The sequence below is a fragment of the Oncorhynchus nerka genome, linkage group LG1 (genome assembly GCF_034236695.1).
Source record: "Oncorhynchus nerka isolate Pitt River linkage group LG1, Oner_Uvic_2.0, whole genome shotgun sequence".
Classification (NCBI taxonomy): Eukaryota; Metazoa; Chordata; class Actinopteri; order Salmoniformes; family Salmonidae; genus Oncorhynchus; species Oncorhynchus nerka.
The window spans coordinates 41,671,888-41,743,976 of NC_088396.1; the positions used below are offsets into that span (position 1 = coordinate 41,671,888).

The 72,089-nt window shown below is 45.0% G+C and overlaps 3 protein-coding genes across 9 annotated transcripts; 1 reads left to right on the forward strand and 2 right to left on the reverse strand.

Annotated features, from left to right (window-relative positions):
- Positions 1 to 298: 298 nt before the first annotated feature.
- Positions 299 to 5,527, forward strand: LOC115120501 (frizzled-5-like). Its single transcript, XM_029649443.2, has one exon. The coding sequence runs from the start codon at positions 1,378 to 1,380 to the stop codon at positions 3,139 to 3,141; it is 1,764 nt and encodes a 587-aa protein (XP_029505303.1). The 5' UTR covers positions 299 to 1,377; the 3' UTR covers positions 3,142 to 5,527.
- A 90-nt stretch (positions 5,528 to 5,617) lies between these two features.
- On the reverse strand, positions 5,618 to 19,225 carry LOC115120503 (cyclin-Y-like protein 1). Of its 2 annotated transcripts, none has more exons than XM_029649450.2 (11): positions 18,249 to 19,225; positions 17,894 to 18,074; positions 14,606 to 14,686; positions 14,264 to 14,307; positions 12,353 to 12,453; positions 12,225 to 12,260; positions 12,016 to 12,067; positions 10,366 to 10,485; positions 8,432 to 8,598; positions 6,508 to 6,670; positions 5,618 to 6,345 (listed from the first exon to the last, which is right to left on the reverse strand). In XM_029649450.2, exons 2-11 carry the CDS (start codon positions 18,048 to 18,050, stop codon positions 6,229 to 6,231), a joined length of 1,038 nt encoding a protein of 345 aa, XP_029505310.1. In that variant the 5' UTR covers positions 18,051 to 18,074; positions 18,249 to 19,225; the 3' UTR covers positions 5,618 to 6,228. The 2 variants fall into 2 exon arrangements, with proteins under 2 accessions (XP_029505310.1, XP_029505309.1); XM_029649449.2 differs by having other exon boundaries at positions 17,894 to 18,096; positions 18,249 to 19,224.
- A 6,830-nt stretch (positions 19,226 to 26,055) lies between these two features.
- LOC115120502 (cyclic AMP-responsive element-binding protein 1-like) lies at positions 26,056 to 49,232 on the reverse strand. 6 transcript variants are annotated; one of them, XM_029649448.2, is made up of 8 exons: positions 49,122 to 49,232; positions 34,885 to 34,979; positions 31,399 to 31,545; positions 31,094 to 31,194; positions 30,856 to 31,004; positions 30,460 to 30,642; positions 30,082 to 30,238; positions 26,056 to 29,851 (listed from the first exon to the last, which is right to left on the reverse strand). In XM_029649448.2, the coding sequence occupies exons 2-8, from the start codon at positions 34,969 to 34,971 to the stop codon at positions 29,707 to 29,709; spliced, it is 969 nt and encodes a 322-aa protein (XP_029505308.1). In that variant the 5' UTR covers positions 34,972 to 34,979; positions 49,122 to 49,232; the 3' UTR covers positions 26,056 to 29,706. The 6 variants fall into 6 exon arrangements, with proteins under 6 accessions (XP_029505308.1, XP_029505307.1, XP_029505305.1 ...); XM_029649447.2 differs by having other exon boundaries at positions 31,399 to 31,566; XM_029649445.2 differs by having other exon boundaries at positions 31,399 to 31,569.
- Positions 49,233 to 72,089: the final 22,857 nt, after the last annotated feature.

A 72,089-nucleotide genomic window follows, 5' to 3' on the forward strand; every position in this document is an offset into this window, starting at 1 on the left:
TAACGGATTGCATTTAGAAAGTAACCCACCCAACCCTGGTAAACACCTGCAGTACAGGAACCCGTCAAAACACTTTTCAATATGATCCCCACCTTTCATTTGTCCCTACATTGACTCTCTTTATTTATTTATTTTATCCACGGTGCATATACAGTATACAGCTTGAGGTGCAGGTGCGTTAATGTCTCCAAATGCCACCTGTCCCTCCACATCCGGTACATTTTGGTCATCCATATATTAACTGATTTGGTCAACGCTGTAGCTCAAACTCTGGTCCTCATTAGTCCAAAAGGTACAAGGAGCGCGGCGGAGTGCGAGTAGGCGTGGTGAAGCTATCCAAACAGTCCTTGGTCAATAGAACTGAGTGCTCGAGGGCTGGCGCTGTGGACGAGGTGGGCGTTCTGCAGCAGGAGGGGTCTCTTCCTCTTGGGCAGCGGAGCGAGTTATTTTGGCAAGCACTTTGAGATGTGTAGCGAGACACAGCGATACATGCTTACAATCATTGGAGATAAGTTTGGAAAACAAGTGCTGAAGTTTTGAATGAGACGACTCTGGGGTTGTCCAAGTGATACATTTGGTTGGACAAAGGAAAGCGTAACGAGTTTCCCAAACTTTGGAGCGAGAGGAGCGTAAGTGGACGTTTATCCGAAACCTGTTTTCTACCCCGAGGTTCAGACCCCGAGAGCGGCTGCATGAAGAGGGGAGTCTGTTTTAATTGGATTTGAATGTGGACTTTAAATGAGGCACCATAGCGGAGAGAAACATTGAGATTATTTTTCTAACAGTTTTGCTTCCAAGTGCTTTTATTGTTCAGAGAGACGCGGCGAGAGGGGTTCCTCTTTTCAAGGCACAGGCGACTTCACCTGTCATGCGGAATACAAAACTGGAGGAATATAAAATTGTTTCTTGTTTAAGCCTGTGGTTACAGTTACTACATTTATTGACGCGTGTCCGGAATGCAAGGAAAGGGTAAATTAATTGTCAACTCAAGTAATTGCAAAGTTTGGTGAATGATTTACAATTGAATGCAACCTATTTAGAGCCTCGGTCGGCTTGGTGTTCATAGTCCATCTTCCAGAAATCCTCACAAGCTTTATTGGATAAAACATTGGCACTTTATTTCGGGGTTTTTCGGATCTTGGCTGCTGTATTTACAATCACCATGGTTCATTCGAAAGGTGCTCATGCTGTTGGAAGAGAATGAGCGTCCTGCAGTCTGGGATGAAACTTGTCTGTGATTTATAGAACAGAGGACTGTGGACATGCTGCTGGAGTAATTACGCTCTCCTGGGATTTCATATGAAAGAAAAGCCTGAGTTTAGCAAATACTGAAGTCCACAACGCAATTTCTGTCATTTTTCTACCTATATTCTTTTTATGGAAATATCCCACTTCCCCATGGCGACCACAGTCAAACCCCCTCTGTGTGGTGTCGTCAGCTGGCTGCTCCTCTCCCAGCTGCCCCTGCTCGCGCAGGCTGCATCCAAGGACATAGTGTGCGAGCCCATCACGGTTCCCATGTGTAAGGGCATTGGGTACAACCTCACCTACATGCCCAACCAGTTCAACCATGACACCCAGGAGGAGGTGGGGCTGGAGGTCCATCAGTTCTGGCCCTTAGTCCGCATCCGCTGCTCCCCAGACCTGCTCTTCTTCCTGTGTTCCATGTACACCCCTATCTGTCTGCAGGACTACAAGAAGCCCCTGCCCCCCTGCCGCTCTGTGTGTGAGCGGGCGAAGCGAGGCTGCTCCCCCCTCATGATCCAGTATGGTTTTGAGTGGCCAGAGAGGATGAGCTGTGAGCAGCTGCCTCAGCTGGGAGACGAGACTCTGTGTATGGACCAGAACAGTAGCGAGACCACCACCCTCGCCCCTTCCTTCCCCAAACCCACCCCCAAGGGCACCCGCCGCAGGCAGCCAGCCCCCAAGCCCCCCGCCCCCCAGGAGTGTGACCGGGACTGCCGCTGTCGGGACCCTCTGGTGCCCATCAAGAAAGACTCCCATCCCTTATACAACCGGGTCCACACTGGCCCTGTGGATAACTGTGCCCAGCCCTGCCACCACCCTTACTTCTCCCAGGATGAACGCACCTTCACCACCTTCTGGATCGGCCTGTGGTCCATCCTGTGCTTCGTCTCCACCCTGACCACTGTGGCCACCTTCCTCATCGACATGGAGCGCTTCCAGTACCCTGAGAGACCCATCATCTTCTTGGCTGCCTGCTACCTCTTTGTCTCCCTGGGCTACATTATACGACTAGTGGCGGGTCACGAGAGGGTGGCGTGCGCTGGGAGCGGAGACCAGCAGCACATCCTGTATGACACCACCGGCCCACCCCTGTGTACCCTGGTCTTCCTGCTCATCTACTTCTTCAGCATGGCCAGCTCCATCTGGTGGGTGGTGCTCTCCCTCACCTGGTTCCTGGCCGCGGGCATGAAGTGGGGCAATGAGGCGATTGCTGGTTACTCCCAGTACTTCCACCTGGCTGCCTGGCTGATCCCTAGTGTCAAGTCCATTGCGGTCCTCGCTTTGAGCTCTGTGGACGGAGACCCGGTGGTGGGGATCTGCTATGTGGGGAACCAGAGTCTGGAGAGCCTGCGGGGGTTTGTGTTAGCTCCCCTGGTGGTCTACCTCTTCACCGGCTCCCTGTTCCTCCTAGCGGGCTTTGTGTCTCTGTTCCGCATCCGCAGCATCATCAAACAGGGAGGGACCAAGACAGACAAACTGGAGAAGCTGATGATCAGGATTGGGTTGTTTACGGTGCTTTACACAGTTCCTGCTACTATAGTAGTAGCCTGCCTGGTGTACGAACAGCACTACAGGCCGGGCTGGGACCGGGCTCTATCCTGCTCCTGTCAGGCTGAGAGACAGAGGCTGGGCCTGGGGCCCGACTACGCCGTCTTCATGTTGAAGTACTTCATGTGTCTGGTGGTGGGCATCACGTCAGGGGTGTGGATCTGGTCTGGGAAGACCCTGGAGTCCTGGAGGAGGTTCACTGCTCGCTGCTGCCCCTGTTGGGTCTCCAAGCCCACCGTGCCCCCCTCCATGTACATTGAGGCCAGCACGGTCCTCACGGGACACACCGGGGCAGCTCTGCCACCAGGGTCCTACCACAAACCTGCCCCGCCCTCACACGTGTGAATGGGACCCTAGAGGGTAGAGGAGCCCCTAATGGTGTCCAGTGATAGCTCTGTCATATGTGAGAACGGGCCTCACCTTGACGTTGGACAAGATGGTGAATGTGATAAAGCAGTTCTCTGGAAGCAAAAGGGTCAGAGGACAACCAGGAGATGAACCAAGTCATTCCACAGGTTGTAAATACAACATTTATCAACAAACCTGCCTCACTGACTCTTTTCATGGAACATAGAACAAATGTGTTTTTAACAGAAAATAGGGATATTGTAGAAATCACAAAGTGAATTTCTTTAAATGAAATGGGACGTTTGTATCATATGAGCTCTTTGGTACAACTGGTACTCATCGCTGCCTTGGCAAAGTACCACTACTTCAACAGACCCACAGAGGTATTCAACTTTTACCCTACAAGGCTTGAAGCCTGTTGGTTTTCTGTTCTACCTGATAATTAATTGCACCCACCTGGTGTCCCAGGTCTCAATCAGTTCCTGATTAGAGGTGAACAACGAACAAATGCAGTGACACTGGCTTCGCGGGCCCGAGTTGAGTTTGATGGCACTAGAACATTCTCTGAGGGGGAAAAGGGAGTTGTGTTTTCGTCAGACTGTGGATGGACGTATAACCTGGACCATTAGATGACTCACTATTTATTCCTGTATATATGATGCTCTATAAAAGACTATGGATTTTGCTTACCCAGAATGCCCCCCGTTATTCAGTGTGGACACTGGGTCCTTAATGGATGAAAACAAATCTAGGAACAGAATGAAGAAAATATTTCATGTGTTTCGTTGCAATCCCAGTGATTTGAATCACTATTCATTATGAATCTAGTAAATGTGTGGTGTATCTGTGGTATGGATGTGTTTGTATGCTGCTCGAGTTCAATTAATCCAGTATGTACCAATACACACAATCTTTGCCCTATTCTGCCCGGTAAAATCCAGTTTGGTTGACCGTCTGAACACCCTAGCCGGTCTTTATAGTAGTAGGATGAAGATCTCTAGCCCAACTGTTGACCAGATTCTGGACTGGACCTATGGTTAAATCGGCTTTCAGAGGTCATCTGAAAATGGATGTGTAGCCTACTAGTATATCAATAAACAAGGGCCTCTTTTTCTCAACCAGTATTTTCTGTTTGAACTCGTGGTCAAAAGTAGCCCCTAGAAAACACTAATAGCAGTTGTAGGGAGTTTAATGCTTTGGAATAGTTCTGATATGGACCATGTTGTAAAGCGGTTTAGAGGGACTGTTTGTGTAGATCAGACTCACAGGCCAGAAGAGAAGGCATGGCCAAAGTGCACCTGGCCTCGGAGTTGTGTATTACACCCCCTACTGGTACACACTGGAACTGTTCACACCAACCCAATGGTAAATGTACAGGTTTCGGTAGAGATACTCTTAATGATCGGCTACGAAAAGCCAACTGACATTTAACTCCTGAGGTGCTGACTTGTTGCACCCTTGACAACTACTGTGATTATTATTTGACCATGCTGGTCATTTATGAACATCTTGGCCATGTTCTGTTATAATCTCCAGCCAGAAGAGGACTGGCCACCCCTCAGAGCCTGGTTCCTCTAGGTTTCTTCCTAGGTTTTGGCCTTTCTAGGCCAAAAAAAACCTGTTTGGGGTTTTAGGCTTGGTTTCTGTACAGCACTTTGAGATATCAGCTGATGTAAGAAGGGCTTAATAAATGTTTTCGATCATCTGTAAACTGCACTGAACCCTCGGACACGTCACCTATGGCTCTGTATACATTTTCACTGACCACGTCAGTACTCACATTGAGTCAGACATTTACAAAATGGTCAATCTGTTCAAAAGGTATCCAGCAGGCATAGGCCTACACAAACTGTCTTCTCACAAGATGAACTGGTGGACAGCTAGACTAGAACATGGTGAACTCTGGGTGAACTAAAGCCTTGTCCAGTTGCTGGTTTCTGCCTTTCTACTTTGCTGTGCTTGAGTTTTTCTAACCAATAACTAGTGTGTAAATGTTCCAGTGTCTAATTTATTAGCCTGTTTCCTGGTGTTCAGTGTGAGAGTTCTACCCAATGGTCTGTACGTCTGCGTCCTTCAGTAGCCTGTTTCCTGGTGTTCAGTGTGAGAGTTCTACCCAATGGTCTGTACGTCTGCGTTGGCGTCCTTCAGTAGCCTGTTTCCTGGTGTTCAGTGTGAGAGTTCTACCCCATGGGCTGTACGTCTGCGTTGGCGTCCTTCAGTAGTCTGGACTGCAGCTTTGTGTGTACTACATTCAATGTGGCAAATTCATTGCTGAGATTTTGCAAGAAAGATTTTTTTCTAGATATTTCTGAAGATGCAGCTCTCCCCTACTCTCATTTCATTTAGCTCTCACTGCTAGAGAATTAAACTGTGGACCAATCTGTTTCTGAGTATGCGTCATTTGATGTCTAAAGGAAAATGTTTACAATGCGCTCCCACATGTTCTCATCTCCACTCCAATGAAAGACAATGATTTGTTACATGTTTAGTGTTTATTTAAAATACTCCATCTCCAAATGATTTTCAATTTAAAAACAGGTACATTTCACAGCTAGTAGCCTACATAGTAAGCACCAAAAAAAAGTATTTTTCCCCTTCTTTCTATGTAGTGAAGAAGTTATTTTGCGCTTAGGGTCTGGGACGGGACAGGCGGGGCCTATGGTGCTGCCTCGACCAGTCTCTTAGGGTCTGAGGCGGGGCCTATGGTGCTGCCTCGACCAGTCTCTTAGGGTCTGGGACGGGACAGGCGGGGCCTATGGTGCTACCTCGACCAGTCTCTGAGGGGCTGGGTGTGTGGCGGGTATCCTGGGGTGTTGGTTGGGCTGTAGAGGTCAGATATTGGTGGAGTTAATTTTGCATGGCTCAGTGCTCCAGGCGGGTGGACTTTTCACTTAAGGACCAATGGAAGTCTAAAATGAGCAAACTTCCCCCACCCGGGGCACAGGGCCATGCGAAATTAACTCCACCATTGTGTCTGTCCAGTGAGAGCACAATGTTGGAGTGTGGCTGTCCTATGAGAGAGCAGTGTTGGAGTGACAGATTTGTCGCTGACTAATGAGAGCACAACGCTGAAGTGTGGCTGGCCTATGAGAGCACAGCGTTGGAGCGGCGGATGCCCACCAGGTTGTCAGCGCTGAAGGACCTCCTCATGGCCGCTCGGCTCAGGTCCTTGTACTTGTCTTCACACAGTCTGGAGATGGCCTGGACAACACAATACACAGGCTCATTGGCTTCATACCTGATGCACTGGTTAATAACAACACTTCCTTTTTGACCATTCATGTCTCAGCAGCCATCTTTTCTGCTATCTGTAAGCTCCATCATATCCTTCACCACCATACCCACCACCCTTCACCACCATACCTCCAGTTTCTGTGCCCTCTCGTTGCTGAGTGGCTCGAGGGGAAAGAGGAGGTTGTTGTCCTCGGCCAGAGATCGCAGGTCAAAGTAGTACTTAGCATAAACACTAGCCGGGACGTTGATGTTGAACTGCAGAAGTTCCAGGAAGTGACGCTCCATCTCGTTCCTGACGGAAGGAGAGCGGATTAAACAGGGTTAATAGAGACTTCTAATACAACAAAAAGTTGCTCTCAGGCACAGATCTAGGATCAACCCTGACAATGAATGGGGGAGAAATGACAAATAGAGCAACGATAGGGGTCAACCACTGACTAGGGCGAGAGTCTAACCAATAGCAAAACCTTGTCTTTCCCTTACAGCAACAAGGAGAAGGGTACAGGTCTACAGGACTGCTATTCAACCCATCTTATTCAAATGTTTATTATTTAAAAAATATATATATATATTTTTACCAAGTAATTACCCAAAAGGACAAACAGGAATTACATTTAAAAACACAACTCAACCAACTGAGGCCTGGCCTATTCATTCTAACTACAATGAAAACCCATACGGCTCGCTTCATGTCTCTCCTGAACAGATTCGCCTCATCATCCTTATCACCATGACAATAAAAGATCTGCATGCCAGTCACCACGGAGACAACATCCAGGATGCTTTGTGGGAGAGGAGACATGAGGGCCAGGGTGGCTGGAGGGTGTGTGTTGGAAGGCTGGTCTCCCAGGGCAACTAATGGAGTGTGTGAGGGCTACTGCCATTATGTAGGAGAGATGAGAGCCACTCCAGACTCCCCAGCTCACAAAGACATGACAGTAGACTGCAAATCCAAAGAAGAGCGGGAGGGACATGGGCTCACACACACACGGTGGCAGGTAGCCCAGAGCATTGGGCCAGTAACCGTAGCTAGAATTCCAGAGCTGACTAGATATAGATATTTTTTTAAATGTCGATCTGCCCTTGAGCAAGGCACTTAACCCCAATTTCTCCCAGGTTGCCGTTGATAATGGCTGACCCTGGACGTGACCCCACTCTGAGGGTGTCTGAGGAGGAGTTGGGAGATGAAAAAAAAAGAAAAGAAAATCATAATACACTGTCATGTGTGAAACAGGACAAATATAAGCACCCCTTATTTGACACATGTACACACTCCAACAACAACCAAACTTAAGAGACAACAGCCAACTCCAGCCCACTCTAAAAGCTATTAGAATTTCAGCCAGTAGTTTAGTAAGGAGCAGCCTACTGATAGCTTGGAGATCCTGTATACAACCAGTATTCCGCCTCCCTCAATGTCCCTCTCTGGGCCAAGTCTACACTCCCTTGGTGCCCAAAGCAGGGTCTTCATCTCACACAGCCCTGATGAGAGCTAGAGACTGTACCAGTCTATAGACTACAGCCCAATGAATGATTATCAGACCAGGGGGGAAGAAGGCTCCAGTCTACATCTGTTCTCCACCTGAAACATGGTCATGATGAATCACTACCAAACCAGCCCCAGCCCCCTCCAAATCACTACCAAACCAGCCCCCAAATCACTACCAAACCAGCCCCCAAATCACTACCAAACCAGCCCCCAAATCACTACCAAACCAGCCCCCAAATCACTACCAAACCAGCCCCCAAATCACTACCAAACCAGCCCCCGCCTCCAAATCACTACCAAACAAGCCCCCGCCTCCAAATCACTACCAAACAAGCCCCCGCCTCCAAATCACTACCAAACAAGCCCCCGCCTCCAAATCACTACCAAACAAGCCCCCGCCTCCAAATCACTACCAAACAAGCCCCGCCTCCAAATCACTACCAAACAAGCCCCCGCCCTCAAAGTGAAAATAACATATCTGAAGCTGAACATTAAAGTACGGTTTAGGTTGGCACAATAGTGAGAAAGGTGTATCTTGAGTGTGTGTGTGTCCTGTCCCCTCACATGTCCTCCACAGTGATGTCTTTGAGGATCTGGCAGTAGTCGACGTTCCACACGGCCTGGTCGTCCCACACCTTGGACGCCAGCAGGATGGCTCCCAGTACGATACGCTTCCAGTTGCAGGGACAGATGTCTATCTCAGCGTAGGTCAGCAAACGCTCAAGGTACACCTGGTGAGGTTAGAGGTCTTTGATAAACCTGAGCTGGTTATTTCCATTCAGAAATGCCATGTGCCCAACATAGAAAACCAGTAGGGAAAAGGGCATGTTATTGATTATGTATCCTATATACACACACACACGTGAGAAATAGTACTTTGTTATGGTTGGAGTCCAGGAAATAAGGAATGCTTGATATATATTAGGACCAATCGTATTAATCAAATGCAGGTCTACTGTCTGTTTAAATTGAAACTAGGCTCTGTTTACTTGGGCTCTTGAGTGGCGCATCGGTTTAAGGCACTGCATCTCAGTGCTAGAGGCATCACTACAAACCCTGGTTCGATTCCAGGCCGTATCACAATCGGCTGTGATTGGGAGTCCCATAGTGTGGCGCACAATTGGCCCAGCGTTGTCCGGGTTAGGGTTTGGCCGGGGTAGGGTAGGGTTTGGCCGAGGTAGGCCGTCATTGTAAATAAGAATTTGTTCTTAACTGACTTGCCCAGTTAAATAAAAAAACTTTTTTTTAAATGTACTTCGTCAATGGTTTCTATTACTCTGCTGCCCCCCGGTGGTGCATTAGTGCAGATGTATTCTAGCGTATCATGTAGGTTAATACAACCCCAACAACACCTAGTGAATAATACAGTACATTATAATTTAGCAAACACTTTCATCCAAAGTGACTTAGTCATGTGTGCGTACACTTTACGTATGGGTGGTCCCAGGAATCAAACCCATTACCTTGGCATTACAAGCGCCCTGCTCTACCAACTGAGCTACAATACATGTACAGTTGAAGTCTGAGGTTTACATACACTTAGGTTGAAATCGTTAAAACTATTTTTTTTGTTCAACTTGTCCACAAATGGACAATAGGACACAAGCAACTTTTCCAACAATTGTTTACAGACAGGTTATTCCACTTATAATTCACCGTGTCAGACGTTTACATACACTAAGTTGACTGTGCCTTTAAATAGCTTGGAAAATTCCAGAAATTGATGTCATGGCTTTAGCCTATCAGAAGCTTCTAAATGATATTTGAGTCAATTGAAGGTGTACCTGTGGATATATTTCATAACATACCTTCAAACTCAGGGACTGGTGCACTTCACAAAATAGATGGCTTCATGAGGATGGAAAATGATGTGGAAATATTGAAGCAACATCTCAAGACATCAGTCAGGAAGTTAAAGCTTGGTCGCAAATGGGTCTTCCAACTGGACAATTACCCCAAGCATACTTCCAAAGTTGTGGCAAAATGGCTTAAGGACAACAAAGTCAAGGTATTGGAGTGGCCATCACAAAGCCCTGACCTCAATCCTATAGAACATTTGTGGGCAGAACTGAAAAAGCGTGTGTGAGCAAGTAGGCCTACAAACCTGACTCGGTTACACCAACTCTGTCAGGAGGAATGGGCCAAAATTCACCCAACTCATTGTGAGAAGCTTGTGGAAGGCTACTCGAAATGTTTGTTAAACAAAGTTAAACCATTTTAAAGACAATGCTACCAAATACTAATTGAATGTATGTAAACTTTTGACCCACTGGGAATGTGATGAAAGAAATAAAAGTTGAAATAAAATCACTATTATTCTGACATTTCACATTCTTATAATAAAGTGGTGATCCTAACTGACCTTAAGACAGGGAATTTTACTAGGATTAAATGTCAGGAATTGTGAAAAACGGAGTTTAAATGTATTTCACCAAGTTGTATGTAAACTTCTGACTTCAACTGTATGTGCTTTGATGGTTGCTGACTGAACTCCTCACCAAGGTGACGATGGCACACTCTGCAGTGAGCTGTGCAGCGCTGAACAGAGTTCTGACAAAGCGGTAGATGAGTTTGTGCTCAGGGTCCATAACAGAGTAGTTGTCAGGGACCTGCTCTCTCTGCAGGGAGAAGACAGTGTTAGACAACATATACCAGCCCAGAGACAACACAAAACACACATTAATGTCTTGAATAGCACATAAAAGACCACCCCCCAACAAGATAAGGAAACATTTAAGTAATTTCTCAATTTCCTAATGGTTTTATGTAGACTTTCCTACCAGAGCTAAACTAACTTCATTAACCCTGCAGTGATATGTGCTATGCTGAAGTTGGAGCTAAGAGCAGTGATATGTGCTATGCTGAAGTTGGCGCTAAGAGCAGTGGTATGTGCTATGCTGAAGTTGGCGCTAAGAGCAGTGATATGTGCTATGCTGAAGTTGGAGCTAAGAGCAGTGATATGTGCTATGCTGAAGTTGGAGCTAAGAGCAGTGATATGTGCTATGCTGAAGTTGGAGCTAAGAGCAGTGATATGTGCTATGCTGAAGTTGGCGCTAAGAGCAGTGATATGTGCTATGCTGAAGTTGGAGCTAAGAGCAGTGATATGTGCTATGCTGAAGTTGGAGCTAAGAGCAGTGATATGTGCTATGCTGAAGTTGGAGCTAAGAGCAGTGATATGTGCTATGCTGAAGTTGGAGCTAAGAGCAGTGATATGTGCTATGCTGAAGTTGGAGCTAAGAGCAGTGATATGTGCTATGCTGAAGTTGGAGCTAAGAGCAGTGATATGTGCTATGCTGAAGTTGGCGCTAAGAGCAGTGATATGTGCTATGCTGAAGTTGGAGCTAAGAGCAGTGATATGTGCTATGCTGAAGTTGGCGCTAAGAGCAGTGATATGTGCTATGCTGAAGTTGGCGCTAAGAGCAGTGATATGTGCTATGCTGAAGTTGGCGCTAAGAGCAGTGATATGTGCTATGCTGAAGTTGGAGCAGTGATATGTGCTATGCTGAAGTTGGAGCTAAGAGCAGTGATATGTGCTATGCTGAAGTTGGCGCTAAGAGCAGTGATATGTGCTATGCTGAAGTTGGCGCTAAGAGCAGTGATATGTGCTATGCTGAAGTTGGAGCTAAGAGCAGTGATATGTGCTATGCTGAAGTTGGCGCTAAGAGCAGTGATATGTGCTATGCTGAAGTTGGCGCTAAGAGCAGTGATATGTGCTATGCTGAAGTTGGCGCTAAGAGCAGTGATATGTGCTATGCTGAAGTTGGAGCAGTGATATGTGCTATGCTGAAGTTGGAGCTAAGAGCAGTGATATGTGCTATGCTGAAGTTGGCGCTAAGAGCAGTGATATGTGCTATGCTGAAGTTGGAGCTAAGAGCAGTGATATGTGCTATGCTGGGCTATGGGGCATATCAAGTTGCAGCGCAAGGTCTAGAAGGGAGTGAGGAAGGTGGCTGATGCCAGATATTGATGTAGACAAGGGCTGAGAAACCAATACTGCCACATCTTCTGCAGACCTCTGTTTTGATGTAAACCTGTATTAGCAGGTCTTTGGAGTACATAACAGCTATTCACTTCCTGTAAACACATAACAGCTATTCACTTCCTGTAAACCCTGAGTGGATTATGGTCAAATTGAACCGACCACTCACCGATAAGGGGTGCATCTTCTCATCAAAAATGTCCAGTGACCTGTCTGAGTCCCTGAGAGAGACAGAGGAACAGAGGAAACGTCTCCACTACGAGCCAAATACTGTCCAATACAGACATTCTGCCAGGCCTCGAAGGCACCTTCTGATCCCCCATTTAAAATAATACCTGTGCATACTCAGACTGAACAAGTCAGAACACTGCCACTCACCTGTTTTTAATGTGATAGTAGATTGCTAATGTAACACTGGAAAACAAAGACAGACACAATTCATTAGGTCAGAGTTCAACTACAAAAGGTTTCCTGTGTGTGCATATAAGAAGGTAGTGGGTACCCACCATTTAATTGTGCTTTTCAAGTTAGGCTGGCTGACCGTGCTGTCATCTATAAAGATGGTGGAACAGGAACTGTACTTCTTAGAGAGAGGGCCAGGAGAGGTCTGCAAAATTAAATATGTGGCATGGAAGTCAGACGCTGCTAATGTGGGCCCTGTTGAACCCAATCCTTCTGAGGTAATTGATGCTAACGTTAGCCTGTGGTGGCCTTAGCCAAATAATGACATCACCAATAAGTCACTCCTGGGTCATGAACTATTTCCAAGGTAGAAGGTTTGAAATGTGGCTAAACTGGGCCGTTGCTCTATAATACGGAGAGAATGAGATGAGGTGGAGTTGAGGGTGAACACTCGCTAAACATTCACCAGGTCTCCTCTTTATCTGTGTCGGTCTTCTAGCTGACAGGACACCACAGCGGCTACAGCCTGTTCTATTGTGGTCAACTCAAGCACAGGCTACATGAACACACACAGAATAGTAGCAGGCAAGGGGAACACAGCCCTGCCTTTTATTGGACCAGGTCAAAGGTCTTGGCACTTAGCTAGCTAGCTAGTTAGTTATATTATTAGAGGTTGGTGTAAAAGAAGGCAGCCATAACCCAGGCCAACCCTCTGCTTAACTACTTACGCGGGTGGGAATTGACCGATATGGGCTAAACGGGCTAAATTGAAACGTTTCTTACAGAAGAATTATGGAAAGCATATGGCCTCCCGAGTGACGCAGCTGTCTAAGGGACTGCATCTCAGTGCAAGTGGCGTCACTACAGTCCCTGGTTCGAATCCAGGCTGTATGACATCCGGCCGTGATTGAGAGTCCCATTGCACAATTGGCCCAGCGTCGTCCGGGTTTGGCCGTCATTGTAAATAAGAGTTTGTTCTTAACAAACTTGCCTAGTTAAATAAAGGTGAAATAAAAAAAGAATAACCATGGCAGCAATAAAAAGGGAACAGTTTGGGTATTATGGGAAATGATTAGAGGAAAGGTGAGGACAACAGTTCACCTGACAGGACTGAATCCAAAACATTACACCGTTGATTTGGTGTGCATTTTACATTTCCTGTACTTGTCGCCACATTTGTTGATAACGGAATCTGAAAATACTCTGAATTAAATCAGCAACATAAGTAAATTCTTAGAAAACTTGGGGTAGGTGCAACATAATAAAAATATTGCACATTTTCTTCACAATACAACCAACATGGTCTCTTTCTGTTCATGACAACCCAGGGTATAACACCATGTCATCTTGTAACTATACATCAAACATAGTGATCATGAACCTTCACACTGTATATCACATGAGTCTTATGATAAGGAAATGTGAAGTGCACATTTGGACTCAAAGCGGTATTGATTATAATCTTCAACGTCTCATCTTTCAAAATACATTGAGTCCTCATAATTTACAGCATTTCCCCTCACTCAAACAGCCAAAGGATTGGGGGCAACTTCCTGTCGTGTGATGTTCCATTTCAGAACGGCTGTCAGAGAGCTGTGAAGTGGAGACTGAGCTCTGACGTCATGTATAGCATGTTACTGTACAGCCACTGTGGGACACTAAATTGGAACAATCTGTCCTTTTCAACCAGTATAAGGGCTACATCCCATAAGAGCTGACCAATAAGGTGTGATGGTCAGAGTGGCATTTGCATATACATGAGCTTGGTGTTGTCCTCTAGAGCAGAGGTTCTTAAACCTGTTTCAGCTCGAGACCCAAATGACAAATTGACCATCCTCCCGTGACCCAAATTGTCCTCCAGTGACCCAAGTTACGAGGAAAATGAGATTACAGATGTATTCTCACATGCATGCCCACACAGTAGGCCCACACAGTAGGCCCACACAGTAGGCCCACACAATTCATGATTTATTGTTGGTTAACACAAAATTAAAACTTCGTATTGAAATACTTACATGACTAACATGGTTTATGTGATTGCTTTTCCTCTTGTCTCGCACTGGAAGGAAAAACAAAATAGGCCATTACAGACCCAGACAAAACAGTCATGTTGAAAATAATGAGGAATGGTACTGAGTCACATTGTGCTTATGAGAAAGCCATATCAGAGTCACTTCCAGTAGCCTAAGTACCATCTCTCTACATAGCTTGCTAGAGCAGAGACAAGGTTGGTTTACCACTGTACCAAGTAGCTAAAGTGCGTAAGACGAGAGTTTGAGATGTGTGCCGTATTGGCTGACATGGCGTCATGATCATTTCTCCTGTGTGATGTGTTGTGACCAGGGTAGAGTACTTACATTCGCTGTCTGTCTGGGACTTGCAGAGGAAGATGGTGCTGGCTCGGGCATGGTCTGATGGGTTGGACTCCTGGGCCAGTTCTGGAACACAAAGACACCGTTGACCATTAGAAACAAAGTAGACAACAAGGGTAATGACAGACTAAGAAACAGAAGAACCGGACTTGGGAAGTTGGTGATCCAGAAAACCGCCTGTTTAGGGGGTAAACTACCGTAGTTCCCCTGAGGTGAGTATGTTGACTTGAAGCCGGTGAGTGGAAAATGAGACCTGTCAGACAGAACAGTGCTTACTGAACCTAAACAATAATGCCTGAGAACCCGGGAATTATCGTGACAACTCCCAACAACGGCTGTTCTGAGGCGAAGTTATCACATGATAATTCCAGGGTTTGAAGGCTATATGTTGCCAACATATTTATGAAAATATTAAACATTTTAAAACGTAAATTTGTTTTTACATTCTAAAGTTTGCAACCCAGGCGGGCTGGTCTTCCTAGTTATTTTCTCTTGTTGACCCAGTCGTTCGTTCTAATCTTTCGATTCATTCAACGTTGCTATGCTAAACAAGTCATTGACATGTAGATAGCTAGCAGAGACACAATGATGATGAGACAAGAACTTCAATAATGAATTGAATAAATATCCAATAGGCCTACATAGGCCCAAGCTAACCAAGCTAGTTGGGGATGTTAACAGTGACGTTTCCGTTGATAGCACAGGACTGGGAAAACTAGCTGCTGTCCTGGTGCCGCTTGGTGACAGCCAATGCTTAGCTTGCCTCTTCGCATTTGTAAAATGATACATTGTTGCCTCGGTTAGAGGCAGACAGCTAGGTTTATAACCCCCAACTGTTGCAAACCAAATAGTAGCATGGAAAAATGTGTAGACTCTCTCCCCACGAGTGAGATGAAGTTTATGAATTTCCTGCCTGGGCTACAGACAGTAGAATTATGACATTAACAAGAAATTGTATTTTGTGGGAGTTGTCCCACAACTCCCGCATATCAACCAATCAGCACAACCTGTTCTATAATGTACCGTACGGTGCAGGATGTCACGCAACCATTAGAACTATCCCTGTGCTGCAGTACCTGGAAGGAATGCATGCCATTACAGTACCTAGTGATGGGGAAAATGGATACAGCTACAGCGCATTCAGAGACCTTGACTTTTTCCACACTGTTACATATCAGCAGTTAAGGATGGTGATACTATTGTATCGTGAGATCCTTGGCAATTCCCAGGCCTACTTTAACCAGTTAGATGGATGAATGAGTGAGTACGTGTGTGTACAGCAGCCAGGCTATGTAACAAAACACACTTGGACAGCAGGAGCGTCAGATTCTAATGATGCAGATGAATCTGATGACCTCCTTTGCAACCACACCACATTACAGGCTCAATGGTCAGGTGGAGCTATTAGACAGCCTCATCCTACCCTAACGCATTAACAGCTACCTCTGTCTGGGATTGGGTGCTCCTGGTCTGGATCAGACGTGGCAGGCAGGGCCAGGGGGATGCGAGGCCAGCCGGGTTGGCTTGGCAGCGTGTGCCCCCTGCCCACTCAGGCTGTGGGGATGGTGGTATGGGACTGGCAGGGTGGGGGCAACAAGGAGACCTTTGTCTGGGGTCTCTGTGGAAAACAGTCCTCACTCTACACCCCTCCCACACTGGCCAGCACGCTGAGAAACAGGAAGTGGGAGTAGTCATGCCAACCCATCTGCAGACAGGCTACCGAACCAAACAGTGTGTTCTTTACAGAGCATAGGGCAGACACTAGCAGGTAGACTAGCCAACATGTAGTCTTTTACAACACAAACCATGGTGCAACACAAAGTTATTCAGCCTATCAGATCCACTAAAATGAGTCAGTCAGACAACATCATGGGATTACTCCAGCCTAGATAAGATGGAGCCTCAGCTCCCCTCCCCAACCACACAGCTCCACTCTCCTCCCTCCACCAACCTCCATCAATCACTCCCTGGCCTTTCCCTGGACTGGAGTCTTCCTGCCGGGAGAATACCTTGCAGCACTAAGGGTGGGCGAGGCCTGGTTGGCATGTTAAGGCGTCAGCATGCTTCAGTTCAGCTGGCGCTTATCCCAACCCCGCTTACCCCAACCGAACGAATGTGCTCACATATTTCCTTGAAAGACCTTTGCTTGAAAAGCGAGAAGAAAAAATAAAGAGGCAATAGTACTGTTTGTCCATTTTGAGACGCTGTAGCCAGTTTAAACTTCCTCAAAAGTCAGAATTATTCCAAGATAACTCAATAAATCTATCATTAATTGAAATCTTTGCAGGAGCTCTTAGTCGTGCAATTTTACAAACAAACACGTCACAAAATGTACACGACCAATCAAATTTGATTTGAAGAGGGCACGACAACACCTCTTCCCCCTCAGGAGGCTGAAAAAAATGTCTCATGGTCCCCAGATCCTTAAAAGTTTCTAGAACTGCACCATTGAGAGCATCTTGACTGGCTTGGTATGGCAACTGATGATTGCCTAGTCACTTTTACACCTACCTATATGTACATATTACCTCCTACCCCTGCACATTGACTCGGTACTGGTACTCCTTGTATATAGTCTTATTTTATTGTGTTACCATTTCCTTGTTTGATAATTTTGTCTTACTCTTTAACTCTGCATTGCTGGGGAGGGCTCGTAAGTAAGCATATCACGGTGAAGTCTACACCTGTTGTATTCGGCGTGTGACATACGATTTGATTTGGCTGAGCTAGTTGGGCTGGTACTGTGGAATGCCCTTATCACTGAGATCAATGATGGTGGCAACAACAGTCTGAGCTCCTCTGCTCTCAGTCAATGGGGGTCTGAATGGATGAGTGCACGATGCCTGGTGTTGCAGCAGGAAGTGTGTGTGTGTGTGGTTTTACCCCAGGAGTGTAACACCATGCAGGGCCTAAAATCAACAGTAGTCTAAAGCTGTAAACAACCAGCAACATCAAACCCTGCTGAGAGGGAGGGGCCGGACACCAGGGGGCTATAGATCAAATACCCCTCCTTCCCAATTGATAGCCTCATCTCACCTAACTTTATTTGCATGTAATTCAGTTGGCTACAGGCCTCAGAGGTGTATGAGAAAGAGTGTGTTAAAAAGACTAATTGGATGTTGTATATTTTAGTACTGCAACTACCACAGCCAATGAGGAGAATGTAGATTTGGAGGAAACCAACCAAACACAGTGTTTCTGTCTTTCTCGTAACCAGTCACATTCTGTAAATATTTCCAATCCTAGCTATGCTGTCGGGTGTGTGACACCTACCGTCAGGGACTTCTCTGTCGCTGATGTGCTGCAGGTACGGGCCGGTGTCGTCACTCACGTCCGTAATTATTTGGTAGTCTTCGTGGCGGTCCACCGGTTGCCTTGGTAGCTTTGGGCTCTCCTCGGGCGACACGCAGCATGAAACCGTATTCCCCATTCCAAACCAGGGATAACCTCAACACTAATTAAGTAGTGCAAAGTTCCTTCAAATCAAGGATGCCAGATATTTAGCTTTACTGCTGCATACATACATTACATAAGCCTATGATTCAGCTACAAGTCCTAGGATAAAAAAAACACGTCTGTAATTAAAACAGAGATGAGAGAAACACAAATGGTCAACTAAATTGTTTACCAGTAATGTCAATAAATTGCAACCCTGGCCATCGGAGTGTGTGCTCCGTCCGCACCATGAATCAGATTGCTGGCTGCACAGCAAAATAAAAATCGACTTTTGTTCGAGTGCTCTATGCTCTTTTATTTACAGGGTTGCTAACTAACGAAACTAATTGTTTGTAACACTGAGGTCATCATCAAGCAGCTGTTTAAATCCGAGCATTACAAGCGGTTGCCCATTCATCATTCCTTTGCGAAATCAACTAGCAGCAATGGAACATTGTCTGTAGGATAGATTAACTAGTTAGCTCGTCCCTTTAATAACTTTGCCAATATGCAGCAACGCCTCCGGAGCTGCCGTTTAAACAATCATTTAAAGAAAAAAAACAACTCCACTCATATGCCACTAGCTAGTTCTTCCAAGCATGGATCCCAAATAGTTTCCGAACAGGGATTCCCAATTGTCCGAGATGGGACTGGCGTGAGAGATCTTTCTTGGATTCCCAATCCCAGGATCAGACGACAACTTTATCCGAGGCTTGAGGCCTACACTAACGTAGCTACCCGCTTGATAAAGAAATCAAAGCCGGGGAGTTTCAAATAATTTAGTGAATGTAATCTGGTCAAGCCTTGTCGAAGTTAATTTTCGATCTCACAACTTGTGGACTAAAAAAAGCTACGTTATCCCCTCCTCTCCACCGGCCAGTTCTGCGGTCCGCTACCCGCCACCACCGCCATCAGCTCTGAACACACCGCTGCCTGGGCTGCGTTCAGTACGTTTTTACGTTTGGAACGTTCAATTGAACGGAACATGTGACTATAGCGAAACAATTCATAAATAAATATAATTGCTTTTAATTCTTAATTTAGGGTTAGAGTTCACGTTAAAATCACATTATAGGAAGATCAATTGTTGAAATAAGAGGGGTTTCTGACTTTCTGGGAGTGGTAACTAGTGACGATCGTACTGAACGACCAGTTGTCGGGAAGGGTTGGGGAACGCTGTCAGCATAGCCACTGCCCTTTAAATTCGCAAATTCGTCACTCATTGCTTCAAGCCACACCTCGCCACACCCACCAAACGCGAGCAAACGATCCTCAAAGTCTGTTCAAGAACGTACAAGAACGTTTTGGGGAAACGAGTCGTTAAGTACAAACCGTTCCGTAACGTAGCAAACGTTCAAGCGAACTGAACGCACATCTGGCACGCAGGGTTGACAAACCCACTTTACAGAACCATAAACTTCTCAAAACAAAGGGGAATGTTTCGATGGCAATTGGTTGAAACACGTGTCAGTCTAAATTCATTCTGACCAATAACTACATTCAGTACATACATCTTCATCCCTATTGGTCTTTAAAAATCAAGAGTGTCCTTCTCTCATTGCTCTATGTACATGTCAATCATCCACCCATAGAAAGACAACCTCTTGGTTAATCGTACATTTGATTGGACAAAAACCACGGAGAGGACTGTATCTACATTATACTTAAAGGTCCAATGCAGCCGTTTAAAAATACCTTTATTTTATTTTTATTATTTTTTATTATTAAACAGTAACATGCAAAACCCCAGAAACAGAACAACCAGAGGGATTCCACAAATAAGGAAGAGATAAAAAAAAATATATACAAATCCACATTATATCAATTAAAATACAGACATGTAGGGAATACATGTTTTAGACATTTTGTTCTGTATACGTTTCAATGATTCTAAAAACTTTTCAAATTAAAAAATAAATAAATAAGAAAAGGGCCTTTTCTTCATAAATTTGGATTTGTGTATGAAACATTTTTATTAATAACATAAAGAGATTTATGACATCTCACATTAAGTTGTGGAATCAGTGTAATAAAATTATATGTCAAAGTTAGATATTTCAAAGTTTGTGTGCATTTTGTTGCCAAGATATAGTTTTGCATCAGCCCAGAATTACTTCACTATGTAAACAATGACAGAATAAGTTTTCAATAGATTCAGTTTCTAGTTCACAAAACTGCATTCACTGGTAACATCAGGTATATACTTAGAAATCAAGCTATTACACGGATAGAATCTATGGATAATCTGAAAGGAGATCTCCTTTAATTTATTGGTCACCATAAATGTGTGTGGAGTGAGCCAAGCACGGCTCCAGTTTACATCAAACGATGAAGCACAGCAAAATATCGCAGAGGGAATAGACTTCCTGTAGAAAACATTCCTTAATAAACAATTGTTGAATTTCTTATCTAGTAAGCCTATGCCATTCACCTGGATATCGCTTACAATAGGAGATATTCCAAAGTACGCATTACTCTGAAGTAAAGCTTTTATCCCACTAGGTATAATTTTTACAAGTGTCTTATATTCCTTGTTTGAAACCTCCAAATTATATCTTTCCATAAATTCTCTCCACGTAAATAGATTCCCACTAATATTAACTAATTGGCTGACAAGGACAATGTTTTTCGAGAACCAGTTACGGTTAAATAACATCTTGTTTCCATGTAATATCAACCCATTATTCCATATAAAACATTTATGAGGTGAAAAGTTGTGTTTATATAGCAGAGCCCAGCACATTAAAGCCTGCTTGTGAAAAGCCAACAATTTTACAGGAAGTTTACCCTCAATATAGGGACATAAATGTAAGCCCTCCGAGCTTCTGAAAAACAAAATGAGGTATAATATTTTTTATGTACCTTTTAATCCAGTTGACCTTTGATATCTGATTGAATAGAGTGAAGTCTAAGACATTTAGACCGCCGTCACAAACCCTGTTGGTGGTAACATCTCTTTTTATCTTATGTGGCTTGTTTTTCCATATGAAGTTGTACAATAGCCTATCTAAGGTACAGCAAGTGGATTTGGGAATGTCATCAGATGAAAAAAGATAGGATGCACGAGATAGCCCCTCAGCTTTGGATAAAAGTACCCTTCCTTGAAGACTTAAATCCCTCCCTAAGGATGAGGATATATCTTTTTTTTGACAGATTCAGTTACAGGGTTCAAATTAAGATCATTCACAACCTTAAGATTTTTGGTGATCTTTACACCGAATTAGGTTACAGTATCTTTTTCAGAGACGTTACAATCTGATGGATTGACAGCTCCTTTCAGAACAAACATCTCACATTTGGACTGTGGATTGTTTTGAATTCAAGCATATATATATATATATATTTTTTTTTAATTAAGCTTCTTAGCTTTTGCTAGGACTGTCTGGGAGTGGTCTGAGTGAGGAGAGGAAAACAGAACATTTGCTTTTATTGGCAGAGAGGTTTGGAATTCTCTTTTTTATTGGTGGTGTCACTATGCAAGGCCAAAACTCAACTGAACATTCATTACAGGCTGAAATTACAGCCAGTCTTTTCAAATCAAATCATATCAAAATGTATTAGTCACATGCACCGAATACAATAGGTGTAGACCTTACAGTGAAATGCTTAAACCACAGTGCAGTTAAAAAAAAATACAGATAAGAATAAGAGATAAAAGTATCAAGTAATTAAAGAGCAGCAGTAAAATAACAATATATACAGGGGGATGCCGGTACAGAGTCAATGTGTGGCGGCACCGGTTAGTTGAGGTAGTATGTACATGTAGGTAGAGTTATTAAAGTGACTATGCATAGATGACAACAGAGAGTGGCAGTGGTGTGGAGAGGGGGATTGGGGTGGGGGCAATGCGAGTAGTCTGGGTTAGCCATTTGACTAGATGTTCAGGAGTCTTATGGCTTAGGGGTAGAAGCTGTTTAGAAGCCTCTTGGACCTAGACTTGGCGCTCTGGTACCGGTTGCCGTGTGGTAGCAGGGAGAACAGTCTATGACTAGGGTGGCTGGAGTCTTTGACCATTTTTAAGGCCTTCCTCTAACACCGCCTGGTATAGAGGTCCTGGATGCAGGAAGCTTGGCCCCAGTGATGTACTGGGCCGTTCACACTACCATCTAATGCCCACTACCCTACTACCCCCTTATCAGACAGCTCTTACTCTAAAAGGTCATTATCATAATTTTCACAATTTCACAATATTATTCCAACCTCATAGTGTGGACATACTATATACAATACCACTCAAAAGATTGGACACCTACTCATTCAAGGGTTTTTTCTTTATTTTTACTATTTTCCACATTGTTCGGAATCATGTAGTAAACCAAAAAAGTGTTAAACAAATACAAATATATTTTAGATTTTAGATTCTTCAAAGTAGCCACCCTTTGCCTTGATGACAGGTTTGCACACTCTTTGCATTCTCTTAACCTGCTTCAGGTGGAATGGTTTTCCAACAGTCTTGAAGGAGTTCTCACATATGATGAGCAGTTGTTGGCTGCTTTTCATTCGCTGTGCGGTTTAACTCATCCCAAACCATCTCCATTGGGTTGAGGTTGGGTGATTGTGGAGGCCAGGTCATCTGATACAGCACTCCATCAGCCTGCAGGTGTGTTGGGTCATTGTCCTGTTGAAAAACAAATGACATTCCCGCTGCTCCCGAGTGGCACAGTGGTCTAAGGCACTGCATCTCAGTGCATGAGGTGTCACTACAGACACCCTGGTTTGATTCCAGGCTGTATCACAACTGGCCGTGATTGGGAGTCCCCTAGGGCAGTGCACAATTGGCCCAGCGTTTGCCGTCATTGTAAATAAGAATGTATTCTTAGCTGATTTGCCTAGTTAAATAAAGATACAATTTTTATTTTTTATTTTTTTATTTGACCTTTATTTATACAGGTTTTTTCTCATTGAGATAACATCTCTTTTCCAAGAGAGACCTGGTCCAATAGCATCAAAGGGCACAACGTTTCAGACAAAACAACTTACATACACTAACACAACATTAAACAAAACTATAAACACACATACAGTACAACAAAAAGATTGCACATTAAAAACACAAACGTCTTGACTAAAAACAGCTGGCCTAAAAACAATTACACTCTTCTATGATATATACATCGATCAAGTGTTTAAACTCCACCAACAAAACTAGATCATCACATTTTAAAATGTTCAGGAGAGAATTCCAGGGCCACGGAGCTAAGTAACTAAAACTATTTCTACCATGTCCTGTTCTAATTTTTGGTACTGTTAGAAGCAAATCAGAATGGGACCGTAATTTATATTTATTTACTGTCCTGACTAAAAAAAGAACAGAGATAAAATGGCATTTTAGCCAATATGGCCTTATAAATCAGTGTATACCAGTGTTTAAGCCTACGCAAGGTCAATGACGACCAGCCAACAGCGCTGTAGAGATCACAATGATGTTAGACGTTTCTGATTTGTAATGAACCTGAGGGCTGCATGATATACTGAATCAAGTGCTCTCAGGGTAGTGGCTGAGGCCTGCATATACGTATATAACATCACTAAAATCTAAAACTGACAGTAATGTACATCGTACCAGCTCCTTCCTGGCCTCAAAAGAAAAACAAACCTTATGCCAGTAAAAAAATCATATTTTCAGCTTGAGCTTCCTTATCAAGTTCTCTACATCCACAGTGAAGCTCAGCTTATCATCAACCCAAACACCCAAATATTTGTACACTTTAACTTGCTCTATAGTATGTCCAGCCAATGTAGCAATGACATGATTTGTAACATGCCTGGCATTTGAAAATAACATGCATTTTGTTTTACCCAAATTTAGAATCAGCTTTAAATCATACATATTCTGTTGTATGATGTTAAATGCTCTTTGGGCATTTTCAAAAGCTAAAGATAAACTACTACCACTTGAATAAAGAATAGTATAATCTGCATAAAAATGAACATCCACTGTTTCAATAAGATCCCCAATGTTGTTGATATACAAAATGAACAACAGTGGGCACAAAATAGAACCTTGCGGAACACCTGAGCACACATCTATGGACTCAGATTTACAACTATGGACTCAGATTTACAAAATCAAATAAATTTAAAAGTGCAAATGTATCACTACAAAATGCTGTGGTAGCCATGCTGGTTAAGTGTGCCTTGAATTGTAAATACATCACAGACAGTGTCACCAGCAAAGCACCATCACACCTCCTCCTCCTTGCTTCACGGTAGGAACCACACATGCGGCATTAATCCGTTCACCTACTCTGCATCCCACAAAGACACAGCGGTTGGAACCAAAAATCTCAAATTTGGACTCATTAGACTGCAGGACAGATTTCCACCTGTCTAATGTCCATTGCTCGTGTTTCTTGGCCCAAGCAAGTCTCCTCTTCTTATTGGTGTCCTTTAGTAGTGGTTTCTTTGCAGCAATTCAACCATGATGGCCTGATTCATGCAGTGTCCTCTGAACAGTTGATGTAGAGATGTGTCTGTTACTTGAACTCTGTGAAGCGTTTATTTGGGCTGCAATTTCTGAAGCCGGTAACTCTAATGAACTTATCCTCTGCAGCAGAGGTAACTCTGGGTCTTCGTTTCCTGTGGCTGTCCTCATGAGAGCCAGTTTCATCATAACGTTTGATGTTTTTTGCAACTGCACTTGAAGAAACTTTCAAAGTTCTTGATATTTTCCTAATTGACTGACCTTCATGTCTTAAAGTAATGATGGACTGTCGTTTCTCTTTGCTTATTTGAGCTGTTCTTGCCATAATATGAACTTGTTATTTTACCAAATAGGGCTGTCTTCTGTATATCTTCTGTATAGCACCCCTACCTTGTCACAGCAGAACTGATTGGCTCAAATGCATTAAGAAGGAAAGGAATTCCACAAATGAACTTTTAACAAGGCACACCTGTTAGTTGAAATGCATTCCAGTTGACCACCTCATGAAGCTGGTTGAGAGAATGCCAAGAGTGTGCAAAGCTGTCCTCAAGGGAAACGGTGTCTACCTTGAAGAATCTTAAATATAAAATATATTTTGATTTTTTGGTTACTATATGATTGCATATGTGTTATTTCATAGTGTTGATGTCTTCACTATTATTCTACAATGTAGAAAATAGTAAAAATAAAGAAAAACCCTTGAATGTGTCCAAACTTTTGACTGGTACTGTATATACAAAACACAGGAAAATCTAGTTTTTGACTGCACTGCCCCTTTAAACAAAGAGTGCCAGAAAATGTTTTCCTTCTAGAAAGCACAGATCAAAAACACTGTAGAACTGGGTTGAAACAATTTTGGTTTAAAAATGGGAACATAGCCTTCTGCTGCAATGGTTTTCAAATACCACTGTACAAGAGGGCAATACATTATGTAGCTATCATAAGAAACTCACGCAGAGGGAAAAGCAGGCCTGTATGAGTTGGATTGAAGCTCCTAATTGTATCCTGTCGTGTTGGTTGATGTCACTGGTGTGTAATATCATCTGGGATCATCAACCATATTGATCCTCTATACCACTGTCAACAGTCCTAAGAGCTTCCTCAGCAAGTCTGTATCTAGTCTCTGGTGCATGTGATTAATGACTACAGCCCCTATGGCAAGTGCTCCACAACATCATGGCATTGTTCTGTCTGTCTGTCCAAAGAGCTCTCTCAGCGCCCTTTTAAACTTAGTGTTTCAATCAATGTTATCACTTCAACTGGCTGTTGGTGGATTGGATATCGATAGGACCTCAGAGGCCTCACTTGTACCATTGATTATGAGCTATAGTTTGGCATGAATTATAAGATAGCTTCATTTTAAACAACAAAAAAAAGAGCAGAACTCTTGTCAAAAATGTTCTCTTCAACCCAATCTTGATAAAGGTACTTTATGTTCTTAGTATGAAAAGGTATTGGCACACATCCAGGACAGCAGGAAGGTTTCTCATTGGGTGAAAACAGAAGTGCTCCTATAAGGCCCTGTAGCTTATATGTTTTAAGGTTTGATCACTTTATAAAATGATGACAAATAAGACACTTTGAATGCAATTTATTGTTTCCAAAAGAGCGGTACAATAAGTGTTACATAGCACTTTCAAATCGGTCTTGAGTGTGGCGTGTTTAGCAAGGTAATGCTGTTCACAGTATATACAACTGACTGATACACCACTGGAACACAATAAAACCTCCCCTAACAGGATTACATTACATACAATAAACAGTATTTAAAGATTACAACTTGTAAAATTAGCAATATACAAACAGGGCATAAAAGTTCAGAAATAGGTTATTGTTCAAAGTTTGGCTGTGACAGGCTGTTCATGCAGGAAGTAAAGTCAGGTTTCTATGAACCTCAAAATGCTCCAGAAATCAAACCACTGTAAACTATAGATATTCTTCCATTAATTCAGCTACTTAAACTGAATTTAATACAAATTGACCGATTGGCATCTTCACTGGTATTTTGTCAAGATGACAATTCATGTTCTTTTCAAGCAAATCTCACATGCTGTGTTGTTAGAGGCATTGACCTGGGCCCGGTTTCCCAAAATACACTAGGTTTCATTTAGCTGTAAGTGGCTAAGAAATCAATTTGATGCTGCCTGCCACACCGCTCATCTGTACGGAGGGCTGAGAGCCTCGAGCGAATGTTGTAACAGGTTTACTACAATGTATTTTATCACAGAGGCCTGCGAAATTGATACTTTTTCAAAAGATGCTTTTGGTAAACTGGGTCCTGCTCTTGTCAGATCTGCTCTTCTGTCATAAAATAATTGTTTTTTCCAAAGTCGGCAAAGCTGAGGCTCAAGGTGTGCTTGTGTCAAATTGCATTCCCTCAGCATGAATGCATAATCTACCCTGACAAAGCTCTGCTAAGAGATTGCACCTCTGCAATTTATCACGTCAAATCGTCTGTGTGAAACACTGTAGGGCCAGGAAAGAGGGATTATCCATACAAATCAACGGATGGCTTTGCCATTTGCTCAAAACAGAAGAACACAATTACAGTGGTGCCATTGTACAATCACACTTCTTTCTGTGACCATTTCACCCCAACCCACTTCCCTATTAACAACATTCAGATAACGTGATGAATACAGTACATTTGAAACAGTCCTTTAATGTATAAAAAAAGAGCAACATTGGATTGACTTAATCTCAACATACAAACACAGTAAAAATACAAAGCATTAACAAACTTCATCAGTCATATATAGGCTACACTTTATCCCCACCCCAACAGCAAACTGAAAACTCAGGAAGCTTTCTATAGATGACTGTGAGATAAATCTGGGTATTCACATTGAAGATAGTTTTTGAAATTCCAATGTGTTGATTTGTTTTTCATGGTTCACCCAGATTGAAAATATCTAGATTCCCGATGCGTCCTCCTGAATACAAAAAGACTAACAAACTAGGATTTTGGTACTGATTATTTCCACAGATCAAGTTTTGTGTTGAGATATTACAGGTTTGGAATTGGCTGAACCATAGTGTTCTGGTGTCTAAAATTAATTCTTATTCATAAAGCACAATGAATAAAAACTAAAACAAATGCATTTCCTGTACTGTGACGTTACACATGACATAATACCTAACAAATGCATTTCCTGTACTGTGACGTTACACATGACATAATACCTAACAAATGCATTTCCTGTACTGTGACGTTACACATGACATAATACCTAACAAAAAGGAAAACAGCTTCGGTGTATCATGGTGTTACTGCCTTTTCTACAAGGAAAAATATAACAAGTTTAAAAAAAAGATACATTTCACAGGCCTCTGTGATAAAATACATTTGTAGTAAACCTGTTACAACGTTCACTCGAGGATTTTACAACCACTTGGGGCTCTCAGTCCTCTGTACAGATGAGTGGTGTGGCAGGAAACATCAAATTGATTTCTGAGCCATTTACAGCCAAATGAAACCTAGAGCAATAATTGAAGTGATATATCTTGTGGGTCCATAATAACTTCAAACAGGCTGTCCACTTGTCTGTCTAGAAAAGGCACTCTGTGCGGGTTCGGACTCTACCGGATGCATCTGATTTTCAGGGGGAATGGAAAGAGAGCCTGTGACGACACTTCCGTTTTCAGACGTTAACAAGCCGACACTCCATCTTAACTCCTCCTCCACATTTACAGGATTGGTTCAACAGTGCAGAAGAGAACCTCTCGTGACAGTTTCTTTTTCTTGTCAGGACCAGAAAGAGAGAAACGCCTGCTACGTTAGGTTAACAAAACCTAAAGATGAGCAGAGGAGTTTAAAAAAGGCCTTTTATCAGCTGGCATTGTGATAAGCCTGGTAAGCTAAAGGAATATAGATGTACTGTATGTTGTTTACATTTTATGTACTGCAGTGTATGATACAAATACGTAAATCTATATTGGTTTCATATTATGCATAAGATTTTTTTCTCCCAAATCAATAGAAATATCATAGCAAAATCTACACATGCTGTAGGCTCCATGTACAGTAATAATATCAAAAGAAAAATAACTAATATGTAATACAATATGGTACTACTTTATCCAATCGTAAACAGAACACAAAGTATGTGACGTTGGAAGATGGATCCCAAGTCCTATGTAACCCTAGTAACGTATTGTTATGTCATATGTAATCATATGTATGCATGTACAGTCATTCACTCACTGTAAATATGTGTATGTATCTATGCCGGAGATAACAAAATGATCTATTCCAGCAAGATTTACTTGGGTGAATTTCAGTCTGTGGAGTGTATTGACAATTCCTATCTGCAGATATTCATGTGTTTCCTTTAGTAGTTATATGGGATCCAAATTCCACCGCCACCCAGCAACAACCTACATCTTTAGAGTGTAACAAAAGTTTATAAAATCTCAGATATCAACAAGTAACAAAGGGAAAAAAACACCCAAGACAGTTGAAATGGAAGATGACTCTGAGTTGATGGGTTATCTTGATCATGGAGGTTTAACTCAAAACAACATGATCTGATCTCATCTGATCTACTGTGCAAAGCAATCTCATATACATGTCCTAACGGACTCCAATACCATGGTACTAGAGGCTGTCTTGACTTCCTTGTTTTGACCTCCTCTTGAGCCTTTTGGACAGTCAGACACTAACCCTATTGTTTGATTGGCTAACCATTGTTAGTGATTACATAAGAGGCTTCGGGTTAATAAAAAAATGACTAACATTGTGGGAAGTCTGTGACTTGACTTCCCAGTAAACAAACCCCAACCAAGAAGCTTGAATAGTGTAAGAGTTAGTGTTTTGTTTCATCACGTTATCTCTGGATCCACAACTGACACATGAATCCTCATCTTTCGTGTTCCACGATGTGATAATATTGAGACAAGTTGGGAGAGAAGATAAAAGAAAAGGTGGATAACAAGTGAGCGGGAGAAGAAGGAGTGGAAGCAAGAGGATGTGAGAGAGAAGACATGGTGAAAATAGATTGGATGGATGGGAGATTGGGGGACGTATTGGCTGGGGTGGTTGTGTTTACCTACAAAACTACAATTCCCACAAAGCACTGTCCGTCACTGATCTCCCGTCCATCAATCCATTTTCATTCTGTCTTCTCTCTCACATCCTCTTGCTTCTGATGTCAGGGATCATGCCTGGGGGCAAACGCTTGGCAGAGTCTGTACAGGTCGGTGAGCAGTCTGATGGGGTAGTTTGGGGCTATTCAGATTTATGGCAGTACAGGTCTTTAAGTGCTTTCAGTTCCTCTATCAGGGTTTTGTTCTGGTTTTCCAGCACAGCCACGCGGTTCTCCAGACACTTGACATACTCCTTCTTCTTCCTGCGACACTCGCGGGCCGCCTCTCTGTGTGGCACAACAAGGACCAAGACACAGTCAGGGAAACCTCCGGCTATTGGCTCAGTTAGTATGGGATGGTACACAGCATCTCTCTAGGATCTTGGTTACACTTTACTTAATGCAGACAGGTGTAGCGCTTTACTTGTAGCATGTATGAGCCCTTATAATGTTTGGCTAGATGGAGTTCCCAGTGGACCATAACCAAAGAGAACCTCACTCTGACTGTATGTCCTTACCTGTTCTTCATGAGTCTGACCTCTCTCTTGCGGGTAACTTCTACCTCTGGGCCCCCCTGGCCAGACAGGGCAGGGGAGGAAGCCATGACCACCCCAGAGGTGATGGTGCTGTTGGGGACCGTGCGGATCTGGTAGGCCTGCACATCTCCAGATGCAGCTGGGGAACAATGGCATGATCCAGGAGGTGAAATATGGAACCATCTGTTAGAAATCTACTACATTGCAGTTGCAATGGATTACTGATATACAGATGACCTGGCACCCAGGATAACTACTCATTATCTCTTTTTAGATGAGCTCAAACTGATTCCATTCAAACACACCGTTGTCTGTTTGTGAGTTCAAAGAGGTAAGGCCAGTGTCTGCACTACCACTCACCTTGCACTACCACCTGGTTGCTGGGCACCAGGATCTGCTGGCCGTCCGAGGTCTGGGCGTACTGCAGGATGGTGGTGCCCTGCTGGGCGGCCGCAGCGTTAGACATGGTCAGGGTCTGCAGTCCCTGGACCGCGTCTGTTCCGTTATTGGCCAACTGGATTGCACCACCTTGGGTGATGGCGACTGAGAGAGGAGAGGGAGGGGTAGGGAGAGATAGAAAGAAAGGAAGGGGGCGAGAGAGAATGCGAGAGAAAATGAGAGATATGAGAGAGAGTTTGTGAATAAGGTTGCAACATAAACAACTAAAGATCTTGCTTAAACTACCCTCTTACTGTAAATAAACTCTTTGTCAGTGACATTATTGAGTAAAAGAACGAAGGGTCAAAGGTGACGTACTGTACTGGCCACTGCTGGTCTGGTAGATAGGGCATGATGTGGGCATGGTAACCGTGGTGATGGCAGACGCTAGGTCCTCCTCTGACTTCTCTTCCTCAATCCTGGGAACCCCCGGGGTGTCACCCGATGACAAGTCATTCAGGATCTTTCTGTTAGGGTCAGAGGGTCAAGACGTTAGATAAAACGCACACTAACAGTCGTCACAGTGCAGCATTATCACACAAACATCAAAGTGTACCTGTATGAGGGGCGTCGTGAGAGGATCTCTCTGCGTTTCTGAGAGTCAGTCACACTGTCCACTGACTCCTGGGAGTCTTCACTCTCTGCTATGTTGGAGATCTGAAACAGTTCAATCAGGTGTGTTAGTGCTGTGCAATAATACTAGCTCCATCACAGTATGTTCTTCTTGTGTCCTGTTGTGGTGGTCAGAGTTGTACCCAGGGTGCAAAGTTGGTGTATCTAAGCTAAAGTTGTAGGTATTTTTTTTAATCTTAATGAGACAAACCTCTACAAATAAAAGGTTAGATGAGAATGTCTACTCACCTGAACAGTCTGGACCTGTGGTGACTGTATGACCGAGGGCTGAGCAGCCTGGATGACCCCGTGAACCTGGACCGTCTGACCGTTGGGCAGCTGCACCAGGGTGACCGTAGGACCACTGGACGTGGCGTGGCCCGCTGCCATGGAAACCTGCAAAGCATAAACATAATCCTGCTGTCCAGGGGGGACACACCTATGACTAGAACCCCCGAGTCTCTCCTAGTATGGAAAAACTTGGGGTTTTCTGGGCCATACTACGTACTTTTATAAAATACATTATTTTGTGTCTGTATGGGTACAGTTGAATTCGGACGATTAAATACACCTTAGCCAAATACATTTAAACACAGTTTTTCACAATTCCTGACATTTAATCCGAGTAAACATTCCCTGTCTTAGGTCAGTTAGGATCACCACTTTATTTTAAGAATGTGAAATGTCAGAATAAAAGTAGAGAGAATGATTTATTTCAGCTTTTATTTCTATCATCACATTCCCAGTGGGCCAGACGTTTACATACACTTAATTAGTATTTGGTAGCATTGCCTTTAAATTGTTTAACTTGTGTCAAACGTTTAGGGCAGCCTTCCACAAGCTTCCTACAATAAGTTGAGTGAATTTTGGCCCATTCCTCCTGACAGAGCTGGAGTAACTGAGTCAGGTTTGTAGGCCTCCTTGCTCGCACACGTTTTTTCAGTTCTGCCCACAAATGTTCTATAGGATTGAGGTCAGGGCTTTGTGATGGCCACTCCAACACCTTGACTTTGTTGTCCTTAAGCCATATTGCCACAACTTTAGAAGTATGCTTGGGCTCATTGTCCATTTGGAAGACCCATTTGCGACCAAGCTTTAACTTCCTGACTGATGTCTTGAGATATTGCTTCAATATATCCACATAATTTTCCGTCCTCATGATGCCATCCATTTTGTGAAGTGCACCAGTCCCTCCTGCAGCAAAGCACCCCCACAACATGATGCTGCCAACACCGTGTTTCATGGTTGGGATGGTGTTCTTCGGCTTGCAAGCCTCCCCCTTTTTCCTCCAAACATAACGATGTTCATTATGGCCAAACAGTTCTATTTTTGTTTCATCAGACCAGAGGACATTTCTCCAAGAAGTACGATCTTTGTCCACATGTGCAGTTGAAAACCGTAGTCTGGCTTTTTTTAATGGCGGTTTTGCAGCAGTGGCTTCTTCCTTGCTGAGCGGCCTTTCAGGTTATATCAATATAGGACTCGTTTCAATGTGGATATAGATACGTTTGTACCTGTTTCCTCCAGCATCTTCACAAGGTCCTTTGCTGTTGTTCTGGGATTGATTTGCACTTTTCCCACCAAAGTACGTTCATCTCTAGGAGACAGAACGCGTCTCCTTCCTGAGCGGTATGACGGGTGCGTGGTCCCATGGTGTTTATACTTGCGTATTATTGTTTGTACAGATGAACGTGGTACCTTCAGGCGTTTGGAAATTGCTCCCAAGGATGAACCAGACTTGTGGAGGTCTACAATTTTCTTTCTGAGGTCTTGGCTGATTTCTTTAGATTTTCCCATGATGTCAAGCAAAGAGGTACTGTGTTTGAAGGTAGGCCTTGAAATACAGCCACACCTCCAATTGACTCAAATTATGTCAATTAGCCTATCAGAAGCTTCTAAAGCCAAGACATCATTTCCTAGAATTTTCCAAGCTGTTTAAAGTCACAGTGAACTTAGTGCATGTAAACTTCTGACCCACTGGAATTGTGATACAGTGAAGTGTAATAATTTGTCTGTAAACAATTGTTGGAAAAATGACTTGTGTCATGCACAAAGTAGATGTCCTAACTGACCTGCCAAAACTATAGTTTGTTAACAAAAAATGTGTGGAGTGGTTGAAAAACAAGTTTGAATTACTCCAACCTAAGTGTATGTAAACTTCCGACATCAACTGTACGAATTTCTTGTGTGTATGAGAATGGAACGGTAGTGTGAGTGATGTAAGTATGTACAGTATATTCTGTGACATCCTACTGTGTCTCGGCTTGGTCACCTGGCCATTTTACTGTCTCCTGCTTGCATTCCAGCCATTACAATGAGCCATCCCCCTATAGCTCCTCCCACCAGCCTCCTCTGGTAGGTGACCCGATTTCTAGTACTACAGGGTCATGCTGATTACCGTCTCTCTGTCAGTCATAGATCTCTGCCGTGTGTGTGGAGTGTCAGCACATACCCTATCAGTCAGTGAGTATGTAGTAGTGTGTAGCAGCAGTATGTGGTAGATGTAGCAGTGTGTGGTAGAGAGACAGGGAGGCAGTGTAGACTAACCTGTGAGTGGTAGTAGTGATGAGGTGCTGTACCAGTATGTGGCAGGGTACTAACCTGTGAGTGGTAGTAGTGATGAGGTGCTGTACCAGTATGTGGCAGGGTACTAACCTGTGAGTGGTAGTAGTGATGAGGTGCTGTACCAGTATGTGGCAGGGTACTAACCTGTGAGTGGTAGTAGTGATGAGGTGCTGTACCAGTATGTGGCAGGGTACTAACCTGTGAGTGGTAGTAGTGATGAGGTGCTGTAGCAGTATGTGGCAGGGTACTAACCTGTGAGTGGTAGTAGTGATGAGGTGCTGTACCAGTATGTGGCAGGGTACTAACCTGTGAGTGGTAGTAGTGATGAGGTGCTGTACCAGTATGTGGCAGGGTACTAACCTGTGAGTGGTAGTAGTGATGAGGTGCTGTAGCAGTATGTGGCAGGGTACTAACCTGTGAGTGGTAGTAGTGATGAGGTGCTGTACCAGTATGTGGCAGGGTACTAACCTGTGAGTGGTAGTAGTGATGAGGTGCTGTACCAGTATGTGGCAGGGTACTAACCTGTGAGTGGTAGTAGTGATGAGGTGCTGTACCGGTATGTGGCAGGGTACTAACCTGTGAGTGGTAGTAGTGATGAGGTGCTGTAGCAGTATGTGGTAGGGTACTAACCTGTGAGTGGTAGTAGTGATGAGGTGCTGTACCAGTATGTGGCAGGGTACTAACCTGTGAGTGGTAGTAGTGATGAGGTGCTGTACCAGTATGTGGCAGGGTACTAACCTGTGAGTGGTAGTAGTGATGAGGTGCTGTACCAGTATGTGGCAGGGTACTAACCTGTGAGTGGTAGTAGTGATGAGGTGCTGTACCAGTATGTGGCAGGGTACTAACCTGTGAGTGGTAGTAGTGATGAGGTGCTGTACCAGTATGTGGCAGGGTACTAACCTGTGAGTGGTAGTAGTGATGAGGTGCTGTACCAGTATGTGGCAGGGTACTAACCTGTGAGTGGTAGTAGTGATGAGGTGCTGTAGCAGTATGTGGCAGGGTACTAACCTGTGAGTGGTAGTAGTGATGAGGTGCTGTACCAGTATGTGGCAGGGTACTAACCTGTGAGTGGTAGTAGTGATGAGGTGCTGTACCAGTATGTGGCAGGGTACTAACCTGTGAGTGGTAGTAGTGATGAGGTGCTGTACCAGTATGTGGCAGGGTACTAACCTGTGAGTGGGCGATCTGTTGGCTGTCTGTCTCTGACACGGCTGTGTCTCCTCCCTGCTGAACCTCTGCTGCCGACTCCATGGTCATCGACTTAGCTGTTGGGGAAAAGGGGAGCGGAGTACAAGAGGGTTACAGAAGACTTTCTGATGCATATCTTGTTATGATCAACAAGGAGAAAATCACAGTAATGCTAATGATCCTTTCAGCTGGTTTTTATTGACAAAATGGTAGTAGCCTTACTGCTTAGTAGTATTTTCTACAAGTAAATATTCTTCAACACAATTGATAGTTAACTGGTATTATCATGTAATATCACATTGTGATAAATGCATGTCATTAATCTTCCTGTAGAGTTCATTAGTCAGTGGAAAGCTTCTCTCTGTCTGGTAGCCAAGTGTTTGTTTGTACACATCCATATAAAACTACGACCACGGATGTCCTTCCAGTTTTTATGAATAAAGTAGCTAATAACTGAAATAAGACGTGTATAATGAGTCTGTTTATAACTGACAAAGTTGTATATGACGTGTGTCACTTAAATGTCAACATGATAGCTTGTACCTTCTGTGAAGTACAGCAGGGCGAAGCCACTTCTCACAGATGTGACTGAGAGGTCGAGTGAAGGTTAATACGGCACCGTCACAGACAGCACTCAAAGCTATTCCTGAGCTTTATCTTAGTCTTCCACACTGAGTATACTTAAGCAATAAGGCCTGGGGGTGTGGTATATGGCCAATATACCATGACTACGGGCTGTTCTTAATCAAGACGCAACGCAGAGGGCCTGGATACAACCCTTAGCCATGATATATTGGTCATATACCACAAACCCTGAAGTGCCTTATTGCTATTATAAACTGGTTACCAGAGCAGTACAAATAAATGTCTCATACCCAAGGTATATGATCTGATATATTCAATGAAGGTCAGCCAATCAGCATTCAGGGCTCGACCCACACAGTTTATAAAAAAACATTAAGATGCTTTTCCCATGACACAGACTGACCAGGGGAATCCAGGTGAAGGCTATGATCCCTTGTTGAGGTCACTTGTTAAATCCACTTCAAATCAGTGTAGATGAATGAGAGGAGACAGATGAAATAAAACAGTGTTACGTCTTGAGACAATAGAGACATGGGTTGTGCATGTGTGTGTCATTCAGAGGGTGAATGGGAAAGATAAAGGGTGGATTGTGCATGTGTGTGTCATTCAGAGGGTGAATGGGAAAGATAAAGGGTGGATTGTGCATGTGTGTGTCATTCAGAGGGTGAATGGGCAAGATAAAGGGTGGATTGTGCATGTGTGTGTCATTTAGAGGGTGAATGGGAAAGATAAAGGGTGGATTGTGCATGTGTGTGTCATTCAGAGGGTGAATGGGAAAGATAAAGGGTGGATTGTGCATGTGTGTGTCATTCAGAGGGTGAATGGGAAAGATAAAGGGTGGATTGTGCATGTGTGTGTCATTCAGAGGGTGAATGGGAAAGATAAAGGGTGGATTGTGCATGTGTGTGTCATTCAGAGGGTGAATGGGAAAGATAAAGGGTGGATTGTGCATGTGTGTGTCATTCAGAGGGTGAATGGGCAAGATACAGGATTTTGAAGTACCACGCTGCTGGGTTTTTCACGCTCAACTGTTGCCCATGTGTGTATCAAGAACTGTCCACCACCCAAATGACATCCAGGCAACTTGACACAACATGGGCCAGCATCCCTGTGGAATGCTTTCGACACAGGGATATATATGTATATATATATTAGGACGTTGTGCTTCATGTTTTGTACACTCAGTGTATATACTGTAAATATACAGTACGTGTAAGTGAGGGAGTTAGGGCAACCCTTTGACAATGTCATTTATTTTAGGAATGTCCTGAGACAACCACTGGAAAACTGACGCCATGATTACAAAGAAAAAACCTTCCATTCTGGCTGAGGAATACCTTAGAGACCAACACTGTAGTGGAGTGAGGAAGTGGACAATTTCTGGGTTATAAACACATGAGCGCATCACACTACAGGTCTTCGCAGATCCACCTATACCCGAGAGGGTTCGGATCAAGACTTCTAAATAATGTCACGGGCCTGGGTCTGATGTGATTGTCATGGGTCTCGGGTATGTGTCATTTCAAATTACTTGTTCGGAAGTACCAATATAGATCCAAACGTGACTGCTTCAGTAGAGAGAGAAAGAGAACAATGGTATAATTTATGCTACTGCTCTTTCCTTTTCATGAGAGTGGCGCGTGTAGCTTGTTGTTGTTATTGGCCAATCATAGGTCATCAAAGCAGCAATAGGCTACAGTCATAGAGCCTCGCACAATGTTAAAGGAGAAGGACAGCCTACGATGACCAAGAGCCAACATGTAGGCTGCTACTTAATATTCTGAATGGAGTTGTTGTTGTTTGTAACTGTAGGATGAGAAAGTGCATGCAGCCTCAGTTATCCTAAAACAAATAACTTTTCTACTGCTTCCCTCCCTCCTAGCTATCTAGCGAGGTTATCTAACTTTTCTACTGCTTCCCTCCCTCCTAGCTATCTAGCTAGTTTACCTAACTTTTCTACTGCTTTCCTCCCTCCTAGCTATCTAGCTAGGTTATCTAACTTTTCTACTGCTTTCCTCCCTACTAGCTATCTGGCTAGCGTATCTAACTTTTCTACTGCTTCCCTCCCTCCTAGCTATCTAGCTAGGTTATCTAACTTTTCTACTGCTTTCCTCCCTACTAGCTATCTGGCTAGCTTATCTAACTTTTCTACTGCTTTCCTCCCTCCTAGCTATCTAGCTAGCTTATCTAACTTTTCTACTGCTTTCCTCCCTACTAGCTATCTGGCTAGCTTATCTAACTTTTCTACTGCTTTCCTCCCTCCTAGCTATCTAGCTAGCTTATCTAACTTTTCCCAGTTTGATGCAGTCAGGAAAGATTGGATTGGAATGGGTCTGGATCTAACCAGGTCTATATGGAACGGGTCTAGTTGTCCTCGGGTCCATTCAGAACATGTCTATATATACAACAACAAAATATGCATATTGGGTCCGGGTGGGAAAGACACAGGTCCATTTCAAAACGGTTTCAACTTGTTGGACCTGTGAAGACCACTACATCTCTCACACACACACACACACGCTCCCTGGAGAAGTCATTCATTTCATTGTGTCCCTTTCCTCCCTGCAGCTAGTGTGTGTCTGGGCAGCTGACATTTCCCCCCAGTCCTCTGGGGCACCTTGTTCAGCAGAAGGCCTGTAGTTCCACCTAATGGCTACATCTGAAATGACACCCTATCCCCTATACAGTGCACTACTTTTGAGCAGGGCCCAATAAGGATCATAGGGCTCTGGTCAAACTTAGTGTGCCATTATTTATGCATCCCAATGTCTTCCTTTTCTGAACTTTTAGGCTTCAAAATGTTCACCAATAGGCAAGCTGCTGCTCGACTCCACGAGTCTGGCCGACTCAGATACTTGGCAGGCATGCGCACTGCGAGAAACCCAATAATCAACATGTCATGCATTGGCTTTGTCCCCTACAGGCCGTTTCTTCCCCTGCTTTCCAAAACCCTTTTCCCCTTCTCTACCACACTGTCTTATCAACATGCCATGTCTCCTGACTAGTCAGAGAAATGATTCACCACACACGACACGACCGATGTGTTGTGACTTGTTGTGCTGCCAGTCTGGTTTGCCATCCCAACACAGTTCTGTCAGAGAATTCCATGTTGGAAATCCACCTAATGCCAGTGAGCGTTGGCTGGCTGTTAGACATGGAAGTCTGGTTGTGGAGAGAGGGCCAGCAGCCACAAGCCCTCCTCTTCAGTGGTAAAGAAAGGTAATGGAAGAGGTGCCAGGTACCGACACAGGAAGAGAAACAGCCAAATTCACTCACTCTGCCTTGTAAATCAAGTAGGCCAGCTGAAAAGTAAAAAATGGCTATTTTGTAAAAATTGCTATACTGCTAAATGTATGAAAACAAAAATGTGCTTTTTGGTCTTAATTTAAAGTTAGGCATTAGGGTTAGTAGTGTGGTTAAAGTTAGGTTTAAAATCAGATTTGATGACTTTGTGGCTGTGCTAGCTAGTGACCACTGCTGAGCTGGCAGTGGATTCATGACGAAAAATGGTAACCTGCTAGAAGATATGTAGGCGCAAGTCGGAAAATTTTTTATCCCCATAATGCAACACAATTGAAAAGGGGACTTGACAAAAGTGATCCTCTCGAAAGGGCACATTCAGTAGTGATGGGAAGTACGGCTCTTTTTATTGACTTGGATCTTTTAGACTCTTTCAGTCAAAATGGGGTGGCAGCGTAGCCTAGTGGTTAGAGCGTTGGACTAGTAACCGGAAGGTTGCGAGTTCAAACCCCCGAGCTGACAAGGTACAAATCTGTCGTTCTGCCCCTGAACAGGCAGTTAACCCACTGTTCCCAGGCCGTCATTGAAAATAAGAATGTGTTCTTAACTGACTTGCCTGGTTAAATAAAGGTAAAATTATAAAAATAATAATAATATTTCGACTCATTTGGTTAGTTTGATTCAGTAATGCCCAGAACACGCTGGATCCCCTATTGGTGAACTAAAAACTCAAAAGAATCATGATTCCTCAAGCCTCTCGTTCACCATATTGGAGCTCTCATCTTTATGGGATCTGACATCTGTGAGTGAAACGTATAAAACTGAGTGAAACTGTGATTGATAAGCATACAAATAAGGTTATTTTTTTAGACATTTGAAACGAAGTCTAGGTGCGGCCGCCACCGGAATAGATTATGAACGGAATGCAATTTTTTGACTGCCCCAGGAGAGAGATTTGCCCAATAAGCTATCATTTGCGAACTGCAGCAGCCACCCAACGATTCATTCGAGTTTGAGTGTTGAGCAGAGGCAGGCTATGCATGTTTTGGTTCTACAAAGCTGTGTCCATTGACAACATTCAATAATCAATTGACTGCATTCACTCTTGCACCGTGTGATCATTTATCAGCTCTAAACATGCATTTCCCTCTCTATGCTGCCTGCAGCATTATCTATTTCTTTGCGCGCACATGACAGACAGTTGGTGGTCAGAGCAGATGCTGAGCCCAATGATTTAAATATACACACTAGATTACTAATTAGGGGTGCTGTGTTGAAGCCACAATGCCTCCATCTTGGCACTCCCCCACCATCGTGTTGAAGCCACCATGTCTCCATCTTGGACACCCCCCCCCCCCTTTGTGTTGAAGCCACAATGCCTCCATCTTGGCACTCCCCCACCATCGTGTTGAAGCCACCATGTCTCCATCTTGGACACCCCCCCCCCCCCTTTGTGTTGAAGCCACAATGCCTCCATCTTGGCACTCCCCCATCATCGTGTTGAAGCCACAATGCCTCCATCTTGGCACTCCCACACCATCGTGTTGAAGCCACCATGCCTCCATCTTGGAACTCCCACACCATTGTGTTGAAGTCACCATGTCTCCATCTTGGAACTTCCCCCCCCCTTGTGTTGAAGCCACAATGCCTCCATCTTGGCACTCCCCCATCATCGTGTTGAAGCCACTATGCCTCCATCTTGGCACTCCCACACCATCGTGTTGAAGCCACCATGTCTCCATCTTGGAACTCCCACACCATTGTGTTGAAGACACCATGCCTCCATCTTGGAACTCCCACATCATTGTGTTGAAGACACCATGTCTCCATCTTGGCACTCCCACACCATCGTGTTGAAGCCACAATGCCTCCATCTTGGAACTCCCACACCATTGTGTTGAAGGCACCATGTCTCCATCTTGGAACTCCCACACCAACGTGTTGAAGCCACCATGCCTCCATCTTGGAACTCCCACACCATTGTGTTGAAGCCACCATGTCTCCATCTTGGAACTCCCACACCATCGTGTTGAAGCCACCATGCCTCCATCTTGGAACTCCCACACCATTGTGTTGAAGCCACCATGTCTCCATCTTGGAACTCCCACACCATCGTGTTGAAGCCACCATGCCTCCATCTTGGAACTCCCACACCATCGTGTTGAAGCCACCATGCCTCCATCTTGGAACTCCCACACCATTGTGTTGAAGCCACCATGCCTCCAGCTTGGCTCTCCCACACCATTGTAAAAAATATTTGGGAAACTATAGAAATGTCTACATTCATTTTTGCCAGATGTATTCTATTATAGACACCTTAATGCATATTTCTAAAAGCATCTTAGATGACTAATGTTACTGTCTCCTCTACAACAACAACAAAAATACTTCAAGTGCATTTGGAAAGTATTCAGACCCCTTGACCTTTTTCCACACGTGGTTACATTACAGCCTCATTCTAAAATGGATTAAATAGTTTTCCTCCCCCGTCGTCAATCTACACACAACACCCCATAATGACAAAGCAAAAACTGTTTTTTTTCTCTTTCCCCTCGCAGAATTTATAACAAATCAAACGGAAATATTACATTTACATAAGTATTCAGACCCTTTACTCAGTACTTTGTTGAAGCACTTTTTGCAGCGATTACAGCCTTGAGTCTTCTTGAGTATGATTCTACACGCTTGGCACCAGTGGTGTAAAGTAATTATGTAAAAATACTTTAAAGTACTACTTATGTCGTTTTTTGGGGTATCTGTACTTTACTATTTATATTTTTGACAACTTTTACTTCACTACATTCCTAAAGAAAATAATGTACTTTTTACTCCATACATTTTCTCTGACACCCAAAAGTACTCGTTACATTTTGAATGCTTAGCAGGACAGAATAATTGTCTAATTCACACACTTATCAAGAGAACCTCCCTGGTCATCCCTACTGCCTCTGATCTGGAGGACTCACTAAGCACATGCTTTGTTTGTAAATGGTGTTGGTCTCCCAGTCCCCTGCCACTAAAAACCATCCCCACAGCATGATGCTGCCACCACCATGCTTCACAGTAGGGATGGTACCAGGTTTCCTCCAATCTTGGTTTCATCAGACCAGAGAATGTTGTTTCTCATGGTCTGAGAGTCTTTTGGCAAACTACAAGCGGCTGTCATATGCCTTTTACTGAGGAGTGGCCTCCGTCCGGACAATTCCTTCAACCTCATGGCTTGGTTTTTGCTCTGACATGCACTATGGCACCTTATATAGACAGGTGTTTGCCTTTCCAAATCATTTGAATTTACCACAGGTGGACTCCAATCAAGTTGTAGAAACAAGGATGATCAATGTAAACAGGATGCACCTGAGCTAAATTTTGAGTTTCATAGCAAACGTTCTGAATACTTATGTAAATAAGGTTTTTCTGTTTTTTTGCAAACATTTCTAAAAACCTGTTTTTGCTTTGTCATTATGGGGTATTGTGTGTAGATTGATGAAGAAAAACATATTTAATCCATTTTAGAGTAAGGCTGTAACGTAACAAAATGTAGAAAAGGGAAGGGGCCTGAATCATTACCGAATGCACCGTAACTTTGTCCTCATTTAACTGAAATAGTGTAGAATTCCATGTATTCCTATAGACGGGTTGGTTGTTTAGCAACAAAACTGAGGTGTGCGCAACTATGGGGCAAAACAGACTGTAGTCGGCTTAGATTGTTCACAACATGTAAACTATATTTTGCATCCAATGTTTATTGAAAACATAAATAAACTTGCACAATGGGCACCTGCTGTGATTGTTATAGCAAATTGTAGCCATATTAGCATTAACATGAAATCAGTGAAAACACCTCTAAACAAGACATGTTATCAAGAACAAGATGAAACTGGTCACTTACGATTCCCCACATGACAGTTCCTTGTAATTGTTGGTAGCTACCTGGCCATCCGGAATGACAACAACTCACAGACTTCTGCCCTATTGTAGCGCGCACATGCTTTTCCCAACATTGTCAGCTAATCCATCTAGGAGGAGTGCAAATATGGCTGACCTGTGAAGAGGTAGAGGTAAAGATTTTTATAACTAACCCAAGATAGACCAGAGCCTGTCGTTTCCAATGGGAGGAAATTAATCATATTGGGCAGAACAAGCAAGGAGGTGGGTGGGGCCAAACACAAGCTAGTGAGATCCAATTGGTTGTATCATTTATTTGTATATTTCCATTATAGCTGTGAAGTACGTGTTTTTTACTGCACAACTACCGTACATTGAGCTATTATACGGCACAAGTTTGGACTTCTGTTTTGAAGCCAGAGGATGAGTCTTAGTCTGCTAGTTTTACACAAATAATGGTACATTTTCAGTTAGAAAACTGACAATTGTTTATTTTGGATTAAAAGTATTGATGATGGGTGTACTGTTGCTTAATGCGTTGTACGGGTGTGCTTACTGCGACTGTCACCGTGAGATCGGCTACTAGGTAGACTTCCCATGCCTTGTTGGACAGCTTGTTAAGTTGGAGAGAAGGGCCCTGTCCCCCCCGGTGTTGTTGCCATTCATTTATTATTTAACTAGGCAAGTCAGTCAAGAACAAATTCTTATTTACAATGACGGCCTCCCGGGGAACAGTGGGGTTAACTGCCTTGTTCAGGGGCAGAAAGTAGGGCCGGGCGATATGGCCAAAAGATTATATCACGTATTTTTTTTATTTTTAAATTGGGCGGTATTTTTAGTTTCTGAATAATACAAGTTCTACATTTGCTTTATGAGTAGTGAGTGATCCTAGGGTGCTTTATGAGTAGTGAGTGATCCCAGGGTGCTTTATGAGTAGTGAGTGATCCTAGGGTGCTTTATGAGCAGTGAGTGATCCCAGGGTGCTTTATGAGTAGTGAGTGATCCCAGGGTGCTTTATGAGTAGTGAGTGATCCCAGGGTGCTTTCTGAGTAGTGAGTGATCCTATGGTGCTTTATGAGTAGTGAGTGATCCTATGGTGCTTTAGAGTAGTGAGTGATCCCAGGGTGCTTTATGATCCCAGGGTGCTTTATGGGTGATCCCAGGGTGCTTTATGAGTAGTGAGTGATCCTAGGGTGCTTTATGAGTAGTGAGTGATCCCAGGGTGCTTTATGAGTAGTGAGTGATCCCAGGGTGCCCAGGGTGCTTTATGAGTAGTGAGTGATCCTAGGGTGCTTTATGAGTAGTCAGTGATCCCAGGGTGCTTTATGAGTAGTGAGTGATCCCAGGGTGCTTTATGAGTAGTGAGTGATCCCAGGGTGCTTTCTGAGTAGTGAGTGATCCCAGGGTGCTTTATGAGTAGTGAGTGATCCTAGGGTGCTTTATGAGTAGTGAGTGATCCCAGGGTGCTTTATGAGTAGTGAGTGATCCTAGGGTGCTTTATGAGTAGTGAGTGATCCCAGGGTGCTTTATGAGTAGTGAGTGATCCCAGGGTGCTTTATGAGTAGTGAGTGATCCTAGGGTGCTTTATGAGTAGTCAGTGATCCCAGGGTGCTTTATGAGTAGTGAGTACATTTATTAGCTAGCTAGCTATTACCATTAGCAGCAAACAATTAGCGTCTCACAAGATTTAGGGCAACGTGCTAAGAAAAGACAAACTAGCTGTTTGCTGATGTAAGAAACAGATACTAATAGTGTCACTATAGAACACTAGTGGATTTATATTAAGAAGCAAAGAGAAAACAGCATTGCTGTCATCAACACTGTTGCATTGACCATGATGTGTTGTTCGAGAACGAGTCGGCTCTAAGAGCCGGCTCTTGAAGGTGAACGTTGAGAGCCGGCTCGCATATCAGAAGAGCCGAATCTATTTATTAAATTATTACAAAATGAAGATATGAATAATCAAAAGATTTAAATTCATAGAATTAACTAATTTAAAGAACGAAAAATAAATAAAATAATATAGGCTTAAATGCTCAAGCTCACACACATCCGTTCTGACTGTCTGCTCAGACTAACAGCCTCACCTGTTGTTCCTGTCAATCAGACACCCAGTGTCAACCAATGAACCAAAGATGGGCAAGGGAGAGTCGAGCCAACTCACTCACAGTCACACACTTAGCAGCCGAGGCGAGAAAGGACAGCTGTGAAAAAAACAGCTGGAAAATGAGTCGGAAGCACAGTAGCATTTGGATGCATTTTAAAAATGTAGACAATGTCAGAGCACAGTGTAGAATTTGCCAAAACATGGACCAGTTTATGCCAAAGCCTATGTCTGTAGCAAAACAAGGCCAAATTGATACTGCATTGGCTAAAATGATTGCCACCGATTTCCAGCCATTTTCGATCGTGGAGGACAGAGGGTTTAGAAATGATAGCAGTAGTCTAAATCCAATGTACACAATTCCAAGCAGGAAAACCCTTTCAAAATCACTTATTCCACAACTGTACGAGAGCACACAGGCTTCAGTGAGAGAAAGAGTCCAAAAAGCTACTGCAGTTTGCCTTATTACTGACTGCTGGACATCAAGGGTAATAGTGTCACAGGTCGGTTACATATCACTTCATTGAAGATTTTTCGATGTCTAGCTGTCTTCTGGAGTTCAGCTTCAGACACACCTCAGAGAACTTGGCAGAGGAACTGTTGAGAGTGGCCAGAGAATGGCAAGTAGATGGAAAAGTGGTCTGTTGTGTTAGCGACAATGCAGCGAACATAACCAAAGCTATGAACATTTTTAAATGGACCCATCATCCATGTCTTGCCCACACAATCAACCTGATTGTAAGAGATGTTCTGAAGGTGATGAAGCCCACTGTGGACAAAGTGAAAGCAGCTGTGGAATACTTACACAGGAGCACAGTAGGTCCTGAAAAACTAAAGTCTACACAACACAAGACTGCACTACAAGGTGGAATTCAACATTTTACAAGTTGAAGCAGTTTCTTGAGTCAAAGGATGCTATCATGTCTACCCTGGCCATTGCACCTGTTGATGTTCTGACCCAAGAGGAATGGGAGGTGATGGAGGAGGTGTGCAGAGTCCTGGAACCTTTTGAGCAGGTCACTGTGAAGATCAGTGAAGTGGTACAGTAAGCAGCTATTACTACATCATTATTTAATACAGTATTTTATATGTATATGAGCAGTAGATGAGAATGTAGTATCAGTAGACAAAACATGAACCTGAACTAATAAGTTACTGTTCTCTCTTTTCAGCAATGTGACAGCTTCAAAAATGATACTCCTGTGTACGGGTCTGCAGCGAATCACAGCCAGCCGCCAGAGAGAAGCAAATGCAACCACGTGTGACATAGAGTTGATGGACACCCTATGTTCATCAATGGACAGAAAGTTCCACACAATGGAATATAATCACGTGCCATCAGAAACCGCTGCACTTGACCCCAGGTTTAAGAAGTTAGCCTTCAGTGATGCCAGAGCGATTGATGAGGCTCTTCAAAGAATAACCTCAGCAGCAGGGAGGGACAGCCCCAGCAGTCAGCTGGCTCAGGCACCAGGGCAACAGGAAGAAGATGGAGCAGAAGCACCAGCAGTAGTGCCACAAACGTCTGCTGTTTGACAAGAGAGCAACTGGGGATGCAGCTTGAAGAAATCCCTCAGTAGATGCCATAATGGAGGTCCGATCCTATTTGGAGGAGCCAGATCCTCTGAGCTGGTGAAAGAACAAGGCCTCTGTCTACCCATGGATTACTAAAGTCATGACAGGGAGACTGCATAGTGGCCACATCCGTTCCCTCTGAGAGGGTCTTCTCGAAAACGGGACACATAACTACTGAGAGAAGAAACCGCATCAGCCCCTCGAAAGTGAATCTCTCATAAAAGAAAAATGTGGTCAGCATTGCTGTGTGCTGCTGGTTATAACATGGCAGTAAAGAAGAAAGAGAAGAAGGACCAGTTTAATGATTTCAGTGGGATGCTGCAGTTCTGCACATTATTTATTTTTTCTTTGATATGGTGCAATATTCTATTATCATGTTGTTCAGATTGTATTCGATTTGAATGGTTAGATTTATATGCACTTTTTTATATACATATAAATATATATACAAGTTATACTTTAAATGCAAATGTTTAATAGCATTCTTTTTCATATCAAACCAATGCATTTCTAACTAAATACATTGTGGTTAAGGTAGAGTATGATTTAATTTAAAAATGTCATTATAATTATTGTAACACCAATCTTAGTCAAACTATCGCAAACTGTTTTTACTTGAAAAAAATACAAAACATTTTTTTCTAAAGAGCCGTTTGGGAGCAAAAGAGCCGGCTCACTGAAAAGAGCCGGAATGCCCATCACTACCATGCAGACTGAACACTAGTCTCGTCTTCGGTTGAGGAACATCAAATGCGCTCCTTGAGTGACAGGGAGCGTGGCTAGGTCTGTGTTGAACGTGGCGCAGAGAGAAAGAGAGATGACTTAAGTTGCGAAGTAAACTATAAAAATGGACATTGCACATGGCGTCTCACATTTAACAAAGCAAACATTCAAATACCGGTATAGAAGGTAAAGTAAATAGCCAAATCGGTCCCTGCATAAATACTGGTATATATTAAAATACGATATACTGCCCCTTCCTATCAGAACGACACATTTTTACCTTGTCAGCTTGTGGATTTGATCCAGCAACACTCAAACCACTAGGCTACCTGCCGCCTCATGACCTTTCCATTGATAGTAGACTATGTATCAACGTGACATCTACACGGTTATCAGTATTAGTTATTTATTGTGTAGGCTGCTATCCTGCTTGAAGTAAAATCACGCGAGAGAAAAAAAATATGGCCAAGTTAGCAACCGGCAGCAACACAACCTTGATACCCAGCAGGCATGGCTCCCGAGTGGCGCAGCGGTCAAAGGCACGGCATCTCAGTGGTAGAGGCGCCACTACAGAACCTTGGTTCGAATCCAGGCTGTATCACAACCATAGGGTGGCGCACAATTGGCCCAGCGTCGTTCGGGTTAGGCTGTCATTGAAAATAAGAATTTGTTCCTTAACTACTTGCATAGTTATATATATATATATTTTTTGAAGGCTGCAGGAATCACTTCAAGTAAACTGGCACGTCGATACAGCACTGGTCGCCTGCCTATCGTCTCGTCGCGCAGCCCAATCAGCCATGCAAAACGGTCAGGAGTGGCAACAAATCTGCCCAATTAGATGATTTGTTTTTCATACACCCACTCCGGCCGCCATATTGGACTGCAGCTACCCCATGCTTGGCCTCAATGGCCAACACATAGCATCAGCAATCCTGGGTTTATATACATAATTGACTGAGCCGGAGGAGCGCGTAATTGTGCTGTTCAATTCAATGCGGCCAGCAGGTCAAACGAACGACTAAAACGAACGAGTCACTCTGAAAAACGAAGCATATCTCTCGAGTCAGGAAAAAGTCGTTCATGAAGAACGAACCGTCCACATCACTAGCAATCAGTAGATTAGAAAATAGGCTAAACTCAGTGACAAGGCAGAGAGCCACATGGAGAGTGGGTCCGACGCCTCTGTGTGACATACAATACATATAGGTTACCATTGGTTTTACCTTTAGTTCAAGATCATTTAGGTCAACTTTTGGGAGCAATATGAAACAATATAAGTAAATATCCAAAATGGGCCTGCAAAAAAACCCAGTGGCCTGTGTTTGAGGTTGACTAGACTACACTTGCTTAAGATTGTTTTGGCAAACAAAACGACTAGAAATAAATAGACTAGTATGACGGGCCATATTATTGTAGGGACATATTGTAGCGACCCAGGCATTTAGACACATAAACCACATCCAAATCTGGGCTCGTATCTAGGTTAATTTATTTTAGACAAGGCAAGCAACAACGCTCCTCCCCTTCAAAATAGTTGATTTAACTAGAGGACAAAACCAAAAATAATACAAAAATGTCATTTCATATTATGGAGCCGATACATAATCTTGCACTTTAAGAATTGAAGTTCAAGAATACCCTGATTTTTCGTAACAAACATTATATAGCAGTCGAGTTTGGTTTAACCCCCTACATGTTGTAGGCTACATGCAATCTAGACAGCTACCTTTTCATTGCTATTCTACAAGCTAGGCTGCTGGGCAAGACCAAATACGCGCAAATTAGCCTTCAATCTTTATAGGGACAGACTATGATTTCATGACAGGGCGAATTTGCTTGTAAAATCGCATCACATAATATGCAGTCCAAACAAGCAACGTCCCACTCGATCCTGCTGGCGGGCTAGCCTACTCCTCATTCCCTGTCTTTTTTCCAGGCTACTCGCCGCCGCAGCAGCCTCCCCTCCCTCCATGTCTGCATGACTGCCTGTAAAACAAGCCCGCCGCCATGATCTCTTTGTCCCTCCGGGCCGTACCCGGACAGGTTATATGTTATTTGGGACGCGCCTTGTCTCTCTTCCTCCCGGACACTAGTCTTCTCTTACCGATACAGACTCCCTCCGTCACTCCCGGGCCCTCGGAGCTCCACTTTTATTCAGGCCGACACGTAAGAGACCGCGTCAGGCTACACCTCCGTCGCGTCACCGAGAACAACAACAGAGAACGAGAGGGAGGAAAATCAAATCGTCAGCGGCACAATCGAGAACAACCGAATGATGAGCGGAACAAGCCGAATGGCTGACGGAGTTAACCGAAGTGATCCCGAAAGTGAGCGGAAAATAACGAACATTTAGTCTAGACACGTTGCACGCAAACACTGTCCAACCTTGTAATCTTTCGGTTACAATGTAGCATCTTTTTTTTTTTTTTTACATTTCGGGAGGTTACTCTGTAGCTACTAGTTGGCACCCGCCAAGTACAATTGTTAGGATGTGGCTACCTGTGGTTTGTATTTATTATTGATCTTAACTAAATAAATAAAAAAACAAGACTAATAATTGCTACCATTGACAGTGTAGGAACAGGGGTGTAGTGGTACCTGGAGCACAGGTACCACTACTTTTTTCTATTTGAGAATACATGGAGCTGGTTAAACTATTTCTGGAAAATTAATAAAGATAAATTCTAAATACATTGTTTAATTACCACTAACATTCAATAAAAAACAAAAGAAAGACAAACCAAATAAATATGTATAGCAGCCTAGATGTAACGGGCTTCCTCCTCTTCGAATAAGGAGGAGTGGACCAAAGCGCAGCGTGGTAAGTGTTCATGATGTAATCTTTAATGAAAACTAACTGAACACTGAAATACAAAACAATAACGTGAACTAATGAAAACCAACACAGTACCGTGTGGACCAAACACCCACAAACTACCGTGTGGACCAAACACCCACAAACCAACACACTACCGTGTGGACCAAACACCCACAAACCAACACTGTACCGTGTGGACCAAACACCCACAAACCAAAAGTGAAACCCAGGCTACCTAAGTATGATTCTCAATCAGAGACAACTAACGACACCTGCCTCTGATTGAGAACCATACTAGGCCGAACACAAAAACCAACATAGAAAAACAAACATAGACTGCCCACCCCAACTCACGCCCTGACCATACTAAAACAAAGAATAAAATAACAGAACTATGGTCAGAACGTGACACTAGAGGTAAGTAAAATTAGGATTTCGTCCCTGTCTTTTCTCTGGCGGCGAGAATAATGAAAGACTGTAGGCTACATGTGTGCTCGTTTAGTAAAGAATGATTCATTAGCATTTTACATTAGAGAACCAAATATAATAGCATAGCATAGTAGGCCTATAATGTTATTGTTACACCAAAAATAATTCCTGAGTAGGATGTCAGGTGTTGTTTCTGTCATGTTTGACAGCCATTTGAGAGCCATGCATGCTGTCTTTACAATTGTCTGAGGTGTGGTTTTGGAGCTGGGGGGGGGGGGGGGTATTAATGTATTAATGTACATATAGGTACACAAATAATGGTTGGTGTTACTGTTTCTTTTCTTAATGTCACTTCAAATGTGTGAAATAACTGTCAAGACAGCAAGAGGGCGGTATAAAACCACTATATTTGAGATTGCCTGGTTACTGACAACATACTTTCTGTCCAGGTGGGGGCAGCATATCACAGTGTACAGGATAAGGACCCGTGGTTTCCAGTCTCAACCTCCTGCTGCCTGTTCAAGTGGGGGGATGTAGCTTCTGCCATGGATCTGTGAGTTTATCAAGGCAATTCTTTTTATAATCCTCCAGATGCTTGTTTCTACGTGTTTTATCTGTGTAATACTGCTTTACGGATACAAGACATAAAAAACTGCTTTTTTATTGTGACATGAAACACATTGTTTGGGGAATTGACCCTGCCTCGTTAATGACCAACAGTGAATTTGCAGCTGTTTGGCTAAAACCTCAAAGGAGAAAAAAATACAATTTTGACCAAGAGGTGAAATTATCTTTTACAAGAGGGACTTAGTGGGCTTTAAATGCAGGAAAAAAACTCACAATCGCGCTAACACAGTGATCACATACATACACACACAATAATCAATAGAAGCATTTGGTCTATTACCATAAATACACTGTGCATCTGTGTTAGAATAATCAGCTTTTTATCACCCCATGGTTGACATTTTGACAGCTAATAAATACTACATTTTGTTATATAGTGGATATGACACAATAGTAGATATATTGCATTGTAGATATGTCACAATAGTAGATATACTATATCGTAGATATGTCACAATAGTAGATATACTATATAGTAGATATGTCACAATAGTAGATGTATTGCATTGTAGATATGTCACAATAGTAGATATACTATATCGTAGATATGGCACAATAGTAGATATATTATATAGCAGATGTGTCACAATAGTATATATATTATATTGTAGATATATGTCACAATAGTAGACATATTATATAGTAGATATTATATATTAGATATGTCACACTAGTATATATTATATAGTAGATGTGTCACAATAGTAGGTATTATATAGTAGATATGTCACAATAGTAGCTATATTATATTGTAGATATGTCACAATAGAAAGAGATGCAGGGAGCCGCTTCTCTTTTTGTCCTCCACCCTGAGTGAATGTGTGTCTAGTGCTCAGGGAATGTGAGTGTGTGTGTGTGTGTGTCTGTCTGTACCCGGCTGTGTGTGTTTGCGTGTGTGTGAGTGTGTGTCTGTGAGTGTGTTTGTGTTCCCGGCTCTGTGAGTGTGTGTGTGTGTGAGTGTGTGTCTGTGAGTGTGTGTGCTCGCTCAGCTACTGCATGTGTGCGTGTACCCGGCTCTGTGATTGACCTTGAGAAAGCAGGCACAGTTGGAGGAGAGTGGGCCGCAGAGGCTCGCTTTCTTTCTCTCTGAGCCCCTGCTGTGCGTCTTCCCCTGGGTTAGCGCTCGCTCTCTCTCTGGCTCCCCGCCCCACGCTCCCCGCCACCGTATCCCTGGGCTAGCATGGAGCCATCCTGATGTGCTAGCTGAATTACTCTGCTCTCCTTTAGGAGCCCCTTTCATTCTGCCAAGGTGCTCCACCAAAAAAGCAGGGGGGTTCATCAAAGGCCTAACTATGCCGCAAGCTTTGAAAATGCATAAATAACCAAATGGTAATTCATGGGAAAGAGACAGGTGGCTTGGTGTATGATACTGTTCATGGTGTATTTCTGAATTTCTGATGTGAGCGTTTATTTACCCTGGTTACCAAAGGGGCCTGGTGTGGTATTATCTAATATTGGTGACTGTTTGTTCCTCACAGTCTGCACTGTATCTCAGACTTCCTTTGTTGTTCCCCCTCTAAAGCTTCCTCAAAACACTCATGAAAGAAATATAAGAACAGTTTGATATTGAATAGAACAACCCAATACTGTAGCTGTTTGTGAATGATCTCTTGTGTGGTGTTTGTTTCTAAAGCAAACGACAAAATATAGGCTATATTTTATACATGGTTCTTTCTTTTTTTACCATCGGTTTGGAGTAGAACTGTAACAGTTTTTTTTTTTTCGATCGTCTTAGATTACATACTGTAGCCCCTTATGTAACACCCAACAGCATTTTATTTGCAGTTCATCCCCAGCTAAAAGGAACTCATGAGTTTCTGTGTTGAGGAGGCGTTAGGGTCCATTGTTGTCACCTTTTTCTCCCTCTGCAGGGAAAAGCTGTTTCAATGTGCAGTTTAACTATCTCGGCCTGAATGATCAAGGACAATCCAGCCAGCACATTTGGTTCCTTTGAAGTTGTGGGAATGTACATTTTGGTTTCCCATTGGTTCTGGGATTGAAGCCATACGTTTCCCATTGGTTCTGGGATTGAAGCCATACGTTTCCCATTGGTTCTGGGATTGAAGCCATACGTTTCCCATTGGTTCTGGGATTGAATCCATACGTTTCCCATTGGTTCTGGGATTGAAGCCATACGTTTCCCATTGGTTCTGGGATTGAAGCCATACGTTTCCCATTGGTTCTGGGATTGAAGCCATACGTTTCCCATTGGTTCTGGGATTGAAGCCATACGTTTCCCATTGGTTCTGGGATTGAAGCCATACGTTTCCCATTGGTTCTGGGATTGAAGCCATACGTTTCCTGACAGGTAAAACGGAAGAGAACATTTAGCCTGTTCTGCGAATGATCATTTTCAGGTTGCAAGGAGGTTCCTTAAAACTTCCACTGAATGTTGCAATAAGACTTTTAATGATCTTCTGTTCTCGATCCATGGAATTAGTCCAATGCACGACCGGGATGGAGCTAGCAGGCCATGCTTTCTTAACTGATACAAAGCTGTTCATTTTAGTCTGTTCAAACAGACTGTATTTCAAAGGAAACAAGCATTCATTAAGATCAGGTATTGCCAATAAGTGGGCGTGGCCAACACACCTGAACACACTTAACAAGAGCGAGGCTAGAGAGAGTTTTGTTGATGCTGAGAACGGAATGTATGTTTTTAAATAACATTCTTAAAACGTTACTAATATTTTCTTGTGGTTTTTATGGAACGTTTTCTTATTGTTCTGAGAACATGACTTTAAATACAACCACAAGGAAACGTTATGCTGAAGTACTGAAATTCCCACAGAAGAACATTGTTTCTTAACGTTCTCTGAATTTGAGAACATTTCCAATGTCAAACCAGTTGGAGAACATTACCAAAATGAAATATAACAACGTTCTGTTAAAGTAATGAAATAAAGTAAGAAAATAACCTTTTTTTTGTCAAGTTCCTTAAATGTGCTGAGAATGTTCCAAAGCCAAGCAAGCTTTCGCTAAGCTAAGGACCCTGGGACTAAACACATCCCTCTGCAACTGGATCCTGGACTTCCTGACGGTCCACCCCAAGGTGGTAAGGGTAGGCAACAACACATCTTCCACATTGATCCTCAACACGGGGTCCCCTCAGGGGTGCGTGCTTAGTCCCCTCCTGTACTCCCTGTTCACCCACGACTACGTGGTTGTAATTAATAATCAGGCAGAAAAAGGTATATATTCACAGGCAGTTATTTATTTCGCCAGGAATCGTGGTAACAGGCAGGCAATGGTCATACACAGGTAGGCAAACAGGCAGGTGAATCAAAACTAGAACTGAAGGCTATAGCTGGTTCTCACAGACGAGCTAGGAAAAGGCTTAGTAGAGTCAAAACGAACAATTCCTCACAAAGACACAAACAGAATGAACTGAAGTAAATAAGGAGCTGATGAGACCAGGTGAGTAACTAACACAGGTGAAAACAATGAATAAAAATTAAAGACAGGGCTACGTTCAAGAACATAACGAAACAGAACACAAGGTTGACTAAGAAAATAAATACAGACCCTTACAGTGGTCAAGCACGACTCCAACATCATCATTAAGTTTGCCGACAACGCGACGGTGGTAGGCCTGATCAGCGGTAATGATGAGACAGCCTATAGGGAGGAGGTCAGAGACCTGGCAGTGTGGTGCCAGGACAACAACTTCTTCCTCAACTTCAGCAAGACAGAGGAGCTGACACAGTCGTAAAGAGGGCACGACAACGCCTATTCCCCATCAGGAGGCTGAAAAGATTTGGCATGGGTCCCCATGACCTCAAAAAGTTCTACAGCTGCACCATCATGAGTATCCTGACCGGTTGCATCACCGCCTGGTATGGCAATTGCTCGGCATCTGACCATAAGGTGCTACAGAGGGTAGTGCTTACAGCCGAGTACATCACTGGGGCCGAGCTTCCTGCCATCCAGGACCTCTACACCAGGCGGTGTATATGACTCCAGCCACCCTAGTCATAGACTTTTCTCTCTGGTTCCGCACGGCAAACGGTACTGGAGCGCCAAGTATTGGTCCAAAGGGCTCCTTAACAGCTTCTACCCCCAAGTCCTCAGATATAGAATTTCTTAATGTTATTCAGTTCCTTTAGTTTTGATGCCTCATGATTGAGCATAGCTCTGTTCAAGTAGAGTGTGATTTTGCTGTGATCTGATAGGGGTGTCAGTCTCTCTCTCTCAATCTCAAATCAATTCAAAGGTCTTTATTGGCATAGGGAACATGTTTACTTTGCCAAAGCAACTGTAATGGATAATAAACAAAAGTTAAATAAACAATTTAAAAAATACAGTAAACGTTACACACCAAAGGAATAGAGACATTACAAATGTGATATTATGGCTATATATAGTGTAGTGATGTGCAAATAGTTAAAGTACAAAAGGGAAAATAAATAAACATCTCTCTCTCTCTCTGTCTCTCTCTCTCTCTGTCTGTCTTTCTCTTCTTCCTTCTATTCCTCTCTGTGTGTTTCAACAGTGGCGCTGCTGTTATTGATGCGTGGGCACAAAGGATTCCAGACGACCTGACTGTCATAGGATAGGCACTCAATTATTTCATGCAGTAATGTAACTAGAAGCAGTTACTATTTTCACCAGTGCAGGATGAGTCTTCCTTGCTTTTGTTTTGAGAAAACCGTCTTTATCATGTAATATTCATACACTGCCCACCTGCCGTTGGACACCGCGATGTAAAAGCTCAGAGCCCACAATGCATGCTGGGAATATTCTCATATTGCCCCTACACGCCATAGTTCCCAACGAGGTGTCCTTTCCTCTCCTCTCCTCTCCTTTGCACTGTATATGCGGACATAACACAGAAAGCACAGCAGGACTAGACACCAAGAGACACATATGGTCTTAGGATTCCTCTCGTTCCCTCTTCCACAGTGCAGTAGAGTAGAGGCAAGGCAAGCACACAAGGGAGGGAGACACCAGAGGCATTTTATTAAGCAGGCAATAAAAAGACGGAGACGAGGCATCTCTGACATCTAAGGCCCCCGTCCTCCAGAGTGACGCAGCCTCCTTCTCTTCTCTCGTCACTCTTTCTCCGCCGAGGATAAGAGGGAGGAATATAACCAGAGCAATAACCCTGCTCAGGAGGGAGAGAGGGCGAGGGAGAGATGGCAGGAGGGAGGGAGGAACAAGAGAAAGTGGTAGGAGGGGTGTCCTAAACAACGAAGCGAAAGCTCCCTCAGTCTGCCTGCCTGCCTGCCTGCCTGCCTGCCTGCCTGCCTGCCTGCCTGCCTGTCTGTCTGTCTGTCTGTCTGTCTGTCTGTCTGTCTGTCTGTCTGTCTGTCTGTCTGTCTGTCTGTCTGTCTGTCTGTCTGTCTGTCTGCCTGCCTGCCTGCCTGCCTGCCTGCCTGCCTGCCTGCCTGCCTGCCTGCCTGTCTGTCTGTCTGTCTGTCTGTCTGTCTGTCTGTCTGCCTGCCTGCCTGCCTGCCTGCCTGCCTGCCTGCCTGCCTGCCTGTCTGTCTGTCTGTCTATTTGCCTGTCTGCCTGTCTGTCTGTCTGTCTGTCTGTCTGTCTGTCTGTCTGTCTATTTGCCTGCCTGCCGTTCGTTGGTTCTATTTTTGCTGCGGTGGAAGAGGAAGAGAAGGAGGTGGCATGGAAATGCGGGCGCTGCATAATGCATGGAACCAGGTGCCCTCTCTCAGGGACCAGGGGCCTTATAATCAGATGCCTTCTCTTAGGGGCCACATCTACAGACAGACATGGCCCTTTAAAACAGGTGTGCTCTCTCAGCAGACAAAAGCCATATCTCTGGGGCCACAGACAGACAGACAGACAGACAGACAGACAGACAGACAGACAGACAGACAGACAGACAGACAGACAGACTTCCAGGACCAATCGTAGGCCTTAGACATGTCTCTTGGTTCTCTGCTTTGTCTGTGTAATGACATCACTCTCTGTGCATCAGCACTATTAGTGTGAGCAGACCAGCTAATGGTGCTGAAGGCCCTGGAAAAGCCAGAGCAAAACTATGTGGTCCTTAATTTAGCTTTGTTGTCCAATGTTCACGTCATGTCCATTTCATAGAGCCCACTTCAATGGCCATTGACTTGGAAATACACTATCTGTGGCTGAGTTGGCCCAGTGCATCCTCACTTCAATGGGCCTCATTCAGTAGCTTGTTGTCCATTAGGTCACTCAGTGTTAATGCTCAGTGAGATCCAAAGCCATTTAGATCATGTACAGTCAATCCCTACAATGTCTATTGATGCCAACACTATCTTTTGATTGTGTCTGTGCAGCCAGGGACAAATTGACCCAGAAATTAGTGTTTGCGAGCTTGTGAGGGAGGGACGTGCTGTGCAGTACAAGGCTGGCAATGACAGACAGGCAGGCAGACAGACAGACAGACAGACAGACAGACAGACAGACAGACAGACAGACAGACAGACAGACAGACAGACAGACAGACAGACAGACAGACAGACAGAAAGGGGGTGTATTTTAAAGCCAATATAATAGATGCAGAGGGGAAAGTTTGCGTTATCTGTGGATGACACCAGAGGACAGAGTGGCTGTATCCCAAAGGGCACCCTATTCCCTATATAGTGCACTACTTTTCACCAGGACTGGCACCCTATTCCCTATATAGTGCACTACTTTTGACCAGGGCCTGGCACCCTATTCCCTATATAGTGCACTACTTTTCACCAGGACTGGCACCCTATTCCCTGTATAGTGCACTACTTTTGACCAGGCCCTGCCAGAGAATCAGAAGATGGAGGTGAACCAGAAGTACCTGCTGAGGGGGAGGTCATAAGGTCCAGGTACAGAAAGCAGATAGTACCATGTGTGGTGTTACTGTTTACCATGACTTTTGTTGGCATTTATGGATTTATCTACATATCGGATGCTTTATCTCCTCGGGAGATGTTTTTATATGTCCTGTATGTGTGTCTCAAAAGGAGTATGTTTATGTATTTATGTGTCTCTGGTTATGCGTGTATGGCTGTGTGTGCTGCATGCTGTGTATGTGTGTGTGTCTGTCTCTGGGTGTGTGTGTCTGTCTCTGGGTGTGTATGTGTGTGTGTGTCTGTCTCTGGGTGTGTGTGTCTGTCTCTGCGTGTGTATGCTGTGTATGTGTGTGTCTGTCTGTCTCTGGGTGTGTGTGTCTGTCTCTGGGTGTGTATGCTGTGTATGTGTGTGTGTGTCTGTCTCTGGGTGTGTGTGTCTGTCTCTGGGTGTGTATGCTGTGTATGTGTGTGTGTGTCTGTCTCTGGGTTTGTGTGTGTCTGTCTCTGGGTTTGTGTGTTTGTGTGTGTCTGTCTCTGGGTGTGTGTGTGTCTATCTCTGGGTGTGTGTGTGTATGCTGTGTATGTGTGTGTGTGTGTCTGTCTTTGGGTGTGTGTGTGTGTCTGTCTCTGGGTGTGTGCGTCTGGGTGTGTGTGTCTGTCTCTGGATGTGTGTGTCTAGGTGTGTGTGTCTGTGTGTGTCTGTCTCTGGGTGTGTGTTTCTGTGTGTGTGTGTCTGTCTCTGGGTGTGTGTTTCTGTGTGTGTGTGTCTGTCTCTGGATGTGTGTGTCTAGGTGTGTGTGTCTGTCTCTGGGTGTGTGTTTCTGTGTGTGTGTGTCTGTCTCTGGGTGTGTGTTTCTGTGTGTGTGTGTCTGTCTCTGGGTGTGTGTTTCTGTGTGTGTGTGTCTGTCTCTGGGTGTGTGTTTCTGTGTGTGTGTGTGTCTGTCTCTGGGTGTGTGTGTGTGAGCAGCCTTTACCTTCGCTGATATGTCATTCGTGTCGTGCTCATGCATGACCATGAGGGTGTTATCCCTGCAACACTCCCCTCTAACCTGTGACAATCTGTCACCATCCCCAGACCCAGCCATCACACACACACACACACACACACACACACACACACACACACACACACACACACACACACACACACACACACACACACACACACACACACACACACACACACACACACACACACACACACACAGGGTTTACCTCCATCACAGTATAAACATGTCCATCATATAAAGACGTTAAATATACATAAGGGTACCATGGCAACATGAATAAAAGACAGGAGGACTGGTGAGATATCCCACAGCAACAGATTGTAAACAATATCTGTGACTTGTTTCAGTATCCTCTTCCTCTCTTTCATCAGTATGTACAACTAGAACACTAAGGTTCAGGCTGGCTTGTTGAGTGTTTTAACCCTCTGAGCTGAAGTTAGCAGATGGGTGGATGAATGGATGTACAGTTGGGGGATGGATGGAAGGATGGACGGACGGTTGGGCGGGTGTGTGACAGCCAGGTAGCAGATGGACATGTGACCTATAGAAGCCCCCCCCCCTTCTGATGAGCAGGTTTTAATTACAAACTATCTGAGACTTTACCAATCATTTGAAATATTCAACTTCCTTCCTGCTCCGAGCCCCGTAGAAAGGAATACATTAGAGTCACCAAATGAAACACAGAGCCAACCAGAAAGTGACATTGGGTGCTGAAGGGGACAGTTGGCGTTTAAAAAGGAAACAAAAAATACTATTGTTCAATACAGCTGCTTTGTTTTCGTGGACCATTCGACAGTTAGACATTATTACAGATGCTGTAATAACACAGGACGTTATTGGACATTGCATTGTGTAGGAATTTTCATCCAAGGACACTTTATGGCCTGACAAGTATCCGTAGACAAAAGGTTTTGACCAGAGCCCTATTGAGGGAGTAGAGGGACATTTGGGATACAGCCTGGGTCTCCTCACACTTCTCCATACATCCTGGGTTTCAGTCAGACCTGCAGTAGAGCTACAGCAGCAGACCAGTCTATTGCAGCAGACCAGTCTATTACAGACAGGAGGAACTGGAGGAGATAAATGAGAGGAAGTCTCTAATGTGTTTCCACTGGGTGAAACTGGACATGTAGACACAGCCCAATGCTGAGATACTGTCCTCTATCACACACACATACACACACACACTCGCGCGCGCGCCGCACGCACGCACGCGCGCACGCACGCACGCACACACACACACACACACACTGTTCGTAATCTGGCCAAGACAGCCTGCCACAGATCTGACAGCACATACAGATTTTTCTGTTCCCTAAAAGACGATAGATAGGGGCTGTCCAGGCCAGCTAGCTACTTTGAGTTACAATGCCATTGTCTAGCTCTTCTCCTCTCTTTCTTTCTCGCTCTTTCTCTCTCTCTTTTGCTCGCTCTCTCTCTCTTTTGCTCTCTCTCTTTTGCTCTCTCTCTCTCTCTTCTGCTCTCTCTCTCTCTTTTGCTCTCTCTTTTGCTCTTTTGCTCTCTCTCTCTCTCCCGTGCTCTCTCTCGCTCTCTCTCCCTCTCTCTCGTCGCCTTGGCGATAAATCACTGACTCTGTATCCCCTCGTGGTGTATTGAGCTGCACCACGAAAGCCACAGGCAAGGGAGATGCTTTGTGTTGTGTATGCTACTCTAGGTAGGTGCACCACTAGTGGCATGGTGATATTCACGAGGCGTCACGTGACAGGCATGGTTATAAACGGGGCTGATAAATGCTGTGTTAAGGTGTCGCCGTTGGGATCTAACACTGTGCAAAAGATAGAGAGGTGGGGGACATGCCAGGTGATGCACTACGACACACTGCAGTGCTGGGAACTGAGGGAGACAGTGCCGACAGAGATGGACGCGTCGCTTCGCGTTCTTAGGAAACTATATGCATTATTTAGTTTTTTTACGTATTACTTCTCACACTGTAACCCCAGGAAATCATAAATCTTATTACATACAGCCGGGAGGAACTATTGGATATAAGAGCAATGTCAACTACCAACATTACGACCAGGAATAGGACTTTCCCGAAGCGGATCCTCTGTTTGGACCACCACCCAGGACAATGGATCGGATCCCAGAAGGCGACCCAAAACAACGGCGCCGCAGAAGGGGCAGACGGAGCGGCCTTCTGGTCAGGCTCCGTAGACGGGCACATCGCTCACTGCTCCCGAGTATACTACTAGCCAATGTCCAGTCTCTTGACAACAAGGTAGACAAAATTCGAGCAAGGGTTGCCTTCCAGAGAGATATCAGAGATTGTAACATTCTTTGTTTCACGGAAACATGGTTCACTCTCTGGTATCTCAATCTCTCTGGTAAGAAGATGGGCGGGGGTGTATGCCTTATGATTAACGAGTCGTGGTGTGATCATAACAACATACAGGAACTCTAGTCCTTTTGTTCACCTGACCTAGAGTTCCTTACAATCAAATGCCTACCGCGTTATCTACCAAGAGAATTATCTTCGATTACAATCACAGCCGTGTATATCCCCCCCAAGCAGACACCTCGACGGCCCTGAAAGAACTTCACTGGACTCTATGTAAACTGGAAACCATATATCCCGAGGCTGCATTCATTGTATCTGGGGATTTTAACAAGGTTAAGCTGAAAACATGGCTCCCTAAATTTTATCAGCATATCGAATGCGCGACCCTGACTGGCAAAATTCTGGATCATTGATGCTCTAATTTCCGCGACGCATACAAAGCCCTCCCTCCTTTCTGAAAATCTGACCACGACTCCATTTTGTTGCTCCCAGCCTATAGACAGAAACTAAAACAGGAAACGCCCGTGCTCGGGTCTGTTCAACGCTGGTCCGACCAATCTGATTCCACGCTTCAAGATTGCTTCGATCACTTGGACTGGGATATGTTCCGGATAGCATCGGACAATAACATTGATGTATACGTTGATTCGGTGAGCGAGTGTATTAGCAAGTGCATTGGTGATGTTGTACCCACGGTGACTATTTAAACCCTCCGCAACCAGAAACCGTGGATTGATGGCAGCATTCGCGCAAAACTGAAAGTGCAAACCACTGCTTTTAATCATGGCAAGGCAACCGGAAACATGACCGAATACAAACAGTGTAGCTATTCCCTCTGTAAAGCAATCAAACAAACAAGCTAAGCATCAGTATAGCTTTAAGCACCAGCTGTCAGAGCAGCTCACAGATCACTGCACCTGTACATAGCCCATCTATAAATAGCCCAAACAACTACCTCTTCCCCTACTGTATTTATTTATTTATTTTGCTCCTTTGTACCCAGTATTTCTACTTTGCACACTCATCTACTCTCAAATCTACCATTCCAGTGTTTTAATTGCTATATTTGTCACGTCCTGACCTTAGTTCCTTTTTTTGTCTCTGTTTTAGTTTGGTCAGGGCGTGAGTTGGGGTGGGCATTCTATGTTGTGTATTCTAGGTTTTGTATTTCTGTGTTTGGCCTGGTATGGTTCCCAATCAGAGGCAGCTGTCGATCGTTGTCTCTGATTGAGAACCATTCTTAGGCAGCCTGTTTTCCCACTATGGGTTGTGGGTAGTTATTTTCTGTGTAGTGTTTTTGTTGCACCTTGCAGAACTGTTCAGTTGCCGGTTTGTTGTGTTTGTTTGCGTATTCATCTTTATTAAAATTATTATGAATACTTACCACGCTGCACTTTGGTCCTCTTCTCCTTCTCCCAACGCCAATTGTTACAATATTGTATTTACTTCGCCACCATGGCCTATTTATTGCCTTTACCTCCCTTATTCCACCTCATTTGCTCACATTGTATATAGACTTATTTTTCTACTGTATTATTGACTGTATGTTTGTTTTACTCCATGTGTTGTGTTGTTATATGTGTCAAACTGCTTTGCTTTATCTTGGCCAGGTCGCAGTTGTAAATGAGAACGTGTTCTCAACTAGCCTACCTGGTTAAATAAAGGTGAAATAAATCAAATAAAATAGAGACAAAGTAGAGTCACAATTCAACGGCTCAGACACGAGACGTATGTGGCAGGGTCTACAGTCAATCCCGGATTACAAAAAGAAAAGAAAACCTGCTCCGTCGCGACACCGACGTCTTGCTCCCAGACAAATTAAACAACTTCTTTGCTCGCTTTGAGGACAATACAGGGCCAATGACACGGCCCGCTACCAAAACCTGCGGGCTCTCCTTCACCGCGGCCAACGTGAATAAAACATTTAAACGTGTTAACCCTCGCAAGGCTGTCGGCCCAGACGGCATCCCTAGCCGCGTCCTCAGAGCATGCGCAGTGTGTTTACGGACATATTCAATCAATCCCTATCCCAGTCTACTGTTCCTGTAACGCTCAATGAGTGAATGGGTGTGGAGTCAGGCGCAGAGAGCAAAGGATGCGGGAAAAAACACGCTTTAATGTCCAAAATCAAAAGAACAAAATAGTATTACCCAACACAGGCGTAACTATACAACAAATAGTAACCTTAGGTAAAATACCAGGACAGCGAGAAAACCCAACAAAACACTAACACCTCTCACAAATACAGAAGAACAAGCCAAAGCGGGCTAAACAAACTTAAATAACACCACCCTAACAACCAAACAATGACCGCAGCCAACATGAATAAAACATTTAAACATGTTAACCCTCGCAAGGCTGCCGGCCCAGACGGCATCCCTAGCCGCGTCCTCAGAGCATGCGCAGACCAGCTGGCTGGTGTGTTTACGAACATATTCAATCAATCCCTATCCCAGTCTGCCATTCCCACATGCTTCAAGAGGGCCACCATTGTTTCTGTTCCCAAGAAAGCTAAGGTAACTGGGCTAAACGATTATCGCCCTGTAGCACTCACTTCCGTCATCATGAAGTGCTTTGAGAGACGAGTCAAGGATCATATCACCTCCACCCTACCTGACCCCCTAGACCCACTCCAATTTGCTTATCACCGCAATAGGTCCACAGACGACGCAATCACAATCACACTGCACACTGCCCTAACCCATCTGGACAAGAGGAATACCTATGTGAGAATGCTGTTCATCGACTACAGCTCAGCATTTAACACCATAGTATCCTCCAAACTCGTCATTAAGCTCGAGACCCTGGGTCTCAACCCTGCCCTTTGCAACTGGTTCCTGGACTTTCGGACGGGCCACCCCCCCCCATGTGGTGAGGGTAGGAAACAACATCTCCACCCCACGGATCCTCAACACTGGGGCCCCACAAGAGTGCATTCTCAGCCCTCTCCTGTACTCCCTGTTCACCTATGACTGCATGGCCATGCACGCCTCCAACTCAATCATCAAGTTTGCAGACAACACTACAGTGGTAGGGTTGATTACCAACAATGACGAGATAGCCTACAGGGAGAAGGTGAGGGTCCTTGGAAAATAACCTCTCACTCAACGTCAACAAAACAAAGGAGATGATCGTGGACTTCAGGAAACAGCAGAGGGAGCACCCCCCTATCCACATTGACGGGACAGTAGTGGAGAAGGTGGAACGTTTTAAGTTCCTCGGCTTACACATCACACATCGCAACCTCAGGAGGCTGAAGAAATGTGGCTTTTCACCAAAAAACACTCACAAACTTTTACAGATGCACAATCGAGAGCATCCTGTCGGGCTGTATCACCGCCTGGTACGGCAACTGCTCCACCCACAACCGTAAGTCTCTCCAGAGGGCAGTGATGTCTGCACAATGCATCACCTGGGGCAAACTACCTGCCCTCCAGGACACCTACACCACCCGATGTCACAGGAAGACCAAAAGGATCATCAAGGACAACAACCACCCGAGCCACTGCCTGTTCACCTCGCTATCATCCAGAAGGCGAGGTCAGGACAGGTGCATCAAAGCTGAAAAATAGCTTCTATCTCAAGACCATAAGAATGTTAAACAGCCACCACTAACATTGAGTGGTTGCTGCCAACATACGGACTCAATCTCTTGCCACTTAATTAGTAATAATAATTAGTAATTGGATCTTATAAATGTATCACTAGTCACTTAAACAATGACACTTTATATAATGTTTACATACCCTACATTACTCATCTCATATGTATATACTGTACTCTATACCATCTACTGCATCTTGCCTATGCTGTTCGGCCATCGCTCATTCATATATTTACACATACATATTCTTATTCATTCCTTTACACTTGTGTGTATAAGGTAGTTGTTGTGAAATTGTTACTTGTTAGATATTACTGCACGGTCGGAACTAGAAGCACAAGCATTTCGCTACACTCGCATTAACATCTGCTAACCATGTGTATGTGGCCAATAACATTTGATTTGATTTGATCTTCCTGTCACACAATGCACTGGATGAGGAGGACACAGGGAGGGGGATAAATCCCGAGCTGAACTCTGAAGGCTTTTACACACGCACGTGTGCACGCACACACACAAAATTAAGAATAATCACAACTGACAATCCGGCCCCCCTCCGCTGTCCTTTACCATCCAATCTGTCCTGAGTGTCTGACTTGAAAGAAAAGCAGGTGGGTTGTTTTGGTTGAGCCCCGTATGTGAGGAAGAGATGTGTCCTCTTCCTCTAATCAAGTGTGCCTGAGTGCACACGACAACAACATCCACTCTGCAGGCAGGCAGGCAGTGGCCCGTGTGGGCCATCTGTGGGACTGGGAGGCGAGCGGGAGGGTGACGGGAGGGGAGTGGAAGGGGGGGCGGAGTGGCCCATCCAAGGCCTGACGGGCCTGGTCCCCACCTGTCCCCCTGTTGTGGCCTGAGAAGTGACTGAGGAGAGAGAGAGAGAGAGAGAGGGATAAGCAGAAAGAGGGAGATGGAGGGATAAACAGAGAGGTAAGGCTAGGAGGGATGAAGAGAGGCTTGGCAGAAGATGCCTGAGGCGGGTGTTGACTAGCAGATGTAGAAAGAACAGTGAGTGGGTGCTTCAGATAATAAAGAGCACAATCATTTGGAGACATTGTATAAATATTTTGGGTCAAAATGGAAAGTGCAGGGTTGTAACGTACACGGACAAGAGGAAATGGTGTTTGTCATCAGACACAGAGACACACAGAGAGGTTACCACACCACATGACACCGCATGACACCGTATGGCACCGTATGGCACCGTATAGCACCGCATGACACCACATGACACCGTATGGCACTGCATTACACCGCATGGCACGCATGACACCGCATGACACCGCATGGCACGCATGACACCGCATGACACCACATGGCACGCATGACACCGCATGACACCGCATGACACCGCATGGCACCTCATGGCACCGCATGACACCGTATGACACCGCATGGCACCTCATGACACAGCATGACACTGCATGACACCGCATGACACAGCATGACACCGCATGACACCGCATGACACCGCATGGCACCGCATGACACCGCATGACACCGCATGACACCGCATGGCACCGCATGACACCGCATGGCACGCATGACACCGCATGGCACCGCATGACACCGCATGGCACCGCATGACACCACATGGCACCAGATGACACCGCATGACACCGCATGGCACCGCATGACACCGCATGACACCACATGGCACCAGATGACACCGCATGACACCGCATGGCACCGCATGGCACCGCATGACACCAGATGACACCACATGACACCGCATGGCACCGCATGGCAGACCTACGTTATACTACATGGGGCAGGCTCGACAACAGAGTAGGGAAGGGAAAGGGGGAGCAATCAGTAGGGGAGGGAGAGGATGGTGTTTTTTTTTGTTTAGCCTAGTGGAGCCGTGGCGTAAGCCCCTCTCTGTCTTGGCAGTCAGGGGTCAACCCAATGCAGGGTCCCCCTGCGCCTCCTCCTCCCTCCTCTGTGTCTCCCCCTTCACCTCCTCCTCCCTCCTCTGTCTCCCCCTGCACCTCCTCCTCCCTCCTCTGTGTCTCCCCCTTCACCTCCTCCTCCCTCCTCTGTGTCTCCCCCTTCACCTCCTCCTCCCTCCTCTGTGTCTCCCCCTTCACCTCCTCCTCCCTCCTCTGTGTCTCCCCCTTCACCTCCTCCTCCCTCCTCTGTGTCTCCCCCTGCACCTCCTCCTCTGCTCCTCCCTTTGCTCAGTCCAATTCAGATGTCATGTGTGTATTCTCCCCGGATCAAAAGGAAGTCACGTTAATTAGCAGATTTCACACTTCTTCCAGCAATCACCCCGTCTCTCCTCTCCTTCTCTCCTCCTGCTCTCCTCCCTTCTCTCCTCCTCCTCTCCTCTCCTTATCTCCTCCTCCTCTCCTCTCCTTATCTCCTCCTCCTCTCCTTCCTTCTCTCCTCCTCCTCTCCTCTCCTTCTCTCCTCCTCCTCTCCCTTCTCTCCTCCTCCTCTCCTCTCCTTCTCTCTATCTGCCTCAGACTCGATGAAGTGTCCGAGAGGCATTAGACATGTTAATCACTGGATCTGAATATGCAAAAGAAGAGCCAATCAGAGGGCTCAGCTAGGGGTTGAAGATGAAGGGCATGACGGGGCCGTCCCAATAGCGGTGATCTAGTAGTGACAGAGGTGATCCCCTGGTTTCATCCAGGCCCTTCAGTGAGGGTGTGGGGTCAGAGACATGACGTTGATTAAGACAAATCCAGGTTTTGATAAAAGGGGAATATTGACTCTTGCCTCTTGGGGGTATGTGTGGGGGGTGTGCGTGTGCACGTGCGTGCGAGGTGTGTGTGTGTCTGTAATCCACACCTGGGCTGCTCTCCTGCAGATGCTGGCTGGGCTGGGACCTTTGAAGTCACACCAATGCTGGACCCCAGCCCAAAACACTGAACTGCTTGGATGTCATTTGAAGAGTTCTCACTCAGTCCGTCACTCTGGCTGAGAACACACAGAAGAGTCTTCAGTATCCCATTGCTTGTAGACGTCCCAGGGTCCCAGCGTTTGGCATTGGCCATAATCTCTTGGTATTAGTGACAAGGGTTGTCCGACGCTTATACAATCAGCATAAGGCAATGGCAGAGGACACAGAGGACGGGAGTGAAGAGTGAGGTTTTGCATATTACTTACTGTCTGTCTGGCTGGGCGACAGGCACGGAACCAGACATTGTGGGGCGTGTTGTACACAGGGGAGGGACAGACTAGTACACAGTCTGCATGATAATGGAGAAACGTGTGGACTAGAGATGCAAGGAGAGGAGAGAAGGGTGGGGGAGGGTAGAGGAGGGTGGGGGAGGAAAGGAGAAGAGACTGAGGAGAGGAGGGTGGGGTAAGAGAGGAATGTAGAGGAACAGAGGAGAGGAGAGGAGAGGAGAGGAGAGGAGAGGAGAGGAGAGGAGAGGAGAGGAGAGGAGAGGAGACTGAGGAGTGTAGAGGAGTGTGGGGGAGGAAAGAAGAGGAGAAGAGACTGAGGAGAGGAGGGTGGGGGAGGAAAGGAGAGGAGAGAAGGGTGGGGGAGGAAAGGAGAGGAGAAGAGAAGAGACTGAGGAGTGTAGAGGAGGGTGGGGGAGGAAAGGAGAGGAGAAGAGAAGAGAATGAGGAGTGTAGAGGAGGGTGGGGGAGGAAAGAAGAGGAGAAGAGACTGAGGAGAGGAGGGTGGGGGAGGAGAGGAATGTAGAGGAGACTGAGGGGAGGAGAGGAGAGGTAGGTGAGGAGATGAGAGGTGGCTGGGTGAAGAGAGGAGAGGTGGGTGAGGAGATGAGAGGTGGCTGGGTGAAGAGAGGAGAGGTGGGTGAGGAGAGGAGAAGAAGGTGGGTGGGTGAAGAGAGGAGAGGTGGGTGAGGAGAGGAGAGGAGAAGTAGGTGGGTGGGTGAGGAGGAGAGGAGAGGTGGGTGGGTGAGGAAGAGAGGAGAGGTGGGTGGGTGAGGAGAGGAGAGATAGGTGAGGAGAGGAGAAACCACAGCCAGTCTACTGCATGAGTATGAGGCCTCCACCTCCACCCTCTGGATGCACAGGCCTCTACACTCCTCATAGTATTCCACCTCCACAGTCTGGATGCACAGGCCTCTACACTCCTCATAGTATTCCACCTCCACAGTCTGGATGCACAGGCCTCTACACTCCTCATAGTATTCCACCTCCACCCTCTGGATGCACAGGCCTCTACACTCCTCATAGTATTCCACCTCCACAGTCTGGATGCACAGGCCTCTACACTCCTCATAGTATTCCACCTCCACCCTCTGGATGCACAGGCCTCTACACTCCTCATAGTATTCCATCTCCACAGTCTGGATGCACAGGCCTCTACACTCCTCATAGTATTCCACCTCCACCCTCTGGATGCACAGGCCTCTACACTCCTCATAGTATTCCACCTCCACAGTCTGGATGCACAGGCCTCTACACTCCTCATAGTATTCCACCTCCACCCTCTGGATGCACAGGCCTCTACACTCCTCATAGTATTCCACCTCCACCCTCTGGATGCACAGGCCTCTACACTCCTCATAGTATTCCACCTCCACCCTCTGGATGCACAGGCCTCTACACTCCTCATAGTATTCCACCTCCACCCTCTGGATGCACAGGCCTCTACACTCCTCATAGTATTCCACCTCCACAGTCTGGATGCACAGGCCTCTACACTCCTCATAGTATTCCACCTCCACAGTCTGGATGCACAGGCCTCTACACTCCTCATAGTATTCCAACTCCACAGTCTGGATGCACAGGCCTCTACACTCCTCATAGTATTCCACCTCCACCCTCTGGATGCACAGGCCTCTACACTCCTCATAGTATTCCACCTCCACCCTCTGGATGCACAGGCCTCTACACTCCTCATAGTATTCCACCTCCACCCTCTGGATGCACAGGCCTCTACACTCCTCATAGTATTCCACCTCCACATTCTGGATGCACAGGCCTCTGCACTCCTCATAGTATTCCACCTCCACAGTCTGGATGTACAGGCCTCTGCACTCCTCATAGTATTCCACCTCCACCCTCTGGATGCACAGGCCTCTACACTCCTCATAGTATTCCACCTCCACATTCTGGATGCACAGGCCTCTGCACTCCTCATAGTATTCCACCTCCACATTCTGGATGCACAGGCCTCTGCACTCCTCATAGTATTCCACCTCCACATTCTGGATGCACAGGCCTCTACACTCCTCATAGTATTCCACCTCCACATTCTGGATGCACAGGCCTCTACACTCCTCATAGTATTCCACCTCCACCCTCTGGATGCACAGGCCTCTACACTCCTCATAGTATTCCACCTCCACCCTCTGGATGCACAGGCCTCTACACTCCTCATAGTATTCCACCTCCACCCTCTGGATGCACAGGCCTCTACACTCCTCATAGTATTCCACCTCCACCCTCTGGATGCACAGGCCTCTACACTCCTCATAGTATTCCACCTCCACAGTCTGGATGCACAGGCCTCTACACTCCTCATAGTATTCCACCTCCACAGTCTGGATGCACAGGCCTCTACACTCCTCATAGTATTCCAACTCCACAGTCTGGATGCACAGGCCTCTACACTCCTCATAGTATTCCACCTCCACCCTCTGGATGCACAGGCCTCTACACTCCTCATAGTATTCCACCTCCACCCTCTGGATGCACAGGCCTCTACACTCCTCATAGTATTCCACCTCCACCCTCTGGATGCACAGGCCTCATAGTATTCCACCTCCACATTCTGGATGCACAGGCCTCTGCACTCCTCATAGTATTCCACCTCCACAGTCTGGATGTACAGGCCTCTGCACTCCTCATAGTATTCCACCTCCACCCTCTGGATGCACAGGCCTCTACACTCCTCATAGTATTCCACCTCCACATTCTGGATGCACAGGCCTCTGCACTCCTCATAGTATTCCACCTCCACATTCTGGATGCACAGGCCTCTGCACTCCTCATAGTATTCCACCTCCACATTCTGGATGCACAGGCCTCTACACTCCTCATAGTATTCCACCTCCACCCTCTGGATGCACAGGCCTCTACACTCCTCATAGTATTCCACCTCCACCCTCTGGATGCACAGGCCTCTACACTCCTCATAGTATTCCACCTCCACCCTCTGGATGCACAGGCCTCTACACTCCTCATAGTATTCCAACTCCACAGTCTGGATGCACAGGCCTCTACACTCCTCATAGTATTCCACCTCCACCCTCTGGATGCACAGGCCTCTACACTCCTCATAGTATTCCACCTCCACCCTCTGGATGCACAGGCCTCTACACTCCTCATAGTATTCCACCTCCACCCTCTGGATGCACAGGCCTCTACACTCCTCATAGTATTCCACCTCCACCCTCTGGATGCACAGGCCTCTACACTCCTCATAGTATTCCAACTCCACAGTCTGGATGCACAGGCCTCTACACTCCTCATAGTATTCCACCTCCACCCTCTGGATGCACAGGCCTCTACACTCCTCATAGTATTCCACCTCCACAGTCTGGATGCACAGGCCTCTACACTCCTCATAGTATTCCACCTCCACCCTCTGGATGCACAGGCCTCTACACTCCTCATAGTATTCCACCTCCACCCTCTGGATGCACAGGCCTCTACACTCCTCATAGTATTCCACCTCCACCCTCTGGATGCACAGGCCTCTACACTCCTCATAGTATTCCACCTCCACCCTCTGGATGCACAGGCCTCTACACTCCTCATAGTATTCCACCTCCACAGTCTGGATGCACAGGCCTCTACACTCCTCATAGTATTCCACCTCCACAGTCTGGATGCACAGGCCTCTACACTCCTCATAGTATTCCAACTCCACAGTCTGGATGCACAGGCCTCTACACTCCTCATAGTATTCCACCTCCACCCTCTGGATGCACAGGCCTCTACACTCCTCATAGTATTCCACCTCCACCCTCTGGATGCACAGGCCTCTACACTCCTCATAGTATTCCACCTCCACCCTCTGGATGCACAGGCCTCTACACTCCTCATAGTATTCCACCTCCACATTCTGGATGCACAGGCCTCTGCACTCCTCATAGTATTCCACCTCCACAGTCTGGATGTACAGGCCTCTGCACTCCTCATAGTATTCCACCTCCACCCTCTGGATGCACAGGCCTCTACACTCCTCATAGTATTCCACCTCCACATTCTGGATGCACAGGCCTCTGCACTCCTCATAGTATTCCACCTCCACATTCTGGATGCACAGGCCTCTGCACTCCTCATAGTATTCCACCTCCACATTCTGGATGCACAGGCCTCTACACTCCTCATAGTATTCCACCTCCACCCTCTGGATGCACAGGCCTCTACACTCCTCATAGTATTCCACCTCCACCCTCTGGATGCACAGGCCTCTACACTCCTCATAGTATTCCACCTCCACCCTCTGGATGCACAGGCCTCTACACTCCTCATAGTATTCCAACTCCACAGTCTGGATGCACAGGCCTCTACACTCCTCATAGTATTCCACCTCCACCCTCTGGATGCACAGGCCTCTACACTCCTCATAGTATTCCACCTCCA

Excerpts from the sequence above, each read along its gene's own strand:
- LOC115120501 (XM_029649443.2), top strand. The coding sequence starts at position 1,378 with ATGGAAATATCCCACTTCCCCATGGCGACCACAGTCAAACCCCCTCTG.
- LOC115120503 (XM_029649450.2), bottom strand. The coding sequence starts at position 18,050 with ATGGGGAATACGGTTTCATGCTGCGTGTCGCCCGAGGAGAGCCCAAAG. Across the intron at positions 12,454-14,263 it reads ACATAAACCATGTTAGTCAT|ACCTCTCCTGGCCCTCTCTC; the intron begins GTAAGTATTTCA and ends TTAATTTTGCAG. Across the intron at positions 6,346-6,507 it reads AGAGGGCACAGAAACTGGAG|GCCATCTCCAGACTGTGTGA; the intron begins GTATGGTGGTGA and ends TGTGTTGTCCAG.
- LOC115120502 (XM_065018973.1), bottom strand. The coding sequence starts at position 34,971 with ATGACCATGGAGTCGGCAGCAGAGGTTCAGCAGGGAGGAGACACAGCC.